The 66,509-nt window shown below is 37.5% G+C and overlaps 2 protein-coding genes across 2 annotated transcripts; both read right to left on the bottom strand.

The window, feature by feature from the left end:
• Nucleotides 1-24,513: 24,513 nt before the first annotated feature.
• On the bottom strand, nucleotides 24,514-36,491 carry NECAP2 (NECAP endocytosis associated 2). Its single transcript, XM_053690260.1, has 8 exons — nucleotides 36,341-36,491; nucleotides 34,761-34,861; nucleotides 33,596-33,700; nucleotides 33,257-33,338; nucleotides 31,461-31,569; nucleotides 31,209-31,350; nucleotides 28,836-28,923; nucleotides 24,514-27,807 (listed from the first exon to the last, which is right to left on the bottom strand). The coding sequence occupies exons 1-8, from the start codon at nucleotides 36,487-36,489 to the stop codon at nucleotides 27,771-27,773; spliced, it is 813 nt and encodes a 270-aa protein (XP_053546235.1). The 5' UTR covers nucleotides 36,490-36,491; the 3' UTR covers nucleotides 24,514-27,770.
• Nucleotides 36,492-43,322: 6,831 nt separating this feature from the next.
• Nucleotides 43,323-54,071, bottom strand: SZRD1 (SUZ RNA binding domain containing 1). Its single transcript, XM_053690259.1, has 4 exons — nucleotides 53,957-54,071; nucleotides 46,273-46,322; nucleotides 45,087-45,338; nucleotides 43,323-45,004 (listed from the first exon to the last, which is right to left on the bottom strand). Exons 1-4 carry the CDS (start codon nucleotides 54,005-54,007, stop codon nucleotides 44,902-44,904), a joined length of 456 nt encoding a protein of 151 aa, XP_053546234.1. The 5' UTR covers nucleotides 54,008-54,071; the 3' UTR covers nucleotides 43,323-44,901.
• Nucleotides 54,072-66,509: the final 12,438 nt, after the last annotated feature.

Raw genomic sequence — 66,509 nt, 5'->3', positions numbered from 1 at the left:
GAAGAGGGCAGGCTAGCCCATTCTCACGTGCAAACAAAGTTCATGCTATATCTGCATATTAGTTTGTGATTGGTTAGCAAGGGGGGGGGGGGGGGGCAGGGAAATCAGTGAAAAGAAAAAAAACATAAATTGCAAACATTTTTCTCAGATATGAAGGTATTTGTGTTTAATGTCCCTTTAAAGGGATATGACACCAAAAAAAATCATTTCAGGATTCAGATAAAGCATGTTATTTTAAAAAAACTTTCCAATGTACTTAGATTACCTAATTTGCTTACTTCTCTTGATATCCTTTGTTGAAATGCATAGTAGGTTTATATTTAGTATTAACAAAATTATACCTAGACTTTTTTAAAGTTCTTGGTTGATGCTATCAGTTGCACTTTTTATAACTGCAACAGAATCTAGTTCTAAATGTGTAAATATTTGAAAGCAGTTATTTGCAGAAAGAATGGTGTTACTGACAAACGTTGACATCACCTGTCACTTTGTTAATATTGTCATAGTAACATTTACAGTAGTAGCATTTTATGTTGTGGTGTAGAACAATTATCTCCATTAATGCCCTCAGGGACAATCCTGGAGAACAACCAAAAAGCTCTGGTTTTAGGTGTAGGATAGATGTGTGACATAATTCAGGTCAGGAACCAGCAGGTTAAATTAGCATACAAAGGAAGGAGCAGGGATTTGTGTATGTTAGTGGTGATTTGCTCTCAAAGCAGCACAATTAAAGGAGCACTTAAAGGGATACTAAACCCAAAAATGTTCTTTCATGATTCAGATAGAGAATACAATTTTAAACAACATTACAATTTACTTCTATTATCTAATATGTTTCATTCTTTAGATATCCTTATTTGAAGAAAAAGCAATGCACATGGGTGAGCCAATCAGACGAGGCATCTATGGGCAGCAACCAATCAGCAGCTACTGAGCCTATCTAGATATGCTTTTCCGCAAAGAATATCAAGAGAATTACGCAAATTAGACAATAGAAGTAAATTAGAAAGTTGTTTAAAATGGCACGCTCTTTCTAAATCATGAATGAAAAAATTTGGGTTTAATGTCCCTTTAAGTCAAAATTAAAGTTTCATGATTCAGAAAGAGCAGCAGTTTTAAGAGACTTTCCAAATTACTTCCATTAATACATTTTGCAGTCTTTTTCCATGCATAATTTTCCAGGCATGGCTTCTACTGAGCATGTGCACATGTTCACAGTGTATATGTATACTAGTCTCTGATTGGCCTGTGGTTGCCACATGATACAGGGGGCCGGCAAATGGGAATAAAAAATAAATTTGTAAGAAAGAATCTGTTTATTTGAAATTCAGACTAAGTGCTATTGCATTGTCTTTTTATTATGCACTTGTTAAAGGGACATAAACCCAACATTTTTCTTTCATTATTCAGATAGAGAATACAATTTTAAAAACAGTTTCCGATTTACTTCTATGATCAAATTGGCTTCATTCTCATGTTATTCTTTGTGGAAGAGATATCTAGGTAGGTAGCGAGCACATGGCTGTAACACTACATGACAGGAAATAGTGCTGCCATCTATATAACGCTAATATATAACTGTGGCCTAACTGTGGCCAAACTGCTGCCTTATATTGCGGCAGACACGTGCACACTCCTGAGCTTACATCCCTTCTTTTCAATAAAGGATAACAAGAAAACAAAGAAAATTTGATATTAGAAGTAAATTGAAAGTTGTTTAAAATTGTATGTTCTATCTGAATTATGAAAGAAAAAAAATAGGGTTTTATGTCCCTTTAACGACCAGCACCGTACCCTGTATGACGCTGCTGTCCTGCGACCTTGCTAAAACTAGTGAGTGGGGCAGTGCAGAAATAGACAGGCAGAGGTACTGATGGAGAGAGGGACAACTCTGTGGCCCTCTCTGCATCAGGCAGCGGTGGTGCCAATCATTGGTGGGTGGGAGGGTAAGGAAATAGGCGGGTGGGTAGCCCATCGCTGGAGGGGGGCAGGAGGTGGGCGGGCCCGCTATATGGAAAAAAACACTCGCAGGGAGGGGGAAGGAGGGAGTGGGGAGGAGGGAGATCATACTGAGTAATGGGATAAGAGGGTAGGAAATCTATCTGGGAGCGGGTAGGGTATTGAGGGGGGCAGCTACACTACAGATTTTTTAATTTTTTTTTAATTAGCCTAATTTGCCGCAAACTGGGTACTGGCAGACAGCTGCCAGTACCTAAGATTGCAGTAAATAGGTAGAGGGGTGCGGTTAGAGAGCTGTTTGGGGGGGATCAGGGAGGTTAGGGGGTAAGGAGGAATCCCACACTGCAGAAAATATATATATATTTCTTTTAAAAAGCCTTTTATTTTCATACTGGCAGACTCTCTGCCAGTACTTATTATTATTATTATCGGTTATTTGTAGAGAACCAACAGATTCCGCAGCGCTACTTAAGATGGGGGTGACCATTGGCGGGTGGGGGAGGGAAGAGAGCTGTTTGAGAGGGATAAGGTAGGGATCAGGTGGGAGGGTAATCTATACACTAAAGCTAAAATGAACTCTACAAGCTACCTAATTATACCCTTCACTGCTGGGAATAATACAAGTGTGGTGCGCAGCTGCAATAAGCGGCCTTCTAATTACCAAAAAGCAATGCCAAAGTCATATATGTCTGCTATTTCTGAACAAAGGGTATCCCAGAGAAGCATTTACAACCATTTGTGGCATAATTGCACAAGCTGTTTGTAAATAATTTCAGTGAGAAACCTAAAGTTTGTAAAAAAAAGTTTCTTTTTATTTAATCGCATTTGGAGGTGAAATGTTGGCATGAAATATACCAATCAATAAGTTTTTGACTGAAATTCCCGGTTCTTAAGGGGTTAAAGGACCAGTAAATACAGTAGATTTGCATATTCAACAAATAGCACTTAGGGGTCGATTTATTAAGCTGCAGAGGACAGGGGCGCACATACACATCCCTGTCCGCCGCAGCTCGCCTCCTCTGTCGGAATTCACAATTGCACACAAGCGCTATTTTGCGCTCGTGTGCAATCCTGTTCCCTTGACAAGACTGGGGAGATTAAAATTCGCCAACTAAGAAGTGGCAAAAGGTTAGGAAAGCAGGGGTCTGATCACCACTGCTTGTTAAATACGGACTGCAGGTTCTCTTGTGAGAACCTGCAGTCCTAAGTGGTGCGAAGCCTGCCTAAGGCTTTCATAAATCGACCCCTAAGTCTGAACTTCAAATGAGTAGATTTTTTTTCGGACAAATTTCAAAGTTATGTCTCTATTTCCACTCCTCCTGTACCATGTGATATACATAAGACAATCACAAATCCATATATGTATATTCTGTGAATTCTTGCACATAGAAACATAGATATTGATGGCAGATAAGAGCCATAGGCCCAGCAAGTCTGCCCGATATTACCTAACAGTATAAACTTAGCTAGTTGGTAGGATAGCCTTATGCTTGTCCCATGCATTTTTAAAGTCTCCCATAGTGTTTGTCGCTACTACCTCTTGAGGAAGTTTATTCCATAAATCAATCACTCTTTCTGTAATGAAGCTTCCTCAAATTACTCCTGAATCTACTACCCTTTAGCTTGAGCTCATGACCCCTTGTTCTTGAATTTTCCATTTTATGTAAAATACCCACAGCCTCAGTTTTACTAAGCCCTTTAATGTACTTGAAAGTTGCTATCATATCACCTCTTTCCCTTCTCTCCTCTAAGCTATACATATTTAGGTAATTGAGCCTATCCTGGTAAGTTTTATTTTTTAGACCATGTACCATTTTGGTAGCCTCCTTTGTACAGATTCAAGTTTGTTAATATCCTTCTGAAGATACGGCCTCCAGAACTGCACACAATACTCAAGATGAGGCCTAACTAATGATCTATAAAGTGGCATAAGAACCTTACTATTTCTGCTGCAAATACCTCTACAGTGATATCTATATGGCACACATGAGCTAGCGCTGTCTAGCTGTGGAAAAACTGTCAAAATGCACTGAGATAAGAAGTGGCCTTCAACGAGTTATAAATCAGTTGAATCTGCCTAAGTTTAGCTTTCAACAAGGAATACCAAGAGAACAAAGAAATGTGATGATAAAATTAAATTGGAAAGTTGTTTAGAATTGCATGCCCTATCTGAATTGACTATCCCTTTAATGGGACTATACATTTAATTTGTAAATAGCAAGTGCACCAAGCACTCTGATGTTTTCTGATTGGACAGCACTGTACCTGTACTTTAATACACCTATGTAGGACAGGTGGTGCACTTGCTATTGACTGCATCACTTGCCTTTCAAAATAATGAGACATTAAAGTAAGTTTTAAAAAAAAGATACTTTATTTATAAATGTTATAATTATATTGTTCAACAGAAATAATTTAAAAATATTTTATAATATGAAATGTTAAATGTCTTGCTTTACCATCACTTTAATTAAAGGGACAGTCTACCATAGAATTGTTATTGTTTTAAAATATAGATAATCCCTTTATTACCCATTCCCCAGTTTTGCATAACCAACACAGTTATAATTATACACGTTTTACCTCTGTGATAACCTTGTATCTAAGCATCTTCTGACAGCCCCCTGATCACATGACTGTGACTGTTTATTATCTATTGTCTTAAATTTAGCATTGTTTTGTGCTAAATCTTAAATAACCCCCTGTGTCTGAACACAGTGTTATCTATATGACCCACGTGTACTTTCTGTCTCTTTGTGTTGAAAAGAGATTTAAAAAGCCTGTGATAAGAGGCAGCCCTCAAAGGCTTAGAAATTAGCATATGAGCCTACCTATGTTTAGTTTCAACTAAGAGAAAAAAGCAAATTTGATGATAAAAGTAAATTGGAAAGTCAATTAAAATTAAAAGTCCTATCTGAATAATGAAAGTTTAGTTTATACTAGACTGTCCCTTTAACTTGCCTACCCCTGGGAAAGTATCCCACTGACACTGGTATGTGTCACCTCATCTACCAGTTGAAAAGGACATTAACCCTTTCGTGACAGGGTCATACACACTATCGCAAGATTTCAATTATGGGATCGGGTCAGGAGGGCGTCCCTATGATGCTAGGCACACCCTCCAGACTACGATCATATCCAGGAAGCGCAGTTGGCTTCAGGACAGTCAAACGGCTATGATGTTGTATTCCGTCCTAACGGCGCTAAAGCCCAGCGCTGTTTGGACGGAATACAACACCATAACGGCGCTAAAAGGTTAAGCATCAAGACATCTCTGTTGTGTTGCTATAGAATAACATCTTAACCTTTTAAAAACAAATTTACATCCTTTTTGACTGCAATTATATTTCAGTAGCCAAACTCCAACCACCATTATTTGGAGGAGCCAATCAGGGCTTTAGTCTTAAGGCAAAAAGGCTAGTCACTGTCATAAAGTTAGTATAAAGTACTCTGTTCTGCAGTTATCTGATAAAGCCAGTTGTAGAAAGATATGTAGCATAGTTAGCCTTGATGAGTAAGCAGGTGCACTTCATGTTATGAGAATTAGGAATTGTTTAATTTTCAAAGTGAAATTACATGAAAAGGGGACAAAATAAATAATGAAAATATATTGCAAACTTGTTTGATTACACATAACTAAACATTTTATATCTAAACATCTCAAGGTGTTTACTTTCCCTTTAACCAATTCTTATATTACTTTAATATTATATTGTCAGATTAGAACATTTGCCTTAATCACAAGTATTTTCAACATTTCTATAATGAGTGCTGTAAAATCTCTAAAATGTATTAGCCAAATCATTTTCTATCTGATTTATTTTATCAGTTATTTTGTGTGGATGTTGATCCACTATGTTCTGTTATCCTGCACCTTCCTGGTTTCATGTGAAGCCAAGCTGATAGTGTGCATAGTTAAAGGGGCATTAGGATCTTGTCTTGCAGTCCAGAGACATACCCCAAGGAATGCCGAGTTTTGTATAGCTTATCTCCTTTGCCATGGCTATTTATGGACATAATATAAAATACCTTCTGCCAGGGCCATCTTTAAGACAGGGCAAAAGGGGCAGCTGCCCAGGGCCCAGTCTTTGTTGAGGGGCCCAAGAGTCCAAAAATCAGACTGCTGATGTCATGCATGTGACACGGGGGACACACACAGTCATTCCTAATACTGACAAGCTATCTGCTTATATTTATTTGTGAGAAACTGTGCCAGACCGTGCCGGTGTCATGTGACATGCCAAGCTATTGCCATGTGCTGTTTTAGATGTGCACTGTGCAGCACTGAATGTTAAGCCCTAAGGCGGCATCCAGCCAATCCCACTGCATCAGAAAAAGGTCCTGCTGCGGTTACCACTGTTACCAGGTAACTGCTCTGGTGGTGGGCATTGTTTCTGGGTAGGGCTGACTGTAGGCACATGCAGCAGAAAGCTGGAGCGGCATGCATGTGAGGATTTGAGCATCTCTGCAGTTGCACACACTGCTCTCTTCAGTCTTGAGGCTGTGTGACTTGTCTCACACTGTATCCATGCAGCCTTGGGCAGACAGCATCCAGTCTGCTTGTCCCCTTAGCCCTGATCTTTCTGCTGTGGCCCTAAGATCAACTAACTGAAGTTTGTTAGGGGAACAGTGCTTTGTAGAAAGGTGTCAGTGGAAGAATAAGTGAGTGCACATGCGCCCCTCCCCCATGCAGCATCGTCTAGTGCAGGGTTAGAGGGAACTTGTTTCTAGCAAAGAAGTGACATGTGCTGCTGTGGCTGATGTATAGTGTCATGCTGACACTTCACACATTAAGGTAAGGTTTATTTTTATAGTTTTTTTTTTCCTCTCTGTCTCAGATTTTACAGCTTCCCATAGTAGTTCTGCTGTTCAATCAGTAAACTTATATTTGTCTGCACCTCCATGCTTCCTCCTCAGTCTTTACCTTGCTTTGCTCCTGTTGGCTGCCCTAAATCTCTTTAACCAGCTAACCTCACACCAGAATCACATTCAAAAGCATATTAAATGAATCCACAGCGGAGGAATGTATATATTTATTTACTTATTAGTACTGCTTAGGTCCAGTTTCACATATTGCAATTTATTTCCTTTTTTTTTTTAATGATTTAGTTGTTCTTTGGAATGTTGGGGTGGAGAGCAAAATTGTGTGTGTGTGTGTGGGGGGGGGCAAGAAAATGTTTGCCCAGGGTCCAGTCATATTAAAGACATCCCTACCTCCTGCACTGAACAAACAATGTTGTGAGGTCAAGGGCCCTAGATCCTTAAAGGGATAGTGTACTGTAATATAGTTTTTCCCTTAATGTGTTTACAATTGCTTTTTTTTACCAACTGCAGAGTAAAAAATGTATGAAAATTAGCTTTTTAAGGCTTTTTTGTGTATATTAAAGCTCTTATTTTGTGTTTTGAAGCCACAACCTAATAAAATGGGTTGAGCTTGTAGGTATAATCAGATCTCATTACTGTATCACATTGTGCACATATAGCTGCTTCTTTATCTTATATCTGTCCTTAAAACAATCACCAGTACTTTGAGAGAACAATGGAAAATCAATATTTTATTACCTTATCTCTGCTTTATCCTACTGAGAGTATAATTTCTTCTGCTGGCTGTGTTTACAAAGCTTATCTATAGCTGGTACGCGCCGCCACAAACTTTCAGAATAGGTGGGGATACCACATGCTAAATTAACAATTTCAAATGCCAATATAAGGGTAAAGGAGCTACTTGTAAACAATTTAATACACTCCAGCAGGTAAAGTGGATCATTGGGAACAAATTAAAGGGGAGAACATTTTTTAGTAAACTGTCCCTTTAAGGCTGCACTCCAGCCTGTTTGGATCAGTGGAAAAACCCATTTCCAGATATAAAGCACAAAAAAGTGAGGAGAATAAATACTAAAATTACAGTACAACATATGATGTTTTTTTTTACTATGCATAATTAAAGGGACAGTTAACACAAACAATGTTATTGTTTAAAAAGATAGATAATGCCTTTACTACCCATTCCCCAGCTTTGCAAAAGCGACATGGATATATTAATATACTTTATAACCTCTACATTTTTAAATTCCTGCCAGTTTCTAAGCCATTACAGACAGCCTCTTATCACATGCTTTTTTATTATCTTTTCACAATAGGGGAGAGCTAGTTCATGTGAGCCATATAGATAAGATAGTGCTCATGCCCGTGGGTTGTGGCAGACATTTCACTAATTGGCTTAATTGCAAGTCAATAGATAATAAATAAAAGTAATGTGATCAGGGGGCTGTCAGAATAGGATTAGATACAAGTTAATCACAGAGGTAAAAAGTATATTAATATATCCAGGTTTTCTGTGCAAAACTGGGGAATGGGTAATAAAGGGATTATCTATCTTTTTAAACAATAAAAACATTTTGAGTTGACTGCCTCTTTAAACAATTTATGTGGCATAACATTTTGAGTTTAATGTCCCTTTAATAAATGCTGCCATATATGGAAAGCTTTCACGGACCATCTTAAATTAGTCTTTGCAGGTGATTTGTTATGTTAATAAACAAAGTGGATTATTCAGATGAAAGGAAGATTAACTCATCCTCTCTGTGGCAGTTAGCAGGATAGGCAAAGAAAGAGGAGATTATTCAGAACATCCTACACACAACTTCCTGATTGATTTAGTGCGTTGAATCCAATGTCACAGAACAATGCAGCTTGGTCCCTTTAATTAAACAGCAATAACCATAATAAACAATAACAAATTGCTCAAGAAACCAGACGAAGAAAAGTAAAATACACATATATGCTGTGTTCTGTTGGGGTATAAAGTGTGGTTGTCACACCAGTATATTTATTGCTAAAGGGGCATAAACGTGTAAAATAAAATGCCCTAATGTGTTAGAGTATTGTATTATTGCTTGTATATAACTATGTATTTAGCTCCTGCAAATTGGGTTAAATACATAGTTAAAGTCAGCTTCAGAGCAGCAATGCCCTACTGGAAGCTAGCTGAACACATCTGGTGAGCCGGTGATAATAGGCATATGTGTGTATACACCAATCCCAGCTCCCAGTAGTGCAGAGCCTACTATGCTTTTCAACAAAGGATACCAACAAAATATCTTAAAATTGTGTCTTCTTGAAAGTTTTTTGGCTTTCATGTGTCTTTAATGTATACCCCATAAATATATATATATATACACACATATACACACATATATATACACACACACACTGACACGTCTGCAAAAATTTGGTCAAACTCTCCCAAAAAGTTGGTCATCAACCGCAGGCAAGAGATGGGATTCAACACTTTTGTTTTCAGAGTAAATATATAATTATCAGTCTTAGTTCATCACAGTTATAATCAAAAGCAATCAACAATGACCGCAGGGGCTTTTTCTAAAGCACGCCACATACATCTAAATCCGCATCTTTGGAAAGTCTTTTAATTAACAAACTAAACCTAGGGGAATAATGCAACAAACTGTGACACAGCTGATATGTCTGTACTAAATGTTACTAATATTTTATTATTGTACACTCAGGGGTTTTATATATATATATATATATATATATATATATTTATTTATTTTTTAATAAAGTTATTTAAATAAAAAAAATAAAAAAATAGACTATTAGATCTTCAAATATTTAATTTCAAAGCAACCAAATTGGGGATTCCCCATTTAAAATTGAAGATCAGTAATATACAAAAAAATTAAAAAGACAAGCGCAAAAAGTGCAATTGCGTTCGTATAAGTATGTATTTGACTGCAGCAATTCACTACTGGGGCCTAGCTGAACCCATCCAGTGAGCCAATGACAAGAGGCATATCTGTGTAGCCACCAGTCACCAGCTAACTCCTAATAGTGCATTGCTGGTCTTGAGCCTACCTAGGTATGCTTTTGACATGTCAAATTCTCTTTGCTGCAGTCTCTATTTTACCAAAGAAACAAGAACCTGTTGTTTGTTCCAAACTGCCCTTGTGTTGACTGTTCTAGATGCATTCCTGCAGCACAAATAAACATACTAGGAACATTACTTCCATCTTCTACAAGTCATTTAACAACATACACAAAAACCACTTGGCACATAACATGTAGCATTGCTGATTTATAGCAGGACACTCTCACTGATGCTGTATGAGATGTCAAGGTACAGTAATACATATCCCAGACCCAATCAGAAGTGCCCTGCAGATAACACAAGACGGAATTCAATATTTATGGATAAAAATGGTAAAACCACAACAGTTAAAATAAAAAAAAAGTGTCATTATTTTTATATTGCCTGCTCTGGAAATCAAAGGGTTAAATCAGATGATAATGTTAACCTTTTATTCTACATGCACTTAAAATGATTATTGTACTGGTTAAATAATGAAATTATTTAATTTTTTGTCTGTCTGATAGGATTGTGTTAGTTATAAAAATGGTTAGGTATATGTGCTATGTAGTAGCCAGGATCTACTTACGTTTTAAACTTGCTGCAACAGGCTGAACACACTCCCTCCTAAGTCACAGCATGTGTTAGTGACATCAGTACCTACAGGCCTGTCCTGTCCCCTGTCTTCCTTGCAAAGTGGCTTCAGAAAATCAAGCTAGGTCACTTTTGTAAAACAAGGTTATTTCACTCCCCACCCCCATCAGGATAAATTAAACACCTTTTGTTCTCTGTCCTAGTAACCAGGTATTGAAAGGCCAACGAAGAAACGCTAGGCACAACTCAAACCTGCATTAATCCCTGTAGTTAGGGCATCGCTCCCTATCGTTAAGCTTATTAACATAGAGCTGCATTTAGCTGGTAAACACAACAATCTCAGCATACAAAGTGTGTTTTAATATAGGTGGAGATTGTTGCTAAGGAATAGATCAATGAATTTAGGGACTTTTTTTTTTTTTTACATATATTTTCTTTTAAAAAGTTTGTATTAAATGTTACTGTGTAGGCCAAACCAAAATACTTTATACAAATATAGAAACATCAATTATGCCAGCAGATAAATAAAACACCAGAAGTCACATCCAGGTTGACAATATTCCTATCTGATGTGTAGGCTTAAAATAAATCCTGGTAATTCTAATACCGTGGTTGTCAAACCATCACATCTGCAATGTCAACATGGCCAAAATGTGGCTACAGCAATGTCACCTGTGCAGGAATTTTGCTGACTGGCCCAGTTGCAATATAGGGTTACAATGTTGTGGGGGGGTTTTGTTTTGCAAACCATCAGAGCCCACTCTGGCATTCAACCTTACCCTAGATCACTGGTTTTCAGATCTCCCTAACAGGCCAGATTGGATATCTGAACTGGAGCACAGGTGAAATAATCAGCTGATAAGTAACCATGGTTATTTTACCTGCTCTCACCCAAGGTAATCCTGAAAATCTGGCCTGTTGGGGAGGCCTGAGGAGAGGTTTAAAAACCGGTGCCCTAGATCAATATCATCAGCCACAACATTCGTGCATTCGGATGTCACGGTTGGCAAGTTCTTGGCATGGTCATAACCCCCATCTATCCTAAACATGTAAGTTACAAGAGTGAGCTCAGTGATCTTGCACAGTGCTGAGATGCCACGGTTAGAAAGATCTCCGCCTATTGAAATATAAATGCAATTCTAGCATCTGTAATATTGTGCAAGATATCACTAATCCCCAGAACGTCATTATGTATATTTCATGTATACAAGATTTCCTTTATTGTATTAAACAACTTCTGCTGAAAGTTTACTCCATGTATCAACTACTCTTTCTGTAAAATGTTGCATTTGCCAATTAAAACTGCCATCATCCACCGTGAGATCACATCCCCTTGTTCTGGTATCTCAATTTCTGAAAATGACTTTCCTCTTTAAATATCAGAACTCAGAAGACACATTTTAATTTCATAAATTGACAGAAGTATAATCCCCATACTTGATAAGATTGGGGGCGCGATCCGATAGACGGCGCAGGTTTCGGCACAAGCGTGGAAACCTGCGCTGCCCGTAGTTTGACCTCGCACATCGAGCTATCACATATACGGCGCCAACAGTTGCTAAAGTGTCGTAAGTCGGACAAACTAGCAATGTCCAGAAATAAGCGTAAGTACACATTTTTTGAGTCGCCAGTGACTTACGGCACTTTAGCAACTGTAGCCACCTAAAAAAACCTAACTAAAGTATAAAATAGCCCGACACATATACCCCTCTATCCGCAATCCCCCCTCTCACTCCTAACAATAAATGTATTAACCCCTAAACCGCCGCTCCCGGACCCCGCCGCCACCTATATTATATGTATTACCCCCTAATCTGAGCCCCCTACACCGCCGCAACCTTTATTATATGTATTACCCCCTAATCTGACCCCCCTACACCGCCGCCACCTATTTTAAATATATTAACCCCTAATATGATCCCCTACACCGCCGCCACCTATTTTAAATATATTAACCCCTAATATGATCCCCCTACACCGCCGCCACCTATTTTAAATATATTAACCCCTTATATGATCCCCCTACACCGCCGCCACCTATTTTAAATATATTAACCCCTTATATGATCCCCCTACACCGCCGCCACCTATTTTAAATATATTAACCCCTAAACCTAAGTCTAACCCGAACACCCCCTAACTTAATTATTATTGAAATAAATTTAAATAATATTAATATGAACTAAATTATTCCTATTTAAAACTAAATACTTACCTATAAAATAAACCCTAAGATAGCTACAATATAATTAATAACTACATTGTAGCTATTTTAGGGTTTATTTTTATTTTACAGGTAACTTTGTATTTATTTTAACTAGGTACAATAGCTATTAAATAGTTACTAACTATTTAATAGCTACCTAGTTAAAATAATTACAAAATTACCTGTAAAATAAATCCTAACCTAAGTTACCATTACACCTAACACTACACTATCAATAAATTAATTAAATAAACTACAATTATCTCAACTAAAATACAATTAAATACACTAAACTATATTACAAAAAAACAAACACTAAATTACAAAAAATAAAAAAAGATTACAAGAAGTTTAAGCTAATTACACCTAATCTAAGCCCCCTAATAAAATAAAAAAGCCCCCCAAAATAATAAAATTTCCCTACCCTAAACTAAATTACAAAAGTAATCAGCTCTATTACCAGCCCTTAAAAGGGCCTTTTGCGGGGCATTGCCCCAAAGTAATCATCAAAAAGACCCCCCCACATTACAACCCACCACCCACACACCCCTACTCTAAAACCCACCCGATCCCCCTTAAAAAAACCTAAGTCTAACCCCCAAGTGGTCCTTACCTGTCCTGAAGACCGGCGGAGAAGGTCCTATTCCAGGCGGAGAAGTCTTCTTCCAAGCGGCGACATCTTCTTCCAGCCGGCGCAGAGCGGAGGAGTTGAAGACCGATGACCTCGGAGCTGAAGACCGTCCACTCTGGAACTGAAGACCGGAGCCATGGAGCGTGGAGGATCCTCTTCATACGATCTCAGCTGTACACTGAATAGGAATTTAAGGTACGCTATTAAAAATGGTGTCCCTTGAATTCCTATTGGCTGATTTGAGCCTTCAAATTCAAATCAGCCAATCGGATGAGAGCTACTGTAATTCTATTGGCTGATTTGAATAGCCAATAGAATAAGAGCTAATTGTACCTAGTTAAAATAAATACAAAGTTACCTGTAAAATAAAAATAAACCCTAAAATAGCTACAATGTAATTATTAATTATATTAACTACCTTTTCAACAGAGCTAAACTGAAAGCTTCTAAGTACGTTTTTAAACCATTTTATACTGGATTTTTATATCAGTATCTGTGCATCTTATTCTTTATAGTAGTGTCTATTACATGCAGTTATATGAAAATGAGTGTATACTGTCCCTTTAACACAGCTATACTTTTCATCAGCCTGATGAAACGACTATTTGTTGAGAAACGCGTTGCTGTACGCTTGTTTTTATCTGTTTGTACTCAATAAATGTATCTTTGAGCACATCACACCTGCCTGTTTTCTATTACCATTGCCGCTGGAGGATTTTGGCTACGTTCCGGATCCCCTTTGGAGGTCCGCTGTGTCGAGTTCCCTTCGACTCTATTGGTTCCCCTGCTGGGTTTACTCTGACGCCGCTTGCTGAGTGACGTTTGCCTAGCGTACTGAGTTTACGCCTGTCTGACGGGCGACCTTTGGTTCCGTCCTGCCTGTCTGGGTACACGTTTGTACCGCCGCTCTTGTGAGTAACACTCTGTGTGGGGGGTTCGCCGCTTATGTGTGTCCCTTTGCTGTCTAAAACGATACTTGTCCCATGAGGCGCCTCTTCTATCTGTCATCCACAGGTTCCCGTTATACTTTTAACAGGATTATAGCAGCAAATCAGAAATCAACCGCTAGTGATTTCTGATTTGCTGCTATAATCCTGTTAAAAGGATAGCTGTGTTAAAACAGTATTTTTGAAGCAAAACTGAGAATTTGCATAGCTTACCCAGAATTCTCTTGTGCATTAGTAACATTGTATATGAGTTATTTCTGGGGGAAAAGCAAGTGGGGATTCTTGCCTAGATGTGCTAATTTCCTATGCAAATATTTACATTGATTTAATTTTGAGACATAGAGGATTTTAATTTCAGTTTTTTTTTATATCCCCCCATAATTTTAATGAATTTTGGTTTAACCTTGAAAATAGCTTTATCAATGCAGCAATTAGAAATCTATCTCCTACTGATGAGTTCCAAATAGAACGAAACAGGCTGTCTAGGAGTGATTTCTGATTTGCTGCTATAATCCTGTTAAAAGGATAGCTGTGTTAAAACAGTATTTTTGAAGCAAAAAAACGGAGAATGTGCATATCTAATTTGCATAGATTACCTAGAATTCTCTTGTGCATTGGTAACATTGTATATCAGCTATTTCTGGGGGGAAAGCAAGCGGGGATTCTTGCCTAGATGTGCTAATTTCCTATGCAAATATTTATATTGATTTTATATATATATTTACACGTCTTGCAGTACTTTACCTATGATATCGGAAGACGTATATATACACACAACTTCACTTCAAGAAGCTCCAGTACTCTCAGTTGGGCATAAAGGGACATGAAACCCAATATTTTTCTTTCACGGTTCAGATTGAGATGACAATTTTAAGCAACTTTCCAATTTACTTCTATTATCTAATTGTCTTCCTTCTCTTGTTATCCTTTGATGAAAGGTTAATCTAGGAAATCTCAAGAGCAGCAAAGAACCTAGGTTGTAGCTGCTGATTGGTGGCTGCATATGTCTATTGTCATTGGCTCACCCATGTGTTCAGTCAGCAACCAGTAGTGCATTGCTGCTCATTCAACAAAGCAAACCAAGAGAACAAAGAAAAATGTACAATAGGAGTAAATTAGAAAGTTGCTTAAAATGGCATGCTCTATCTGAACAATGAAAGAAAAAAAACTGGGTTTCATATCCCTTTTAAAAAGGGACAATATACACCCATTTTTATTTAATTGCATGTCATAGACACTACTATAAAGAATAATATGCACAGATACTGATCTAAAAATCCAGTATAAAACCGTTTAAAAATGCACTTAGAAGTTCAGTTTAGCATTATTTAAAAGCTAACTGGAACACCCACTGCAAATTGGTTCTATAGCAAAAAAAGCAAACACTCCCCCTGCATATGAAAACACTCTTTACACAAAGAGGAACACGCTGGAGTAGGTATCTGTCAGTATTCTCCTAAAACTTTGGGGCTTGGTTAGGAGTCTGAAAATCAGTGCAATGTTATTTAAAATTTGTAAAACTATACATTTAAAAATAAAATAAAAAAAAAGCTGTATAGGCTTTATAAATGGATCATCTACAAAACATTTATGCAAAGAAAAATCTAGTGTATAATGTCCCTTTAAGTTAACTTACAGCCAAGATCTGGAGCTCCTGAAGCTTCAGGCCTCTGCCGTATATGGAGCCGGAAAGCGATCAGTGCTCCGTCTCCGTATGAGGGCAGATGCCTGATCGTTACAGATGGTGACACTGTTGCTGGTGTTGGCAAGAGGTGTGAGCGGGAGGGTGGCCCAGCAGGGGAGGTGGGAGGGCCCTACGCTAAGGCAAAAAAAAAAAAGGGACAGGGAGGCATGGGGCATATGGGGATTGTGTGGGAGGCCCTAACTAAGGATCGAGGAGGGGAGGTGGGTGGGACAACACTGCTACAGAAAAAAATAAAAACAAAAAAACAGTTTATAGGTACTGGCAGACATATTCCAGTACCTAAGATGGCAGCTCATAGGTAGAAGGGGTAGGTTTAGAGAGCTGTTTTGGGGGTAGGGTCAGGTAGGTTGGGGAGTAAAGGGGGGATCCTACACTGCAGAAAATATAAAAAAAACATAATTTATGTAAGAACTTACCTGATAAATTCATTTCTTTCATATTAGCAAGAGTCCATGAGCTAGTGACGTATGGGATATACATTCCTACCAGGAGGGGCAAAGTTTCCCAAACCTTAAAATGCCTATAAATACACCCCTCACCACACCCACAATTCAGTTTAACGAATAGCCAAGAAGTGGGGTGATAAGAAAAAAGTGCGAAAGCATATAAAATAAGGAATTGGAATAATTGAGCTTTATACAAAAAAATCATAACCACCACAAAAAAGGGCGGGCCTCATGGACTCTTGCTAATATGAAAGAAATGAATTTATCAGGTAAGTTCTTACATAAATTATGTTTTCTTTCATGTAATTAGCAAGAGTCCATGAGCTAGTGACGTATGGGATAATGACTACCCAAGATGTGGATCTTTCCACGCAAGAGTCACTAGAGAGGGAGGGATAAAATAAAGACAGCCAATTCCTGCTGAAAATAATCCACACCCAAAATAAAGATTAATGAAAAACATAAACAGAAGATTCAAACTGAAACCGCTGCCTGAAGTACTTTTCTACCAAAAACTGCTTCAGAAGAAGAAAATACATCAAAATGGTAGAATTTAGTAAAAGTATGCAAAGAGGACCAAGTTGCTGCTTTGCAAATCTGATCAACCGAAGCTTCATTCCTAAACGCCCAGGAAGTAGAAACTGACCTAGTAGAATGAGCTGTAATCCTTTGAGGCAGAGTTTTACCCGACTCGACATAGGCATGATGAATTAAAGATTTCAACCAAGATGCCAAAGAAATGGCAGAAGCTTTCTGGCCTTTTCTAGAACCGGAAAAGATAACAAATAGACTAGAAGTCTTTCGGAAAGACTTAGTAGCTTCAACATAATATTTCAAAGCTCTACCAACATCCAAAGAATGCAACGATTTCTCCTTAGAATTCTTAGGATTAGGACATAATGAAGGAACCACAATTTCTCTACTAATGTTGTTGGAATTCACAACCTTAGGTAAAAACTTCAAAAGAAGTTCGCAACACCGCCTTATCCTGATGAAAAATCAGAAAAGGAGACTCACAAGAAAGAGCAGATAATTCAGAGACTCTTCTGGCAGAAGAGATCGCCAAAAGGAACAAAACTTTCCAAGAAAGTAATTTAATGTCCAATGAATGCATAGGTTCAAACGGAGGAGCTTGAAGAGCCCCCAGAACCAAATTCAAACTCCAAGGAGGAGAAATTGACTTAATGACAGGTGTTATACGAACCAAAGCTTGTACAAAACAATGAATATCAGGAAGATTAGCAATCTTTCTGTGAAAAAGAACAGAAAGAGCAGAGATTTGTCCTTTCAAAGAACTTGCGGATAAACCTTTATCTAAACCATCCTGAAGAAACTGTAAAATTCTCGGAATTCTAAAAGAATGCCAAGAAAAATGATGAGAAAGACACCAAGAAATATGTCTTCCAGACTCTATAATATATATCTCTGGATACAGATTTACGAGCCTGTAACATAGTATTAATCACAGAGTCAGAGAAACCTCTGACCAAGAATCAAGCGTTCAATCTCCATACCTTTAAATTTAAGGATTTGAGATCCTGATGGAAAAAAGGACCTTGCGACAGAAGGTCTGGTCTTAGCGGAAGAGTCCACGGATGGCAAGAGGCCATCCGGACAAGATCCGCATACCAAAACCTGTGAGGCCATGCCGGAGCTACCAGCAGAACAAACGAGCATTCCTTCAGAATCTTGGAGATTACTCTTGGAAGAAGAACTAGAGGCGGAAAGATATAGGCAGGATGATACTTCCAAGGAAGTGATAATGCATCCACTGCTTCCGCCTGAGGATCTCGGGATCTGGACAGATACCTGGGAAGTTTCTTGTTTAGATGAGACGCCATCAGATCTATTTCTGGAAGCTCCCACATTTGAACAATCTGAAGAAAAACCTCTGGGTGAAGAGACCATTCGCCCGGATGCAACATTTGGCGACTGAGATAATCCGCTTCCCAATTGTCTATACCTGGGATATGAACCGCAGAGATTAGACAGGAGCTGGATTCCGCCCAAACCAGAATTCGAGATACTTCTTTCATAGCCAGAGGACTGTGAGTCCCTCCTTGATGATTGATGTATGCCACAGTTGTGACATTGTCTGTCTGAAAACAAATGAACGATTCTCTCTTCAGAAGAGGCCAAGACTGAAGAGCTCTGAAAATTGCACGGAGTTCCAAAATATTGATCGTAATCTCACCTCCTGAGATTCCCAAACTCCTTGTGCCGTCAGAGATCCCCACACAGCTCCCCAACCTGTGAGACTTGCATCTGTTGAAATTACAGTCCAGGTCGGAAGAACAAAAGAAGCCCCCTGAATTAAACGATGGTGATCTGTCCACCACGTTAGAGAGTGTCGTACAATCGGTTTTAAAGATATTAATTGAGATATCTTTGTGTAATCCCTGCACCATTGATTCAGCATACAGAGCTGAAGAGGTCGCATGTGAAAACGAGCAAAGGGGATCGCGTCCGATGCAGCAGTCATAAGACCTAGAATTTCCATGCATAAGGCTACCGAAGGGAATGATTGTGACTGAAGGTTTCGACAAGCTGAAATCAATTTTAGACGTCTCTTGTCTGTCAAAGACAGAGTCATGGACACTGAATCTATCTGGAAACCCAGAAAGGTTACCCTTGTCTGAGGAATCAATGAACTTTTTAGTGAATTGATCCTCCAACCATGATCTTGAAGAAACAACACAAGTCGATTCGTATGAGATTCTGCTAAATGTAAAGACTGAGCAAGTACCAAGATATCGTCCAAATAAGGAAATACCACAATACCCTGTTCTCTGATTACAGACAGAAGGGCACCGAGAACCTTTGTAAAAATTCTTGGAGCTGTAGCTAGGCCAAACGGCAGAGCCACAAACTGGTAATGCTTGTCCAGAAAAGAGAATCTCAGGAACTGATAATGATCTGGATGAATCGGAATATGCAGATATGCATCCTGTAAATCTATTGTGGACATATAATGCCCTTGCTGAACAAAAGGCAAGATAGTCCTTACAGTTACCATTTTGAACGTTGGTATCCTTACATAACGATTCAATATTTTTAGATCCAGAACTGGTCTGAAGGAATTCTCCTTCTTTGGTACAATGAAGAGATTTGAATAAAACCCCATCCCCTGTTCCAGAACTGGAACTGGCATAATTACTCCAGCCAACTCTAGATCTGAAACACATTTCAGAAATGCTTGAGCTTTCACTGGATTTACTGGGACACGGGAAAGAAAAAATCTCTTTGCAGGAGGTCTTATTTTGAAACCAATTCTGTACCCTTCTGAAACAATGTTCTGAATCCAAAGATTGTGAACAGAATTGATCCAAATTTCTTTGAAAAAACGTAACCTGCCCCCTACCAGCTGAGCTGGAATGAGGGCCGCACCTTCATGTGGACTTAGAAGCTGGCTTTGCTTTTCTAGAAGGCTTGGATTTATTCCAGACTGGAGATGGTTTCCAAACTGAAACTGCACCTGAGGATGAAGGATCAGGCTTTTGTTCTTTGTTGAAACGAAAGGAACGAAAACGATTATTAGCCCTGTTTTTACCCTTAGATTTTTTATCCTGTGGTAAAAAAGTTCCTTTCCCACCAGTAACAGTTGAGATAATAGAATCCAACTGAGAACCAAATAATTTGTTACCCTGGAAAGAAATGGAAAGTAGAGTTGATTTAGAAGCCATATCAGCATTCCAAGTTTTAAGCCATAAAGCTCTTCTAGCTAAAATAGCTAGAGACATAAACCTGACATCAACTCTGATAATATCAAAAATGGCATCACAGATAAAATTATTAGCATGTTGAAGAAGAAGAATAATATTATGAGAATCATGATCTGTTACTTGTTGCGCTAAAGTTTCCAACCAAAAAGTTGAAGCTGCAGCAACATCAGCCAATGATATAGCAGGTCTAAGAAGATTACCTGAACACAGATAAGCTTTTCTTAGAAAGGATTCAATTTTCCTATCTAAAGGATCCTTAAACGAAGTACCATCTGACGTAGGAATAGTAGTACGTTTAGCAAGGGTAGAAATAGCCCCATCAACTTTAGGGATTTTGTCCCAAAATTCTAATCTGTCAGACGGCACAGGATATAATTGCTTAAAACGTTTAGAAGGAGTAAATGAATTACCCAAATTATTCCATTCTCTGGAAATTACTTCAGAAATAGCACCAGGAACAGGAAAAACTTCTGGAATAACCACAGGAGATTTAAAGACCTTACCTAAACGTTTAGATTTAGTATCAAGAGGACCAGAATCCTCAATTTCTAAAGCAATTAGTACTTCTTTAAGTAAAGAACGAATAAATTCCATTTTAAATAAATATGAAGATTTATCAGCATCAATCTCTGAGACAGAATCCTCTGAACCAGAAGAGTCATTAGAATCAGAATGATGATGTTCATTTAAAAATTCATCTGTATAAAGAGAAGTTTTAAAAGATTTTTTATGTTTACTAGAAGGAGGAATAACAGACATAGCCTTCTTGATGGATTCAGAAACAAAATCTCTTATGTTATCAGGAACATTCTGAACATTAGATGTTGATGGAACTGCAACAGGTAATGGTACATTACTAAAGGAAATATTATCTGCATTAACAAGTTTGTCATGACAATTAATACAAACAACAGCTGGAGGAATAGCTACCAAAAGTTTACAGCAGATACACTTAGCTTTGGTAGTTCCAGCACCAGACAGCGATTTTCCTGAAGTATCTTCTGACTCAGATGCAACGTGAGACATCTTGCAATATGTAAGAGAAAAAACAACATATAAAGCAAAATTGATCAAATTCCTTAAATGACAGTTTCAGGAATGGGAAAAAATGCCAGTGAACAAGCTTCTAGCAACCAGAAGCAATAAATAATGAGACTTAAATAATGTGGAGACAAAAGCGACACCCATATTTTTTTAGCGCCAAATAAGACGCCCACATTATTTGGCGCCTAAATGCTTTTGGCGCCAAAAATGACGCCACGTCCGCAACGCCGACATTTTTTGGCGCAAAAGAACGTAAAAAATGACGCAACTTCCGGCGACACGTATGACGCCGGAAACAGAAAATATTTTTTTGCGCCAAAAAAGTCCGCGCCAAAAATGACGCAATAAAATGAAGCGAGCCTAACAGCCCACAGGGAAAAAAGTCAAATCTTTAAGGTAAGAAAAATATTTGATTCAAATGCATTATCCCAAATATGAAACTGACTGTCTGAAAATAAGGAATGTTGAACATCCTGAGTCAAGGCAAATAAATGTTTGAATACATATATTTAGAACTTTATTAAAAAAGTGCCCAACCATAGCTTAGAGTGTCACAGAAAATAAGACTTACTTACCCCAGGACACTCATCTACATGTTGTAGAAAGCCAAACCAGTACTGAAACGAAAATCAGCAGAGGTAATGGTATATTTATAAGAGTATATCGTCGATCTGAAAAGGGAGGTAAGAGATGAATCTCTACGACCGATAACAGAGAACCTATGAAATAGACCCCGTAGAAGGAGATCATTGAATTCAAACAGGCAATACTCTCCTCACATCCCTCTGACATTCACTGCACGCTGAGAGGAAAACCGGGCTCCAACCTGCTGCGGAGCGCATATCAACGTAGAATCTAGCACAAACTTACTTCACCACCTCCATAGGAGGCAAAGTTTGTAAAACTGAATTGTGGGTGTGGTGAGGGGTGTATTTATAGGCATTTTAAGGTTTGGGAAACTTTGCCCCTCCTGGTAGGAATGTATATCCCATACGTCACTAGCTCATGGACTCTTGCTAATTACATGAAAGAAATATATATATATATTTTTTTTTTTTAAAAAAGCCTTATTTTCATAAAACATAGAAACATAGAATTTGACGGTAGATAAGAACCAAAAAGGCCCATCAAGTCTACCCAGATTACGTTACTTTTTCCCTAGGATAGCCTGATGCATGTCCCAGGTATTTTTGAATTCCTTTACAGTCTGTGTGTTTACCACCACAAACGGAAGTTTATTTCATGAATCCACCACCCTTTCTGTAAAAATAGAAACCTTAATCCCTATGCAAAAGCTAAAATTAACCTTTTAAACTACCTAATTAACCCTTTCGCTGCTGGGAATAATAGAAGTGTGGTGCGCAACTGCAATTAGTGGCCTTTTAATTACCAAAAAGCAATGGCAAAGCCATATATGTCTGCTATTTCTGAACAAAGGGGATCCCAGAGAAGTTTTTACAAACATTTGTGCCATGATTGTACAAGCAGTATGTAAATAATTTCTGCGAGAAAACCAAAGTAACTTTTTTTTTTTTATTTGATTGCATTTGGCGGTGAAATGGTGGCATGAAATATACCAAAATGGGCCTAGATCAATACCTTGGGATGTCTATTTAAAAAATATATATAGTTTTGACGGGTAAATAAAAACAAAACAAGGCTCTGTTTAAATGGAATTATAGCAAAAATTCTCTGGTATTTTGGGCTTTTGTCTGAAAGTCCCGGTAGTGAAGGGGTTAACGTGCTCTATATCATGAAAATCTGGCCTGTTAGAGGAGGATTGGAGTTGAGAAACACTGAACTACTGGGAGCTAGCTGAACCTACCTGGTGAGTCAATGACAAGAGGCATACGTGTGTAGACCCCAAGCACCAGCTAGCTTCCAGTAGTGCATTGCTTGCTGCTCCTGAGCCTACCTATGTATGCTTTTTAGCAATTAAAACTAAAAGAATAAAAAAAAAAAAAAGAACTAAATTTTGTAATGTAATAGACGACAATGGTTCAAATATAGAAAAGTATAAAGCTTTTGTTTCTATAATGTAATGGACACCACCATATTGTAACTATTGTAAACCACCTGTTTTTATCTAAATTGCTTTCTAGGGGGAAATTAGGGCAGTTATAAAGGCACCTACTACCAACATTTCCCCAAAGGCTTTTCAGAACCAAGAGTAGAGAGAATTGTGCGTGGGGCCAGGCAGAGTTAGCATGCCCTCAGTGGAGCTGGGACAGTCCCTAAAAAAACAGGACATGGTAGAGATGCTGTGGACAGACATGCCAACATGTGACAATCCTCAGAGGGTTTTGCATAAAATAAATAAAAAAAATTTTTTTTACATATGCAAAAACGGAATTGTTTATCAATCCAACCACTAAACAATGTGGGACATGCGGTTCCAGATATATTAGATTCAAATTTGAGTGCAACAACTTTTATACAGTTGGCTTTTGAGTTTCCTTCTCTCAGGAGGCCTCTAAATTTGACCTTCCAAGTTTACTATGTTACGACGATTTATTACTGGGCATCACTGTACCAGGCAGATAGATTTCAGTCACTGCTTTCTATGCAATACAATGTATTCTTGCAGGGGACAACCTATTTTAAAGGTAATAATGAGTTGTGAGAAAGACTTGAGTCAAACACTATTCACTGGGGCAGATTTATCATTGTCCAGACAGACGATGTTTAAAGGTAGTGAACCTGTCTGACCAGGCTTTTTAACCATTATATGAGAGATGCTTAGTGAATATCAATAGTGCAATTGTATTTATGCTGGTCTTAACTAACCAACAAACTGTGAAAAAAGTAAATACAAGGAAGGCCTAAAACAAAATTGAAGCCACTAATCCAGATGTTTGACAAGTAGGAAAGAATCCTCTGGAGCAGAATTATTTTCTTTTTCTATTTCTTCAGAACTTCTGCCATGTATACATTCACCTTCTTGCCCGTTAAACAGCATTAAATGTTGATGACATTTTTCCTAACATTTATCCAGGCTCGGGGCATAAAAACTAGTCAGAAACAAAATAATGTCCTAAACCCTCTGTGGTGGAAGGGACACCATGTCTTTCATGATATTGTAACGGTTCTCCGGGAGACATTAGCTCCCAGTACTGCACTGCGGCTCCTGAGCCTTCCTACGTTTACTCTTCAACAGAGAATACAAAGTACAAAACAAATTTGATCATAGAAGTAAATTGGCAAGTTGTTTTAAAATTAAATGCTGTATCTGTATCATGACTGTTTCATTTTGACTTTACTGTACCTTTCATTTCCACATTTAATTACAGTTAAGAAACATAATCCCAACAAGCTTTGCTGTAAAGAAAATGTCCCCCTGTTTAAGTACACAAATATATCAAATACACAAGAAACACTCGACTCAGAGTAAATTAATTCAAATATTTTACTACTATATATATTTCTTTAACATCTCACACATTTGTCAGTGGGTACAGAAAAAAAGCATTACAAATTCCAACATTCAAATATCTGCAGTATGCACCGTTAAAGGGATAGAATGGTCAAATTTGAAAAGTGCACAGGTGCATTTGAATATGAAATAGATGCATGTCTGCAATATACTTCTATTAGCAAAAATGCTTCTATTAAGTTATTGTTTTTCAGTGGCATACGCACATATCCTGTGAGAGCCGTGCACCAGTATTTAAACACCACAGCTTCTCAGATTCAGCTGTGGTTTGTATGATACAAATTAAGTCTTCACAGATGCAATTCACACAATCTTCAGCTCACAGGATATGTGTGTATGCCGCAGAAAAACACTAATAATTATTAATAGAAGTAAATTGCAAAAGTGCTTCTATTTCATATCCAAATGCACCCATGCACAATTCTGACCTTTCTATCACTTTAAATTTGAAATACCCACCTTATAAATAGATCTATAAAAAGGATTTGTTTTAAAATATAAAGTTCAGCTCAGTTAAAAATAAAGAATCATAATTCTCATACTTTCTGATTTTTCAGTTAGTTTAAAAATAGGCTAGTAAATACTAATACAACAAGAATAGTAACGCAAATCATGCCAGCATTTGTGGTTGCAAATAAACGGTGGCAATGCCTGTATATGATTTATACTCAGTGAAGCCCTGGCAGTGTAAGGTTGCAGTGGGGTCTCAAGTAGAAAAACAGGTCTGCAATCATACTTTAGCAGCCAAAGGGTTCAGGAATATTTTTTATAACCTTCTAGGATAAAATATTAGACACGCCCCAACAATTTGCTTTAATCTGAACTAGGCAGGGGCACAATTATATTTATTATAGCTGCAGGCAGTAGAATTCAGCTATTTTTGGTGCCAGATTTTGTGTTCAATAGTGCGACACACAAACATCTGTGTTTGGTACTTTTACACAAAAAATAAAAATGCTGAAAATAACAATGCCATATTCGGCATCTACTTACTAAATTAATGGCGAATAACAAAATTCTGCCCATGCCTAATCTGAACCAAGTCAACCACATGGAAATTCCCAGTAATGCAAAACACCTACTCTTAAAAGGATATGGGAAAGTTAGGCTGAATGGATCATCTACTTGGAAAAATGCAGATAGAAAAATAAAGGGACCCAAATTTCAGGAGCAGATTGAAGTGCAATGTGACAGTTACATACACATATTTTAGTCTAGGAGTGTAAATTATTTCCTGAGCCCTTGAAGCTATAGGCAGACCTAAAACTGTACATCTCTGAGGATTAGTGGTACACACTGCTCAGCACTCACTGGGGCCGAGAGTACTTCTTGATATATTAGCAAACCTAAAATACACAAAGGTTATTATATTCCAGTTTAAAAATTTAAAGGGACAGTGTGTTCACTTATTTTTTTATCTAAGTAAAATAGAATATCTTAAAACATATTTTATGGTAAATAAATCAACTTTATAATTTTACATTATTCTAGTCTTGTCCACGATTTCCCCTTTCAGTTTTCAAATGGAACAGAATTTATATTTTATTAGAAACACTCCTCCCAAAAGTTATATCATTTTTGCATTTGGTCTCTCACTTTGGTACTGAAGACAGCAATTTATCTCTCTTTACTATAAGTTTTAAGCAGTTGGGTAACTGTATATTAAAAAAGCAATTGCTCAGTTTTCACTTCTGTAAATCAGTAATTGCCTTGTTACAGTAGATACTGTAAGTAAGCTTACATTATGTTAAACAATTGTTGTGGGGGAGGATTACCACGTTGCATAGCATGACCCTCCCAACTGCAGAGGGGAATAACGTGTGGCAGGTCCCTCCTGTACATGAAAAGCTCTATATTGGAGTGCAAATAAGCAGGTGCAGGTAGCTATTGTTTTTAAAGTTTGTATTACTATTTGGGGGGGGGGGGGGGGGAAGTGTTGCATGCCAACCCTGTGAGGTTGTTTTTTTAACCTCTTGACTGTTAGTGAGCTCAACTGACTGACCAGTTCTGGCAGCAAGGTGTTAACAGAAGTATGGCACAGAAAAGGCACTTTGTGGGGGGGGGGGGGGGAGGAGAATTCTACAAAACTTTTAATCTCAATGGATTCCTTGAAAAAAAAAATATATATATTTTTTTAATCCCAAAATTTGATCGATTTCACCAAAAACTCAGGGCAAGAAAAGCTCAAATTAAAAATTGTACAAGAGCCATTCACACTGGGTAATAAATCACCAGGTATCACTTGCTGTTTGTAGCAACAATTGGCCAAAAGACAAACATTACACAATGGGTAGTTCTACTGACTATAAAGGGGACAGGAATAATGTAGGGATGGGACTTTCTAGCTTCAGAAAATAAATATTGGCCTTACTTGCTGTGCTTTGGTCCATAAACTATTTACAGCTACAGAAAATGAATACTGCACCCTCCTCCGTGCTTTGGAAAAGACATCCAAAAGTTTTTAAGGGATGTTAAATACTTTTTGCTTTTGTGTAAAAACTGTGCTTGTTCAACCACTTCCTCGGAATGCCAAAAACCAAAATAATGTAGGTTTTCTTACAAAATGCTTGAAAAAAAAAATCAATAGCTACAATTTTTATACAAAAGCAAGAGGTGTTTAATATAAATTCTGGCTGTCATAGGGCGTGTAATACGTTGATTACACAAATTAAGCTATACCCACGTAGAGCATAAACACACGACGTGAGAGGGGCAGTTTTGTTTTTTTATGTATTAAAGATTTTTAGTTTTAAACTATATGTTAGAGGTGCACAGTGTGACAAACAGCAAGCATAATACAAAGCGTAAAAGATAAAATAATGGTCCAGTCCGCATATCTGTGGCAGCTCGAATTCACATTGGTCATATTATAGTTCACAGAAAGCAAAATGTTACAGGGTGCAAACAGTGCAGATTGGTAAAATAAAAATTATTAACTGAACCAAACTTGTGTTATAACCTCTAAAAATCCAGGACAGTGTAAACTTCAGAAAGAAATATTGAGGTCTGAATTTGAATTGTGCTCCATCTGGATGTATAGTACAGTGTGAATGAGAAATGCCTTCTGATACAAAAACAGATAAAGGACCACACTGGATTTGCAGTCTTCCAAACCCAGAGATACAATCCTGGGGCCTCTGGAAAACTGTACAGAGAGCAAAGACGACCTTTAAAATGGCTGGCGACATGAACGTATCTTCAGATGACTGGATCCCATCAGAACTGCACCCAGCTGGAGCCGGACTGTCCAGAGCTGCAGAAACAGGGCAGGTTTATTTCAGGGATAGACAGCTACGATTTCACTAATGAATCTTATACATCACATGTTTTTCTTTAGTTAAAACACCACAAAGCATTATGTGGACAATACAGTAATTTGTCCCTTTGATCCTGGAAGCTATAATACTGCAGTAGCAGTTTTGTTCAAACATGCCTTGCCTGACAGTTCCAATGCAAGCGGCTTTAAAAAATGATTTTGATATGCTTGTTCATTTAGATACAGGAATATGAATATATATATATATATATATTAGGATAGCTATATATATACCCAGACATAAACACACACATTATATATATATATACATACATACACATGCACCCAAATTAGGGAAAGGCAAAAAGTAAGTTTAAAATCCTCCACTACGCACAAAATAGAAAAAATAACTCATTGTGTGAGTTACACACCCCTCCCCCTATCTTTATGAAAGACTTACTGATAAGGATTATTAAATGCAGTAGAATTAAATATTCTACAAATACATAAGACAATACAACAGCACTTACTTTAAAATGAATAGTAGATTTTTTTTTCTGCCAAATTTTAAAAAAATAAGTCAATCTAATTTTCCCTCCTGTATCATGTGACAGTCGCCAGCCAATCAAAAAAAAGCACATGCTTTGTAGGAGCTGGTGCCTCAGAAGTGTGCATATAAAAAGATTGTGAAGATTTTCAAATTGACATAAAATTGGAAAGTTTTTTTTTAAATTGTGTGCTCTATCTGAAAATGTAATGTTGGACTTCAGTGTCCCTTTAAATTGAAGCTGTTATTTTGATTCTGAATCAGGAAGTGCCTGCTTGTGGTAAAGGCCTGGTTGCTCATTGTCTGATGAGCAGATCTACCTCTCCTCTACCTGTGTACATTCCTCACAAGTTTAAAGACAAACACATATTTTACATAAAGCGTGTGTCTTTAGGAGCTAAATGTAATTTGGTGAGACATAGGATTATTAGGAGCATCTCTGGACAACAAATATTTTCACATAAACAAATTATCTCACCCAGATGCTTTGGTAAAGTCTCCCCAAATGTCAGAAGATCCCACAGGTTCTGTCCGAGCAGGGGGTGAATCAATGTGTAGCAGGAACCCTGAAACAATGATCAAAGCGTTAACCCAGTACCTTATGTAGAAATGAAAGTGTAAAAAATATTATATATAGAAAACTTTATCCAACCTGCTTTAGATAAGAAAAGGTTTGGATTCTGGAATATTTGCATCTGTCAATTGTGACAGTTTGTAGAGAGGATGGGACCAAGTATAAACAATAATATCTTATGTCATTTAGACAATATTTACATATCATTATACATGTAACCTACAGGTCGTTTTATATCATGTTTAATACTTTTGTATACGTAGTACCCTCATAGTACAGTACTGTAATCAGAAAAGGAATATTTGTTGTTTAAAATAAATATAGACTAACATTTGTATTTTATAAGACAAAAACTAAACCAAAGACACGGGCAGTTTGGATTTTGAATTCCAGATTTGTATACACACAAACTTATATATCTCGAATTTTCTTTGTTCTCATTGTATCTTTTGTTGAAAAGCATACCTCGGTAGGTAGCAATGCTCTACTGGGAGCTAGCTGCTGTTTGGAGGATGCACATATATGCTTCTTGTCATTGGTTCAGCTGTGTTCTGCTAGCTCCCAGTAGTGCATTGCTGCTTCTGAACTTACCAAGGTTTACTCTTTAACAAAGCTTACCAAGAGAATGAAGCAAGTTTGCTCACAGGCTGAAGAGCAGATCTGCTTTAATTGATGGACAGTGACATTCTAAAATGCACACACACAAAAAAAAAAAAGTAATTTAAATAAAGTTTAAATGACTGCAAAAATTAGAAGTATGGGCAAGTAAATGGAAAATGAGATTTAATACGGAAAAATGCAAGGTTCTACATTTTGGAAGTAAAAATAAGCAGGCAACGTATGTTTTAAATGGGACAAGACTTACCCAAACAGAGGACGAAAGGGATTTGGGAGTAGTAATAGATAACAAGCTAAAGATGGGTGCACAATGCAGGGCAGTGGCTTCAAAGGCTAATAAGATACTAGCATGTATTAAAAGAGGCATTGATTCAAGAGAGGAAAGCATAATTCTGTCACTATATAAAGCCCTGGTAAGACCTCACCTTGAGTATGGAGTGCAGTTCTGGGGACCGATTGCAAAAAAAGATATTACAGAACTAGAAAAAGTTCAGAGAAGGGCCACAAAGCTAATAAGGGAATTGGAGAAATGAACCTATGAGGAGAGGCTAGCCAAACTGGGTCTGTTTTCTTTAGAAAAAAGGCGCTTGAGAGGCAACATGATTACTTTATTTAAATATATTTAAGGCCCATATACAGAGATGGCAGAAGCTCTGTTTATTCCAAGAAAATTGTTTGTGAAAAGAGGTCACAATTTAAGGTTGGAGGAAAGGAGATTTAATCTCCTGCAACGGAAACGTTTTTTTCACTGTAAGAGCAATAAAATTGTGGAGCTCATTACCAAAGGAGGTAGTGAATGCCAATATCCTAGGTACATTTAATAATAGTCTGGATACATTTCTGTATATAAACAAAAATCATGGAATATGATTGCTAGTATTAAATGGGTCACCTTTTAGTGGGGTTATTTAAACTGGAGCTTTTTGCAAGTATTTTAGATTTGTATAGGTTGAACTTGATGGACATCAGTCTTTTTTCAACCTTATCTACTAGGTTATTTATTTAAATTGTTCATTCGCTTTATATTTAAAAAAAAAACAACTCCCCTTCCCTGCTAGATGCATAAATCACATCCATCTTTACAAGTGCACGTCAGGAATGATAACACTCATCACAATGAGTAAAATAGGATTAATTGCAGTGCTGCCTTACAGGGTCACACGTTTTTGATCCTCTAACAAGACGTTTGGATCAATAATTGAACCGCAGAGAGAAGAAGCTAACTTTTGCAAAGTCTGAAAGCAGCCCATACAGATTCTAAATTATTTTCTTAGAATGTAGCCTGGGAAGTCTGGGCTATGCAGGTCTTTGTCCAATAAACAATGCAGCTTAGATCTGAACCAGATTCTCCTACATCAGACAATATTATTTATAATCTGCTCCTCTGTATTGTCCTCTAGATCTGCAGGTTTAGATACAAAATGTTTGCCAATTCTGCTACATTTTTAATAAGCATATGGTATCTTGAGAGGGCCAATTTCCCCCCGCCTCATGTTAAGCATAAAAATAAAAATGAATTATATTTATTTCTATTTTTATTTTCTTCTTAATTTTATTTGCCCCAATGACTTATTTCAGAAGAATTTAAGATTATATTTTGGAGTTTTGTTAAAGCACAGAAAGTTGAGAAGAGAGTTAATTCCAGACCATAAGGATCACCTGTGTTAGTGGAAGCCGGAGGATCACTGTGCTCGGCCGGAGGGGCACCTGGGACAGATTTGCCTCCTGGAGGTGGTGGCAGCAGACTTAGCCCTCCAGTGCTTGCGATCCGAGGTTTAGCACCTTCTTTCTTTTTTATGTTCTACCAAAACAAAGGATTTTGTCACTTTTTGCCTTACTGCTGGTAATAAAATAAATACTAATTTTGACTGTTGGTCATTAAAACACCTAAAGCAGATTAACAGTACTCACCGCTATGTTGATCTTAATGGTCTGACCCTCCTTGAAACCAAGATCCAGCTTGGGCCCTGGGTCAGGATTCTGGGACTGTTTTGCAAACTCTGTCTGCTGCTTGACCCATCTATATGAAACAAAAAAGGATAATGGGAATTATATATATATATATATATATATATATATATATATATATATATATATATATATATAAAATAATTCATTCTGTAGTTCATTTAACAAACTTAAACAAGACTTGCTTTTCCTAGAAAATCTCCGGATACACTGTTTCCAATGCAGCAAAGGATTCTGGGTAAGATATTTAAATTAAGGTTCACAATAACTCAGTGATTCAGACCATCCCAGGACAGCTGTTTCGTGGCTCATCAGCGAGTAGGTGGATCACTGCTGGGTGAGATTATATATATATATATATATATATATATATATATATATATATATATATATATATATATATATATATATATATATATATATATATATATATATATATACACATACATATAAACACACACACACACATGCAGTACAGTGCAAAATATTTAGGCAGGTGTAAAAAAATGCTATAAAGTGAGAATGCCTTCAAAAATAGAAATATGTTGTTAATAGTTTAATTTTATCATTTAGCAAAACGTGTGTGAACAGAAGAATAATCTAAATCAAAATATTTGATGTGACCACCCTTTTCCCCCAAAACAACATTAATTCTTCTAGGTACTCTTGCACACAGTTTAAGGAACCCGCAAAGTAAGTTCCAAACATCTTGGAGAACCATAATTCTTCTGTGAATTTAGGCAGCCTCAGTTGCTTCTGTGTTCTCATGTAATCCCAGACAGACTCCATGATTTAAGATCAGAGCTGTTGGAGCCAAACCATCACTTCCACGACTCCTTGTTCTTTTTAACGCTTTACATAGCTCTTAATAACTTTGGCTGTATATTTTGGGTCATTATTATGCTTTAGAATACATTTGAGACCAATCAGATGATTGATAAGTATCTGCCTGTACTTCTCAGCATTGAGGAGACAATTCTGGCCAAATCCCCAACTCCATTTACAGAAATGCAAGGAACCTCCACCATTGCCTGAAGACACTCATTCTTGTACCGCTCTGCCGCCCTTCGCTGAACTAACTGCTTTCTGAGCATGTTGGAGATATGACTTTTTGGTCGCAAGTCTTCCATGAAAACCGCTTCTGACTAGAGAAAGCTCAGCCCATTTAAAAAGAATCTTCAGGCAGATGCTTGGAATACATTAAATTCACATCAGCTACTTGCAAAGTATACTGTCCCTTTAACAGAAAAAGCATTATGTGTCAAAATTTCCCCCAACAGTATTTGAAGATTCCAAAAACACTTCTGTATTCAATGCTTTTCATTGCCAACAAAAAGCAAACTTCTGTGAATACAGACATACTGGCTCCAGACTAGCTTTATGCACATTCTCAGCCAATCAAGAGCCAATGAGATTGTGTTTACAAAAGTGTTTTTGTTGCAGGTTTTGGAAGTGCCCAACGCACTCTTTAAATATTCACCTGTAGACTTGTCAATAATTACACTTATTTATGTTAAATTGCTCTTGCCCCATGCTGTTAATGTTCAAACAAATATGTATGTATGTATGTATGTATATATATATATATATATATATATATATTAGTAAAATACAGGATTTCTGTGTACAGACACACAGGTTTTTTTTTTAAGAAGACCGCAAAGACTGGTCACAGGGTAGTTACATACATTGCACAAAACAAATTGAAGCTGAAGTAATACTGTGATGTATGAACTCACTTAAAATGATCCTGCAAAGCAACATTGAAGTCGAACGCATCTCCTCTGTCAGCAAATCCAACACCAATGAATGCTCTGCGGCCTATAGGAGGGAACGAAATGTGTCTTTTATCTAGAGAAAGTATCATCCACTGGAAACCTTTAACTGGTACAAGTATACACATGGATTCCAGCCTATTGTCAAAAAGACCTTTATTCCTTCATCACAGGGTACATAGGATCCTCTTTATAACAAGAGGTTGGAATCGTATACTTGTACCTGGAGGATTTGGCAGTCTGATACTGTGTTCCTTAGGTGTCTTAAAAAAAAAAAATTACACACAAAAAAGCTTGACTCACCACTTCCGTCTTCAATACAGATTACAAAGTATCGGCTGGAATCAGTCACACTTTCAACTGCAATACCAGGAAACTGCTCCACTGATGCCTGAGCAAAGAGTTCCCCTGCAAATACAAAGGGATGGTAAATACGAGGAAGCATTGACAAGGCTGACAACCATGTTTTTTTATTTTACAGATTTCACTTGAACTAATCACTGCTTCCTAGTACAACTGTAAACATTATATCTTCCTGTTGTCTTTCTTTGTATGTTCCACCCTAAAGTGACGGCAGATCCAGCTCATTGGATGCATTAACTACAGAGGAACATTACATCTAGAAAATGACTCAATTTTTACCCCCAGAGCTTTCAACTCTTTCCTGATTGGTGAGTGCATTATTACTCCTCACTATTGTGTGTGTGTGACATTCTATTCATTGCTATGTTTTGTCTGATCTTGCATAACAAATCTTTGCAAATAATTTTTATTTACATCTTGATGTCTCATTAAATCACTGCTCTAGACTAAGCATAAATTATTTTTCTGTCACACTTGCACTGCAGACTATTTTCAGATTTTAACCGGTTCTTTTAATTTGTAACCAATAAGTATTTAAATATATTATTACTAGATTACATTTCAAGCTGTGATACACGTTTACATGACCATAGTTCTATTTTTTTTTTTATTATTCCTTTCATAAAAATGGCCTGTTTTATTTGCTCTCATCTCTGGATTGTGTCGTTTATGTATAACCAACGATAGCCAGACAATTAGGGGAACATTATACTGCATATGGGTATGTGAAAATGGAAAACAATAGGACTCTGATAATATCAAGCGTTTGTAAAGGTGTTTTGTGCACTAATATAGTTGAATTGATTTATTGTATTAGCCTATCATAATCTTTGATTAAATGTAACTTGTTGATCTCATTTGTGATACCAGAAGTTAGACTATTAGTGATATCTAACACTTAGTGATCAGCTGTAGCATTAATGCAGTTGGTAACATCATGGACATAATAAATGATGCCACCAAAAAGCCAGTAGGACACAAAGTTTAGTATATGGAACTTTTAAGCTTTGAATACCATATTTTGTATATACACACAAATACCAGTATCTATTGTGTATTGTGCAGTTACCACTAGGACGTTGAATTACAGTTGGGTCTCTGGTACCTGAGGTCTTGTCCTCTAGCTTGATGTAGGCCATATTTCCCCGTGCTGTGATCCTCATTCGCCCAGTCCATGCTGGCTGATCCAACTGCCAGTCTGCAGCCCTACAAGGGGTTATGGACTTGGTTATTGCATTGCAGCTATGGAGCAGACTTTAATTAAATGTTTAAAGGGGCAGTAAACACCCTGTAATTACAAGATATTTCTGTTGTGTTGCTATAGAATGACATAACAGAGTCTTAAAGTGAAAGTCTAGTCAAAATTAAACTTTCATTATTCAGATAGGACATGCAATTTTAATCAACTTTCCAATTTACTTGTATCATCAAATTTGCTTTTTTCTTTTAGTATTCTTAGTTGAAACTAAACCTAGGCAGACTCATATGCTAATTTCTAAACTCTTGAGGGCTGCCTCTTATCACAGGCTTTTTAAATTCCTTTTTCAACACAAAGAGACTAAAAGTACACGTGGGCCATATAGATAACAGTTCTATTAAAGTTATTTAGGATTTTGCCCAACACAATGCTAACTGCAAGACAATAGATCATAAACGGTCACAGTCATGTGATCAGGGGGCTGTCAGAAGATGCTTAGATACAAGATAATCTCAGAGGTAAAAAGTATATTAATATAACAGTGTTGGTTGTGCAAAACTGGGGAATGGGTAATAAAGAGATTATCTATCTTTTAAAACAATAAAAATTCAATGGTAGACTGTCCCTTTAATGTTTTTTTTTTTTTTTTAAAATAGCATCCTTTTTACTGCAATTATTTTTCAATGGCCAAATTCAACCCACCATCTGCCTTATTTGAAGGAGTCAATTTGGGCTTTAGCCTGCAGACAACAAGGCTAGACACTGTCATAAAGTTAGTATAGTGAATTGTTTTGCAGTTGTTATCAGTTAAAATCCAATTTGGGACAGAGGTGTAGCAGAATCAGCCTTGATAAATCAGCCGGTTGTATTTTGAGGTCTGAGTTAGAAATCCAGTGCTAAATTACATGAAAAAGGAGCAAAATAAATAATGAAAGTCTATTGCAAAGTTGTTTCATTACTAAACATTCTATATCAAAATATCAAGGGGTTTACTGTTCCTTTAACAATAGTTTTTTTTTTTTAAGTGATTGCTGTTCTCTTTGTCATACAAATGGATGATTCCTTTGTGACAACAACCTTATACACATCTAGGATTATTAAAGGGGAAACCTTAGCAGAGAAAATATCACCAGTAAACCCCACAACAGTCTGCTATTTTCTATTCGGAATTTAGTTTTTCACAAGATATGAGATCTAGGGTAGCTTGTAGTGTGTAGTAATATCTAGTGACCTGCCAGACATGGGTACCTCTATGAGGTGGGTCCCCTAGACAGCTACCCACTTCGGTAAATGGCAAATCTACACATTATGTAATGAGTTCAGAGAAGGATATTTTTTTATGACGAGTTTACACCTCATACAACATCGCCCTGTTCCCCTGTGGAAATCATACCGAGCTATATAATGTATGTTCTAGATACACAAGCTGTTACCAAAGTAGCAAACAAGTCATTCCTATGGCAGCAACACATCTGGCTCGTTCTCACCGGTAGCCGCGGTTGGAGGTCCTAGGGGGTATCCGGTAAACGTGTACTTCCGGCTTGACACATAACACCGACTCGTAGTCGCTGTCTGCCATCTTAGTGCGCACAGAACTTCCGCGTTGGTCAGAAAAACAAAAAAACACTCTAACCATAGAGTTCGAACGTGTGAGACTGACTGGCCGCGTAAACCATAAAGTGCAAAGCTAGTCTAGAGAGACTATACCATAGAGTGCGACAAAGAGCTGGAAAGGCAACATTGGTGTTTTTCAACAAGAAATGGCTATGAGTCAGTTACTCTGGGCCTGAGTGTGTGGGCAAACCGACTACAGTCATCAGGGAAATGTCAATAAAACCGCCAGCAACAGGAAATAGAAGGGACCGTTTTCATTTAGTGTATACTAATATCAGTGTCTTTTTAGTCTCTATTTAAAGGACCATTAAACTTGACAATGTATAAAATTTTTCATTATTGCAAGTGAAACATTATTGCATTATACATTCAATATTTTTTTTTACTGAAAAATGGAGGATTGCAGACATCCCAACTCTCCCTGAAGTTCAGGGAGTCTCCCTGATTGTAATATGGACTCCCTGATGCCAGCAAATGGAGTGCAATCTCCCTGAAACTCCAAGCACCATGATCCAATGTGGCACAAATCTGAATGTGTTTCTTTAAGGAATGCCTTTAGTTGCTGGGACGTTATAGAACCCCTCAAAGCATCAGTAACCAAACCCCCACTGATTTTAATAAAATAAAACACAAATACTACTTTATTTACTACACATAATTAAGCTTTGTATTTTAAAATATTTAAGCATTCAACAAGTGTACGATCACTGGAAAATAGGTTTGTTGTATGTGGTTGTGCAATAAAGCTACTTTTTAATGTGACTTTAGTGGGAAGCTACTTTTATGATAAGTCCCCATCTTATTTAGGGTTTCAATATATAACTGGGAGGTGGGGGTGGCGGCACTGTAGAAGGAGGAGCCACCTCCCTGAAATGAGTTTTTGCAGGTTGGGATGTCTGGGATTGGGTTAATACTTTTAGGCAATTTTTGAAAGCTTTTGTTTACTTCATCCTCCCCAATAAGATTCACAGCAGTCACGTGTTTTGTAAAAGGTGGATTTTAACATTTGCTGCACAGTTTGCCATTTTCAACATGGAGTCCTTTTTATCAGTTCTGCACATGCGTAGTCACATTGACTTCTGTTACACTAGCGTGCGTACATGAAAGGACTAACGCATGTGCAGTTTATTTACTAAGGGAGTCCCAATCATGTAATAGTAAAGTGAATCAGAACTCTTGTTCCAATTCACCGTTTACTTGTATTTCTGCCAGCAATCTCAGACACGATTGCAAGCTGTTCTGCATATGTTTACATGGGAGTGGCTGGTAAGATTATCTGTGCATGCTCAAATCTGCTAACTCACTGGATCGTGCTTTAACAACTACATTATAGCGCAGGTGGGACCACTCAGTAAGGCACTGCACAACAGAAAAGGAAATGTTTCCAATTTACTTCCATTATCAAATTTGCTTTGTTCCCATGGCATTCTTTGTGTAAGAGATAGGTAGTTTGGTGTCTGGTGCACTACATGACACAGGAAATAGTGCAGCCATCTAGTTCTCCAGCCACATACACGCTCCCGAGTTCAGCTTCCCGCTTTTCAACTAATTATACCAAATTTGGTAATAGAAGTAAATTAGAAAATTGTATGCTTTGTTTAAAAAAAAGAAAAAAATGTTGTTTCATGTCCTTTAAAAAAAAAAAAAGTTAAATAATTTTAAAATGATGAATAATACATATTGCAATGATTTTTATTAAAGGAATAGGAACATAAAAAAAATGTGCATTTCAATATAAAATATAAGCATTTGTATTCCAACAGCACACCTTCTCAAAGAGCTGGCAGTGGTGTGTATTGCTTATGAACTGTTGACTCTCTGAGGTGTGGTATACTGGTGCAGAGGCCTTCACAGGATATGTGCATATGCCACTGAAAAAAAGCTCTTCATGATAACTTAGTTGCACAATGCAATACATGAAGTTGTCCTATGACAAAATCAGATAGTATGATAGGGACACCAGAGGCCCTTTGAGCTAGGACTTTACATTAGTCAGCAAATAAACGTCAGTAGCTTTGCTGTTTTTCAAACAGAGTACATATTAAAAAAATCACAACAAACCAGCTATAGTTTTAACTGCAACAGACTGTTCAAGGCTAAACCATTTCCTTCAGGTGCTTGAAAGCTTGGTCCGGATTAATTAATCTCTTCAAAAATTTTCAGATGTGTTGTGCAATCAGTGGCTATAAACATGGAATATTTAAATTGGTTGAAAAAGATACATTTCCTATTTTTTATAACCAACCAGCTGCATCAATCTTTGGCAAATATATTTTATTGTGTAAAATGTGCTGTTTTGTGAAAAAGCAAGCATTGGCTACTGATATAAAGGTTTAAAACTCAGCAAAACAAAAAAAAAATAATATATGCTTAAGGTTTATTTTTATATATATATATTGTGAGTATGAGTGTTATATTTTCTGTGTTTGTGCTAGCTGATCAATAAGACATTTTGTTTATGATTGTAAAATTAACTTTTTCTAATTCACTCATGATTTGTAAAACTATGTTGACAATAAAAATGATTTGCATTTCCTTAATTCAAAATAATTGCATATATCAATTGATGGATAATAAATTATAAACAAAACAAAAAAAAAATGTCTAATTCTTTAGATGGGATTAAATTGAAAACATTTTTTATACATGGTAATAAAAAAAAAATTGCAAGTTAGTATTTTCTATATAAATCAATCAAAATGTTTACAGCCAGACAATCCGAATAGTGATATTCACGCATGCGCTAAAATATTGTGCATATTCAACTTGTTCCTCATACGACTACTCATCACTATGATGAATGTGCAATCCCTTTTGAATATTCTAGCCCGTTAGGGAGGCCTAGAGTTAAAAAAAACCTTGCATTAAAGTGTCAGAACTGCAATTTAAAGGGACACTGAACCCACATTTTTTCTTTTGCGATTCAGATAGAGCATGCAAATTTAAGGAACTTTCTAATTTACTCCTATTATCAAATTTTCTTTGTTCTCTTGCTTTCTTTATTTGAAAAAGGCATCTAAGCTATTTTTTGGTTCAGAACCATGGAAAGCATTTGTTTATTGGTGGGTGAATTTATCAACCAATCAGCAAGAACAACACAGTGTTTTCACCAAAAATAGGACAGCATCTAAACTTAGATTTCAAATAAAGGTACCAAGAGAATGAAGAGAATTTGATAATAGGAGTAAATTAGAAAGTTGCTTAAAACTGCATGTTCTATCTGAACCACAAAAGAAATTTTTTTGGGTTCAGTGTCCCTTTAACCCCTTAAGGACCAACGACGTACGCCATACATCCTCAGAAAAAAATACACTTAACGACCGAGGACGTATGGCATACGTCGTCGGTCTGGAAAGCAGCTGGAAGCGAGCCTGATCGCTTCTAGCTGCTTTCCGGTTATTGCAAGATGCCTCAATATCGAGGCATCCTGCAATAACCATTTTTACCCCTCCGGTGCACACTGTGGCCCTCTCTGCACCGGACATCGATGGCCGCATTCGTTGGTGGGTGGTAGCTGAAGTGGGAGGCGGGTGGGCGGCCATCGATGGGTTCTGAGGCAGAGAGGGGGGCGCGCATAGGCACGGGGAGGGAGCGGGTGGGAACCGCTACACTACTGAAAAAAAAAAAAAAAGGATTTGTAAGTGATAGAAAGGGGGAGGGAATGCCCATTAAAATAAACAAAAGGGATCTGGGAGGGGGTGGTCTTGGTGGGGGGAAGCTACACTACAGAAAAAAAAAATCTATTATATTGTAAACTGGGTACTGGCAGACAGCTGCCAGTACCCAAGATGGCTCCCAAGAAGGTAGAGGTTAGAGAGCGGTTGGGTGGAATCAGGGAGGTTGGGGGCTAAGGGGGGACCCTACACAGCAGCATATGTATATATGCTATAAAAAAAACCACAATTGAAATTCAAAGATACCTTTTATTTTAATACTGGCAGACTTTCTGCCAGTACTTAAGATGGCGGGACAATAGTGGGGTGGGGAAGGGAGCTGTTTGGGAGGGATCAGGGGGTGTGATGTGTCAGGTGGGAGACTGATCTCTACACTAAAGCTAAAATTAACCCTGCAAGCTCCCTAATTAACCCCTTCACTGCTAGCCATAATACATGTGTGATGCACAGCAGCATTTAGCGGCCTTCTAATTACCAAAAAGCAACACCAAAGCCATATATGTCTGCTATTTCTGAACAAAGGGGATCCCAGAGAAGCATTTACAACCATTTGTGCCATAATTGCACAAACTGTTTGTAAATTTCAATGAGAAACCTAAAGTTTGTGAAAAAAAAGTGGACTATTTTTTTTTTTATTTGATCGCATTTGGCGGTGAAATGGTGGCATGAAATATTCCAAAATGGGCCTAGATCAATACTTTGGGTTGTCTACTACACTAAAATTAACCATACAAGCTCCCTAATTAACCCCTGCACTGCTGGGCATAATACACGCGTGGTGTGCGTCATTTAGCGTTCTTCTAATTACCAAAAAGCAACGCCAAAGCCATATATGTCTACTATTTCTGAACAAAGGGGATCCCAGAGAAGCATTTACAACCATTTGTGCCATAATTGCACAAGATGTTTGTAAATGATTTCAGTGAGAAACCTAAAATTTGGAAACATTTAACTTTTTTTTTTTATTTAATCGCATTTGGCAGTGAAATGGTGGCATAAAATATACCAAAATGGGCCTAGATCCATACCTTTGAGTTGTCTACTACACTAAAGCTAAAATTACCCCAAAAAGCTCCCTACATGCTCCCTGATTAACCCCTTCTCTGCTGGGCATAATACACGTGTGGTGCGCAGTGGCATTTAGCGGCCTTCTAATTACCAAAAAGCAACGCCAAAGGCATATATGTCTGCTATTTCTGAACAAAGGGGATCCCAGAGAAAAAATTACAACCATTTATGCCATAATTGCACAAGATATTTGTAACGATTTTTTTTATTTGATCGCATTTGGCGGTGAAATGGTGGCATGAAATATACCAAAATGGGCCTAGATCAATACTTTGGGATGTCTTCTAAAAATATATATACATGTCAATGGATATTCAGGGATTCCTGACAGATATCAGTGTTCCAATGTAACAAACGCTAATTTTGAAAAAAAAAGTGGTTTGGAAATAGCAAAGGGCTACTTGTATTTATTGCCCTATAACTTGCAAAAAAAGCAAAGAACATGTAAACATTGCGTATTTCTAAACTCAGGACAAAATTTGAAAACTATTTAGCATGGGTGTTTTTGGTGGTTGCAGATGTGTAACAGATTTTGGGGGTCAAAGTAAGAAAAAGTTGTTTTTTTTTTCCATTTTTTCCTCATATTTTATAAAAAAAATTTATGGTAAATAAGATATAATGAAAATAATGGTATCTTGAGAAAGTCCATTTAATGGCGAGAAAAACGGTATATAATATGTGTGGGTACAGTAAATGAGTAAGAGGAAAATTACAGCTAAACACAAACACCGCAAAAATGTAAAAATAGCCTTGGTCCCAAACAGACAGAAAATGGAAAAGTGTTGTGGTCATTAAGGGGTTAAAAGGGACAGTCTAGTCCAAAATAAACTTTCATGATTCAGATAGAGAATGTAATTTTAAAAAAATTTCCAATTTACTTTTATCACCAATTTTGCTTTGTTCTCTTAGTTGAAAGCTAAATTTAGGAGGTTCATATGCTAATTTTTAAGCCCTTGAAGGCCGCCTCTTCTCTCAGGGTATTTTGAAAACATTTTCACCACTAGAGGGAGTTAGTTCATGTGTGTCATATAGATAACACTGTGCTCACGCACGTAAAGTTCCAGTGAGCTAGCTCTGATTGGCTAAAATGGATATCTGTCAAAAGAACTGAAATAAGGGGGCAGTTTGCAGAGGCTTAGATACAAGGTAATCAGAGAGGTAAAAAGTGTATTAATATAACTGTGTTGGTTATGCAAAGCTAGGGAATTGGTAATATAGGGATTATCTATCTTTTTAAACAACAATAATTCTGGTGTAGACTGTCCCTTTAAACAAATTTACTTTTATAACCAATTTTTTCTTAAGTCTCACGTCTGTAGCACTTTATGGCAGCAGTTTTGCAAGAATGTTATACATTAGCAAGAGCACTAGACGGAGGCACCTCATCCCGTCATGTAGTGCTCCAGGCATGTGCACGCTACCCATCTAAATATGTCTTCAACAGAGAATACCATGAGAACAAAGCAAATTTGATAATAGAAGTACATTGGAACCTTTAAAAAAAAACATAAATGTATTCATCCTGCCACTCCCTAGCCAGGCCAGAAAAATTCTATAACCTACTGTTTCAGTAGCCGGTTAAAAAGAATTTGCAGCATTTTGAGAAAAAGAAAATGTTACAAACAAAAAAGCAGTAGAATTACATAATTAACAAGTGCATAATAAAAAGACAATGCAATAACACTTACTCTGAATTTCAAATAAGAAGTAGACTTTTAATGACAAATTTATTTTCTTTTTCCGGCCCCCTATATCATGTGACAGACTTCAGCCAATCACAGACTAGTATACATATACCCTGTGTGCTTGTGCACGTGCTCAGTAGGATTTTGTTCCCCAGAAAGTGCGAGAATAAAAAGACTAAAATTTGATAATGGAAGACAGTTGGAAATCGTCTTAAAACTGCTGCTCTATCTAAATCATAAAAGTTTATTTTGACTTGAGTGTCCCTTTAATTGACTTGATTAGATTGAGATATCCTTTACATTTTAAAACGTTCTTATAAATAAAGACACTAACAAGGGGCGAAGGAGGGATTTGAACCATTTGGAGGCACAGAGGGTGAATAAATCACATTTAATAATATCATAGAAGTCATAGTAAAGCAGAAACATTTCACATCCCTTTAATTTTATTTATTTTTTTAAACCGGCCATGTGCAAATCTACCTTTGACTATTTTAATCATTTTTACAATCGCTGAACAATACTATATATGGGCACCTATGGTATGTTAAAAAAACAAACAAAAAAAAAAATGCTTTTTAAATGACATCTTATTTGCAGTAATATATATGTGACATTTTGGATAAAATACAAACATTGTTTCTTTATTTTCAACTTTATTCAGCATGGTTTGTTCCCAGTTAGGATTTCTAAAAAGTAAATATAAATCAGGTTTAGCACTGGGCAAAACCCGGAACATCCAGCTCAAACGTACAGCAATTTCTTTCATATCAGATGAATGGCTATCGACATACCCATGTAGCACGACAGAGACCTACCAAAACTGCCCTGCAATGTGTTGCAGGCCCCTATAGTACTAAATGGGGGTCACCAACTCTTCTGCACCAGTTACTGCATGAATATCCTATTTATAAACAGGAAGTATGCCTACTGCTAAGATTGCTTTTGTGCCAATCACACAACCAAACACCATACTAGGAGGAAAAAAAAAAATAATAAAAAAAAAAATATGGCAGCCAGCCACGAGAATGTCCACGCACCACAACTCTGGTTCCTCGGGGGCTAGGCTCTTCACTCACATCTGTGCTCCAGGGACAGCCCAGGCCTTCCGGAGCCAGTCTTTATAACTGTACTAGACTCCTCCACTGCATACTAGTTGTTAGAATACTGAAACCATTATCCCTCTAGAGAGAGGTTTTCCTGAGCATAGTACCCACACACCACTTCTGAAGCCATGCTAAAAACAGTAGCTCATGCATACCCTGTCCCCTTTCATACAATAAAGCTCATCTAGCCATGCTCAAAAGCGCTGAACATCCCGATATCACACCCATAAAGGGACCAAGCACCATATCTACCATGATAAAATAATTCAGTTTAGCAGGCTTGTGTGGATCCCTGTCCCTTTCTGAATATAAAAGTTCATTTCCACCATATTCTTGTTCTTCATTGTTGAATACTATAAGCTAGTCTTCTGCATTAAAACAAAACAGGTTTGTTTTAAAACAATTAAAAATCCTTTCCATGCACTTTAGGTAGGAATCGCCCTTGAAATAAAACTTCCTCTGTGGTGCAATGAAGCTGACATGCAGTCAAAAAGAGACATGATATAATTAAGTGGGGAGCATGAAACCCCTGTCTTCCATAGAAATACAACTTATGAACATTATTGCTGACGGTAACTTCAATAGAAGTGGCAGTCGCAGGCACGTGGCACCCCTTCTCTTGAAACACTAAGTGCGGTTTCTTCATCCCCTCCCCACCCATCCTGCACATGCACAAACACGCTTTCCCTTGAAAAGACCTGGGGTAGCCTGTGGTGATGTGCCAATCACAGTGGTCGGAGCTAGAGGGGTGGCAGGAGGGGGTCACAGTGCACAGGGTTTAAGGTCACAGTGGGCGGAGCAAAGAGGGCATCAAAGTGCAAAGTAAAGCAGATGGTTCCCTCTGCTCAGGTCCATTGGTGTGATAGGGCAGTAAGCCCCCAGCAACATCATTCCATCACATCTATCTGAGCTGTTTGAAACCTTGAGATCCATCAGGTCCCAGTGGCTGCCGGATCACGTTGTTTGGCTGTCTATTCTCTTCGAACTGATTGATTCTCGCAGGCCTGTAAAAAACAAGACATCCTTACATCTGGCACATTTATTTAGAAGACATTTTCTTTTATAAAATAACTCTAAACCACTTACCTTTCGGCTACTGGCTTGTCCTGTTCTTCCTCAGGACTGGCGCTTCCTAAAATGCGTTTCCTGGCTTCTGCATATTCAGCCTCTCTCTGCGCAAGAGACTTCACAGGGGCAGCGGGCTTGTTGCTGGTATGAGCATTACTTGATAAGCCGTTGGTAGTCGGCCTTTTCAGAATTCGTATCTGAGGAGGAGGACCAGCTGGAAGGGAGTCGTCCTGGATAACCACTGGTGCTTTAGCGGGAGACTTTGATTTCCTGAAAAGACAGGAGTTCTTAATTACATGCCATACGGGAAGACTACCAGTGCCCTAGAATCACATTTATTTATTTATCCAGGGATTAAAAATAATTGAAAAACATTTCTTCCATAAATCAGATGGAGAATACACTTTATAGAAAAAAGTTTCCAATTACATTCTATTTTTAAAGGTACTTTGTATTCTTGGTATCATTTGTTGAAAAGCAAACAGGCTCAGCTTTTACCAATGTTATACACTGTTACAGCACTGCTGCCATCTAGTGTTCATGAGTATTCTTACAAGACTTGCCAAATAACTTGCTACCCACCTTAGATTATACTCTTCAATAAAGGATACAATGAGAACAAAGTAAGATTGATAATAGAAATCAATTAGAAACTTTTTGAAAAACCGTATAATCTGTCTGAATCCTGAAATACATTTTTTGAGTTTCAGGTACCTTTAATCTGAAACCTAAACATAGCTGTAAGCAGAATAATTTCTAAATTTTCAGTACTATAACAGACATGAAATCCAATTTTTTCTTTTGTGATTTAGGTAGAACATACAATTTTAAACAACTTTCCAATTGATTTCTGATGTCAAATTTGTTTCATTCCCTTGGTATCCTATGTTGAAGGAGCAGTAACACTATTGGGAGCTAGCTGAACACAACTAGGTGAGTCAATGTCAAGAGGCCAGTGTGTGTACCAGCCAATCAACAGCTAGCTCCCAGTAGTGCATTGTTGACCTATGTAAGCTTTTCAACTATACTAAGCAAATTAGATAATAGAAGTAAATTGGAAAGTTGTTTAAAATTGTATTCTTTCTGAATCATGAAAGTTTAAATTTTGATTGTACTGTCCCTTTAACACATATCTTGGCAAGAATCATATATGCTCTTGTAGGAGACTCTAGAGGTGCCACCTACAGGTTATAAAAAGACTTACCTCTCTTGCTGAGTAATCTTTAGTTTCTTTTCTAACCGTCTGTCTATTTCCTGAAAAGCAAACAACAACCATCTGAGAAGCGAATTTATACCAGAGGTGAAGTCTGAACATTAAATGAGATCTTAAAAAGGGGCATTAAACTCTTGATATTCTTCTTTTCATGATTCAGATAGAACATACAACTTTAAACAACCTTTCAAATTACCGTTATCAAATTTGCTTCATTCTCTTGGAATCCTTTGTTGAATGAGAAGCAATGCACTGCTGGGAGCTATCTGAACACATCAGCCAATAACAAGAGGTACATGTGTGTAGCCACCAATAAGTCATAGCATTGCTGGTAATGAGCATATGTACATATGCTTTCAAACAAAGGATATCAAGAAAACAAAGCAAATTTGATAATAGAAGTACATTGGAAAGTTGCTTAAAACTGCATGCTCTGAATCATTTAAGTTTCATTTTGACTTTACTGTCTCTAATATGTAATGAAATGATAAATGGTAATCTTAGTTAGAAACTAGTCGTATAATCTAACAAGTCACGTTTTCCTTGGCTCCAAAGATTTAACTATTGTTTAATAAAAAATAAAAAAAAATGTGCACATAGAATATTTTAAAAGGTGTTATAGTAATATGAAATCCCTGATCTTATCTATAAATTAACCCTTTCGTGACCGGGTTATAAAGTCTACATCAGAACAACGTTCAGATGTAGACAAATTGAAATCACGATTGCGCAATTTCAATTATGGAATCAGGTATGGGGGGGAGTCTCTATGATGCTAGGAACGCCCTTCAGACCACGATCAAATCCTGCAAGCACAGTTGGCTTTAGGATAGCCGTTGGCTATGACGTTGTATTCCGTCATAACGGCTTTAAAGCCCAGCGCCATTGTGACAGAATACAACGGCGGGAAAAGGTTAAAGGGAACCTACTTCTTGTTGCCTTGCAATATATTAGGGACACTTAACATGCCAAGCACCTCCCTCTAATTATGGGTGCCGCCATTTTGGAACCTAGGTTATGCTGCAGGTATCTGAGGGAGAGTTACTGCACATGTGCAAACAAGTCAGCAGTGGAATGTAGTGAAGGATGGATTTGATTTAAGAGGCACCCATGACTAGAGGTTGCAGGGAATAAACGCAACACATTGCTTATAAAATGTATTAATGCCCCGTTCACATACCAGTTAAGTGTGAACATTTTCATTTGAAATTAAAACCTAGATTTCTGCATCCCTCCCAACTGCATGTGTCAGTGGCTCCCAGACTTGTAGTGCCCAGTCTTACCCGATAACCTCTACTGAGGCCACTTTGGGATAGAAATGAAGCAGGGGTTAGACTTGTGAAGTCTGTAGTGTGCACTTCTAGTTTTCAGAATTAGAAAAACAAAATTTCACTTAAAGGGACACTGAACCCAATTTTTTTCTTTTGCGATTCAGATAGAGCATGCAATTTTAAGGAACTTTCTAATTTACTCCTATTATACATTTTTCTTTGTTCTCTTTCTATCTTTATTTGAAAAAGGCATCTAAGCTATTCTTTGGTTCATACACTGGACAGCACATGTTTATTAAGTTTACATTCTTGCTTTTAGGAGTAAATTAGAAAGTGCTTAAAATTGCACTCTCTACCTGATTCATGAAAGCCGAATTTTAACTAGACTATTCCTTTAAAGGGACACTGTACCCAAAAAATTTCTTCCGCGATTCAGATAAAGCAGCAGTTTTAAGCAACTTTCTAATTTACTCCTATTATCACATTTTCTTCATTCTCTTGGTATCTTTATTTGAAATGCAAGAATGTAAGTTTAGATGCCGGCCCATTTTTGGTGAACAACCTGGGTTGTCCTTGCTGATTGGTGGATAAATGCATCCACCAATAAAAAAGTGCTGTCCAGAGTCCTGAAACCAAAAAAAAGCTTAGATGCCTTCTTTTTCAAATAATGATAGCAAGAGAACGAAGAAAAATTGATAATAGGAGTAAATTAGAAAGTTGCTTAAAATTGCATGCTCTTTCTGAATTACAAAAGAAAAAAATTGGGTACAGTGTCCCTTTAAGCGATCCAAAGTACAAAATTGCATAATTGAAGATAAATTGATTTAATTATAATGTGTGCAACATCACTAAAATCAGCAGGTGATATACCTGTTAAACAGGCCCGAGAACAACACTGGCTTTTAATGTCATAATGAGTTTAATTACAAAGACACCAAATGGGAGTGGGGTACAGAAATTTGTTTTCTGGTTAATATCTCCACTACATAATATAATCTCACTGTCCCATAATGTCACTGTTCTGCTCTGTCCCATATGAGGACTTGGATAGTCAGCTACATAATCCCCAGGATTGAATTCTGTGATTTAATGTCTGGCTGAAGCTCAGCAATCAGAAATATTAGCATTTCATTCCTCTGTGGTGCTGCCAAATAAAATGCTGTGTATTTTTAACTGCATCCATAGAGCCAGTGTGTACGGCTGTAATATTAAAGTAATGCATAGGGGGGTAGGAATGCTGAAGGAACCAACATCCCTTAAAAAAGGGACATAACACCCAATTTATTTTCTTTCATGATTCAAACGTACAAATTTAAACTACTTTCAAATTTAGTTTTATTATCAAATTAGCTTCATTCTATTGGCATCCTTTGATAAAGAAAGGTGCAGCAATTCACTTCTGGGAGCCAGCTGAACTCATTAGGTGAGACAAGGACAAGATGCATTTGTGTGTAGCCAATCAGCTTGCTCCCAGTAGTGCACTGCTGCTCCACAAAGGATACCAAGAGAATTAAGCAAATTAGAAAGTTGTTAAAAATTGCTGTATCTGAATCATTAAAAGGGAAAGTCAACTGTAAAAAAGTTTTTGCCTTAATGTGTTTCCTATGACTTCTTATACCAGGTGCAGTGTGTAAAAAGTATGAGAAATTGCTTATTTATGTTTATTTTTGTATATTAAAATAGCTGGTTTAAAATGGGTTGTTAATACTGAAGATAGAGTGAATCTCACACTAACAGTGTGTACATAAATAGCACTTAAAGTATTATCACCACTGGAATATTGGTAATATGTAAAATCCTTGGTAACAAGATGGAATTAAAAAATCTCTTTATAGTTTATTGAAAACAATAATTAAAAACACAAAGTAGTGATTTACTGTATACTGGTAGGTTTGGGATTACTAATGCCATTAATATTAAATGGGAGAAGTTTGAATAGCACTATGGCATAGTAATACGTTTCAGCCACCAAAGGGTTAAGTTTTAGGCAATAATACCAGTGCTGGAGATAATATAAAGAGAAATATACCAATTAGTCTAGGATTGCTAGTGTCATTCATATTGAATGGTATACGTCCCAATTTTACTATGGCATGGGATTAAGTATTAGCCACCACAGGGTTAAGTCTCCGGTAACAATACCAGCGCTGGGAATAATATATTGAAAAACTGAGGATGCTGCAAATGGTAACAATTAAACAAAGAGTGGTAAAGGGTATAAATAAGTAACAGTGTATCACTCCCCATTAAACAAATTCACTGATATCAATGTGGCAACAGTTCAGAGAGAAATATAAACTGTATTAAATTGTATTTGTATTCAATATCGATTGATAGTATGGCAATAGTAAGCATACTGCTAAAGGGGGTATCAGAAAACCACTCAAGTTGATAATAGCAAGCAAATTGCTCGATTAACAATCCAAAATTAACTTAAAATAAGTGCGTGGCTCAAAGCCAAGGCGGGAACGATATAACGCCAGCATCTCTAACTGACTTGCAGGTAGCCCTATATTGCAGCATAAAGCATTACTTATTTGGCTGAAAATTGTCAGTTATTAAAGTTCAGAATCCCACTACTTGGCTCTTTAAAAATAAATAAAAGGGAACACCCATGATTCCCACTCCCCCTGGAGTATACCCTTTACCACTCTTAGTTTGTTACCATTTGCAGCATCCTCGGTTTCTCAATATATTATTCCCCGCACTGGTATTGTTACCGGAGACTTAACCCTGTGGAGACTGATATTGCGACGCCAAGCCAGATTTCCCGCAATGCTATTGGCTAAGAGGTGGAAACGTCACCTTTATGCCAGATAGCGTTCTACAGGTGGGCTGCCTTAGCATTTCAGTGTGGCGATCGCTTGGAACAAATAAATGAGCTTTTATACTTCATGAATGAAAGTCCTTTATTTGTTCAAATGTTAAATCCTAGCGTTTCACAAAAGCTAGGATTTACCATCACTTTAAGTAAAAACAAAAAAACACACACCACTCAGTATATTTACACACACAACTGGCAAAATCAGCTACTTCAAATTCCCGAATAAAAGGTAAAAGGAGATATTTGTAAACAATTTAATACATTCCAGCAGGTAAAATTGATCATTGGGAAAAAATTAAAGGGAAGAAAAAAATTAGGGAACGCTGTCCCTTTAAAGTAGCTTTTTCTTCTTTTTACTACACTTTGGGATTAAGCAACCAGTAACCTTTAGCTGGAGAGTTAAGTGAAGTAAATGCAAAATAAAAAAAATTATCAAAGTGCAGCCTAAATTAGCAGGTTAATAGTTATCTAGAATCTATTAACAATCATGTGATTAACAGAAAACTGATGCCAGGGATTCCAAAACTCTAGTAATCGCGGCTTCTAGATTTTCCCTTTCACAGATATATTGTCTTAGATTTCAACATAAACAAAAATAATTGTTAGAGGGAATGTGCGGGCATGTTCCTTTAGAGTTGGGGCGACAGTTTGATTTCCCTTGAAATATTAAAAACTGTAGGGGAACAAGTTTTAGAAGCAATTATTTATAGCATGAAACTTTGTACCAGTCAATGATCACTCAGACTAACTAGCAAAGAGTCTAATCTAAGATGTCTAGAAATATAAACCCCTGCTGCAGAAGGCTCTATTTATAGTGATAGAGCTGACTCGTAATACATGATTACTAAGAGCTCCTAGAAACTCATAAGTGAATGATTGTAGAATAAAAAAGAAAATTGTGAATATCTCAGTATATAACAGTGCACTTTTAAAAATTTTACCCAATTTTCCTGTAATTAAATTCAACTCACACTAACTTTGTGTTTGTTCCCACTTTTCCTGGGCAGACTAAAATGCAAACGCCAAAAGCCTGACTATTCGACAGTGATTGCTTGATCAGTGCAGCAACTTATTTACATATATTTCTACCAAGCCACAGCAAAAACATTTTTTTGTATGCAATGCTTTGGCTGTGCTGTCTAACTACTGATACATACTAAGCATCTTTAAGAAATGATTTTGTCACTTGAATAACTCAGCAACCAGTTAGCTGTAAAGCTATGCACTGGCTCTTGCTAGCACCTATGAGGATGAAAATATTGGCACCTCAAAAACCACTGTCCCAAATGACAACCGCTCTCCCACTACTTACATCAAATTGCCCATGAGGGCAGAGAATAGTCACCGACTCTCTGCTACTACTTACAACAAATTGCCCATGAGCGCAGAGAAGAGTCACCAACTCTTCTACTACTACTTACAACAAATTGCCCATGAGCGCAGAGAAGAGTCACCAACTCTCTGCTACTACTACTTACAACAAATTGCCCATGAGAGCAGAGAAGAGTCACCAACTCTCTTCTACTACTACTTACAACAAATTGCCCATGAGAGCAGAGAATAGTCACCAACTCTCTTCTACTACTACTTACAACAAATTGCCCATGAGAGCAGAGAAGAGTCACCAACTCTCTTCTACTACTACTTACAACAAATTGCCCATGAGAGCAGAGAATAGTCACCAACTCTCTTCTACTACTACTTACAACAAATTGCCCATGAGCACAGAGAAGATTCACCAACTCTCTGCTACTACTACTTACAACAAATTGCCCATGAGAGCAGAGAAGAGTCACCAACTCTCTTCTACTACTACTTACAACAAATTGCCCATGAGGGCAAAGAAGAGTCACCAACTCTCTGCTACTACTACTTACAACAAATTGCCCATGAGAGCAGAGAAGAGTCACCAACTCTCTGCTACTACTACTTACAACAAATTGCCCATGAGAGCAGAGAATAGTCACCAACTCTCTTCTACTACTACTTACAACAAATTGCCCATGAGAGCAGAGAAGAGTCACCAACTCTCTTCTACTACTACTTACAACAAATTGCCCATGAGGGCAAAGAAGAGTCACCAACTCTCTGCTACTACTTACAACAAATTGCCCATGAGAGCAGAGAAGAGTCACCAACTCTCTGCTACTACTTACAACAAATTGCCCATGAGAGCAGAGAAGAGTCACCAACTCTCTGCTACTACTTACAACAAATTGCCCATGAGAGCAGAGAAGAGTCACCAACTCTCTGCTACTACTTACAACAAATTGCCCATGAGAGCAGAGAATAGTCACCAACTCTCTGCTACTACTTACAACAAATTGCCCATGAGAGCAGAGAAGAGTCACCAACTCTCTGCTACTACTTACAACAAATTGCCCATGAGAGCAGAGAAGAGTCACCAACTCTCTGCTACTACTTACAACAAATTGCCCATGAGAGCAGAGAAGAGTCACCAACTCTCTGCTACTACTTACAACAAATTGCCCATGAGAGCAGAGAAGAGTCACCAACTCTCTGCTACTACTTACAACAAATTGCCCATGAGAGCAGAGAAGAGTCACCAACTCTCTGCTACTACTTACAACAAATTGCCCATGAGAGCAGAGAAGAGTCACCAACTCTCTGCTACTACTTACAACAAATTGCCCATGAGAGCAGAGAATAGTCACCAACTCTCTGCTACTACTTACAACAAATTGCCCATGAGAGCAGAGAAGAGTCACCAACTCTCTGCTACTACTTACAACAAATTGCCCATGAGAGCAGAGAATAGTCACCAACTCTCTGCTACTACTTACAACAAATTGCCCATGAGAGCAGAGAATAGTCACCAACTCTCTGCTACTACTTACAACAAATTGCCCATGAGAGCAGAGAAGAGTCACCAACTCTCTGCTACTACTTACAACAAATTGCCCATGAGAGCAGAGAAGAGTCACCAACTCTCTGCTACTACTTACAACAAATTGCCCATGAGAGCAGAGAATAGTCACCAACTCTCTGCTACTACTTACAACAAATTGCCCATGAGAGCAGAGAAGAGTCACCAACTCTCTGCTACTACTTACAACAAATTGCCCATGAGAGCAGAGAATAGTCACCAACTCTCTGCTACTACTTACAACAAATTGCCCATGAGAGCAGAGAAGAGTCACCAACTCTCTGCTACTACTTACAACAAATTGCCCATGAGAGCAGAGAATAGTCACCAACTCTCTGCTACTACTTACAAATTACCCACAATGGGAGATTCAGAATTAGACTCACTATTCAACAATGAGGTGCCTATCTGACCACCTTGAACACGAAACCAAGTCGACCTAGCATGCCAAGCACCAGACAAGCTATCACATGAAGCTACCTGGAGTACCAGGCTCCAACCCATGTGAATATTTACTCCCATCCCGGGCATTACTACCCTATGTACCTGCGGCTCCAGGCCCCACATCGTGCTCCACTATGCCAGCGCCATGCTCAGGGTCACTACCTTTAAGAGGCTTGGCATAGCGTGACCGGAATAAGAAAGAGACTTCACGAGTACCCCCCTGCCTGCCCTTAAATACAACGGACTCACCCCACTATCGGCCGCCTCCTCCCAACTCTCCGCGACCTCATCCTCTTCCATCTTCCGCTGCCGCCACCGCAACCGGAAACCAGGCCCAGCGCCGGCCTATTCCGCGCTTGCGCAAGCCAGGGGCGCGCACGCTATCGCCGTGACAGCTGCGCTGCATAGAAGCAACGGAAGTCAAACAAGGTAGCATATCCGGTATTAACCGGAAGTTTACAGTCGCCATGTTAGTACTCCCAAATTGTTTCTTTGGTTTTATGTGTCATAGATGTAATACAACCAAAAATATTAGTAAAATCTGTTTTAGGGACTGAATTGCCAATGGGATCTAATTTTTCATCCCATCACATCCCATGTTGTCATCACAATGTTTGGACCCTTAACGGGATAGTATAGTCAAAATTAAACTTTCATGATTCAGATAGAGCATGTAATTTTTAGCAACTTTCTAATGTACTCCTATGATCAATTTTGCTTTATTCTCTTGGTATCTTTATTTTAAATAGCAGGAAGATAAGCTTAGGAGCAGGCCCATTTTTGGTTCAGTGCCTGGGTAGCTTTTGCTGATTTGTGTCTAAATATAGCCACCAATCAGCAAGCGCTACCCAGGTTCTGAACCAAAAATTAGCCGGTGTTCTGGGAAAACTGCGAACTTGTGAAATTAGCGAACTATGTCACTTCCTGTGACTTAGCATCAGATGTTTCTCAAAGTCTGACCATACTGCGCATGCGTGCCTGCATAATTACATACTTGGCCCCAGGAATTTCACGGATCTCAAAACTGTAGCAGTGATGTATGCGGCCAGGTATGTAATGATCCTGGCACGCATGTGCAATATGGTCAAACTTTGTGAAACAGCTGATCCCACGTCACAGGAAGTGACGTAGTTAGCTAATTTCACAAGTCCGCCATTTTCCCAGAACACCGGCTCCTAAGCTTACCTTCTTGCTTTTTGAAATAAAGATACAAAGAGAACGAAGAAAATTTGATAATAGGAGTAAATTAGAAAGTTGCTTAATATTGCATGCTCTGTCTGAATCATCAAAGTTTAAATTTGACTAGACTATCCCTTTAATTCAATTTTTTTCACAGTTACAAAAAGGTTTGTGTTTTGGAATAGTTTGGAATTTGGAATATTTACATTTTTAAAATGGGACAGTTTGGAGAGAGTCTAGAACTAAGAGTAAACCAACAAAATAACACTTTTAACTTTACATCCCATTAAATTCTACGGGCATTCCATTTTGTCATTCACCCTTGTCATTCTTTTTAGTATATCCCCAATATCTTATGTCATTTAGACAATACAGGTGGCCCTCGTTTTACAACGGTTCAATTTACACCGTTTCAGAATAACAACCTTTTTTTCCAGTCATGTGACTGCTATTGAAAAGCATTGAGAAGCAGTGCATTTATTAAAATAGCCAGTAGGTGGAGCTGTCCGCTTGTGTTGCAGCAAAGCCAAGCAAGCTGAAATTAATCAGTTTAACCAGAGCTGAGCTATCGAGCAGATTTCAATGGAACAAGATCTTCCTGTCTATAAATCAGTCCAGATTGGAATGCATAGAAAGAACTCTTTGCAGAAAAATGCAAGTGAAGTCTGTGTTGTGTGATTATTTTATTAGGTTTATAATGCTGTTTAGCAAATGTTTTTGTTAATTTAACTTAGTTTAATTATATATTCTGTATTGTGTGATTATTTTATTAGGTTTATAATGCTGTTTAGCATTTAAAGTCTTCATTTGAAAGCTTTAAACATAATGTATTAGGTGTTACTTATGACAATTTTGAGAGGAGCCTGGAACCTAACTCCCTCACTTCCCATTGACTTACATTATAAATTGGGTTTCAATTTACAACGGTTTTGATTTACAACCATTCCTTCTGGAACTTAACCCCGGCGTAAACTGAGGGCTACCTGTATTTACATGTCATAATACAGCTTACAGATGTAACCAACCTAAATGTAGTTTTATATAATTTTTAATACTTTTGTATACAAATACAGAAAGATAGTACAGTACTGTAATCGGAAAGGTAATATTTGTTGTCAAATAAATATTGACTATTATTTGCATTTTAGAACACAAAAAACAAACAAAGACACAAGCAGAGAAGATTGTGACTTACAGGTGGGGAAAATTGTATTCTTTTATATGTTTAAGTTTGGATTTTGGAATTCTAGATTTGGGGATTTGAAACCTGTAATGTGTTACTAAAATAGCATTTTGCTATATTTTTTTATATCAGAAATGTTGCAAAATCATACATATTTAATAAAAACACATCATTTCATCTTCACCTTCTGATTCATGTCCTTTCATTGTAATTTTTAAAGGGACAGTAAACACCATCATTTTTGTTGTTTTAAAAGGTAAATAATCCCTTTATTACCCATTCCCCAGTTTTGCATAATCAACACAGTTATATTAATATACTTGTTACCTCTGTGATTACCTTGTATCTATGCCTCTGTAAACTGCCTCCTTATTTAAGTTCTTTTGACAGACTTGCATTTTTAACCAATCGGTGCTGACTCCTAGGAGCTTCACGTGCCTGAGCTCAATGTTATCTATATGAAACACATGAACTAACGCCCTCTAGTGGTAAAAAAACTGTCAAAATGCTTTCAGATTAGAGGCAGTCTAGGTCTAAGAAATTAGCACATGAACCTCCTAGATTTAGCTTTCAACTAAGAATACCAAGAGAACAAAGCAAAATTGGTAATAAAAGTAAATTGGAAAGTTGTTTAAAATTACATGCCCTATTAAAATCATGAAAGCAACCATGGTGTGCATGTCTTTAGCGAGCTTTATGGAAGCAGTTTTACAAGAATCTTTGAGAAATGTTAGACATTGTGCCCACACTGCTGCCATCTGGTGATCAAAAGTATAGAATGTTAAAAAGTATTCTCGTAAAACTGGAGCCATATAGTGCTCTGTGCACGTGCACCTCTGTATGCTCCTCAACAAAGAATACAGAGATAACAAAGTCAATTTGATAATAGAAATAAAATGGAAAGTTGTTTTTTTTTATTGTATGCTCTATCTGATTGTTTGCAATGACCAATCTATCTACCGCTCCACTTGTAATCTAGCCCTTAATTTGAGATACAAGCAATATGCCACTATCTCAAGCATGCACAGCTTGAGATAACCTGCACATCCATCTTCTCAACCATCTTCCAAACAAGTGCACGTGCACATTTACAAAGTAAAGAAAACCTGGGCAATTCTAATCAACTTGATTATCAATTGTGTCACAGACTATTCAGGGCACATGCCTGATCCTAATATGCATTCAGCATACCTATGCGTGGGTTGATAACTGGCTGCCAAGATGAACTGAATCAAGGTTGTGTAAAAATGTACTATTCAGACATAGATTTCTGCAAAGCAGCATTAGTTTGCTAAATTATGTATTTTTAAATAAGCTTGGAACAGTACATATTAGGCATGAGAGTTCACATTTTCCTGGGATATAGGGTTGCCACCCAGCTGGTATTTTACCGAATAGGCCGGTATTTTTAAGGTTCATGTCAATTTAGAAAATAAAGAATAAATATTGAAATAAAGCCTCTGTCAAAATGAAACTTCTTCTGAGTGTGATGAATACAAGTTATAAAACAGATGAGCATTAAAAATCAGTCCTATCAGCTTTAGTTTTTGAGTTATGCTGTTTAATTATTTATGCAAATTTATGTTAATTAGCATGGCCGGTATTTTCTTCCAAGAAAGGTGGCAACCCTACTGGGATGGGGGCAAAAATAAAGTACTGGAAATAAATACAGGTATCAATACAAGACACAGATGGTCCGAGAAAGTTTAAGGCAAGTGGATAAAACTGCAACTTTACTTTAAAGAGACAGTATACACTAATTTTCTTATAACTGCATGTAATAGACACTACTATAAAGAATAATATGCACAGATACTGATCTAAAAATCCAGTGTAAAACCTTTAAAACTTACTTAGAAGCTCTCATTTTAGCTCTGTTGATGAGGTTAGACTGGAACACCCAGTAAATGGGGCTAGAAAAGCAGGAAGAGCAGACCCCCCCTGCATATGAAAAGACAGATTACACAAACAGGAGCAGCAGGAATCTGTAGACGTCAGTCTACATCTGGTAATTTGGGGCTTGGTTAGGAGTCTGAAAATCTGCACAATTTTATTAAAAAAATAAGTAAAACTATACATTTTTACAAAAACACCCCAGATGGGCTATATAAATAGATCATCTACAAAACATGTATGCAAAGAAAAATCTAGTGTACAATGTCCCTTTAATAAGGACAAATACAACTTGTGGAGGGAAAGTGTACCCGTCTCTCTTGTTGACATGAACTAGAAATTCTGTTTGGTTGAAAAGTTATAATAGTTTTGTTTTGGTAATTTAAAGGACCAGTAAACACAGCAGATTTGCATAATCAACAAATGCAAGATAACAAGACAATACATTAGCATTTACTCTGAATTTCAAATGAGTAGTAGATTCTTTTCTAACACATTTCAAAGTTATGTATATTTCCACTCCCCCTGTACCATGTGATAGCAATCAGCCAATCACAAATGCATATACGTATAGTCTGAGTTCTTGCACATGCTCAGTAGGAGCTGGTGACTAAAAAAAAGTGAAAATATAAAAGACTGTGAACATTTTTTTTAATGGAAGTAAATTGGAAAGTTGTTTAAAATGACAAGCTGTATCTGAATCATGAAAATTTAATAAAACCTGGGTGTCCCTTTAAAGGGACAGTGTACACCTTAATCATCTTAAACTCTTACCTTAGATTAAGCTGCAAATAGCTTCCTGCACCCTTTCTATATCATGCAGCAGTAACAATACAAAAAATATTTTAAAATTAATATTGTTTCTGGCCACTTTGAAATGGCTGCCAAACTCCGCCCACTAATGACATCTCGATCTGGGCTGCATATGGCATCCAATCACAAAAGGCTCACTAGGTGGATTAAACAGACTGTCAATGCTAATTATCAGAGTGCCTAGATTTAGCCCAAATTGTGATGTCATCAGTGGGCAGAGCTTGGCAACCATTTCAAAGTGGCAGAAACAATATTCATTCAATAATTAATACATGTTTTACCGTTTTTGCTGCATGGTATAGATAGGATGCAGGAAGCTATTTGCAACTTTATCTAAGGTAAGACTTCAAGCAGACTAAGGTGTAGACTGTCCTTTTAAAGGGATATGAAACCCGCCTTTTGTCTTTCATGATTCAGGTAGAGTATGCCATTTTACGCAACATTCTAATTTACTCCTATTATCAATTTTGTTTTCGTTCTCTTGGCATTTTTATTTGAAAAATCAGGAATGTAAGTTTAGGAGCCGGCCCATTTTTTGTTCAGCACCTGGGTAGAGCTTGCTGATTGGTGGTTACATTTAGAAGTGTGTAGAAAACCACCTTTAAAATAACAGTGGAGGGCCCTCTAGTGGGGCTCTAACAAAATTAAGGGATAACTGAGTTGAAATCTGGAGTTTGCCAGGGGTACTGTTGTTACTTTGTTGCAATTGGAGGGGCGGAGAGTGTGCTTACCTTTATAGGTCCAAGTTGCAGTGGTCTCAGCCTCTTTTCCTGCTTCCAGACTTCGAGAGGATTTTCCCGCCCGCCCGTCCCCGTGGAAGCAGAAGTTGGCGGCAAGGAGCTGAAGGTGGCATAGTGGTAGGGTTTCGCCCCTGGCTCGAGTAGGTTTAGTTGAATCAGCTCGAGTAGGTTTAGTTGAATCAGCTCTAAAAGCCCAGGTTTTAATTTAGACCTCCACCCTTAACCAGCGGGTTGTATGACAAGTTGGTTGGGGTCGCTCTCCTGGGTTGGTGGTGGTGCCCTAGCTGGCGGTCGGTCATAGCCCTGAAACGAGCAGTCCGAATGATGAGTGACGGCCTTGGGGAACCCGGGGAGGGGTGATGCCCGCTAGGTGCTGGCCTATGGGTTCCCCTCCTCGAAGTATGGCCGAAGAGCTCAAAAAATTTACATCCATTCTATGCTAAGAAGCATCAGCAATCCGTGCTACACTGTAGGTACCGTATGGGGCTTTGACCGGCTGTTGGTAGGGGATAGTTAGATAGGGATATGTGCCGCCAAGGGTTTAATAACTTTTACAAAGTTCAAGTTAAAGAGTTGCCTAGGAAACTATCTAATAGTTTCGATAAAGTTTACGTTTTAATAAACGCGACCGTGACCGGTCTTTTCCCAATTCAGTTGTTGTGTCTTTATTATTGGGGGGTAAGGTAAAACAGAAGGACGTAATAGGAGGTTTATCCCTTATGTTCATTCTAAGCACAAAAGCCATTTCTACAACCTCCTGGTTTACTACATTTTAATGTTGCATGTTAGTGTGCTTACTCCCTTTAACTGTGTTCTTATTTTATTTTTTTTTTATTTTTTTTATAGTTTCATAAAATCAGTGGCACCTCATTTCAGGCTTTTGCAACTGTTCAAACAAATGCAAATATCAAGACAGGCAATGCATTATTTTTTTATATATATTTTTTTTTATTTAGGACAAATAGATAAGTGTATATGCAAATATAAGTACAAGCATGGCATCAAATATTCACATCATATCTTATAATCTGAGCTATACATACAAGATTACAGTCTTCATTATTTTCTCCCCTTCACTTATCAACGTCGGTCAGTCTTGGACCATAAATAGTATATAAAACACAGCACTATGCGAAAATAGCATTCTATCAATATTAACAACTATAAACATTAGTAATATGATGGCAATCTTGCAGGGGTTTGGCGGCCATCATGGTGTATACCTTTTAATAAATGTTAAAGGAAATTTTGCCCTACACAGATATATGGTTGTGAAAGAAATATCATTGCTCCTTGTGTTATGCTAATGTGGCCATCTAGTGGCCAATAAGTGATCCAATCAGATTAATATATAAACTAGAAAAAAAATTCAATTAAATATATAAAAAGGTTAATTGCTAGATTACAAGTGAGGCGCAAACGGTTTTGCGCAAGCGATATCGTCTTTTCACGAGCCTTTTTCATTGTGCCAATTGTACAAGTTGAGCAAAATAATCGCGATTGCAGTCGCCATTTATGCTTCAATCCTTACCACAATCTTAGAGCTGTGTTTAACTGTTTTCAGAAACAAAAAAGTTGCACAAAACACTTCAAAAATACATTACCAAGTATAGCTACACTTATATTAACACTAATAAAAATTATTTTAAGATAGGAGATCTCGGGTGTTAGAAAATAAAAGTCAGTCAAATGGCTTTAACATTGAGAAACATACATATACATTGCTAAAGATGTTTATGTATATATATATATGTCTACATATGTGTACATATATATTAATGTATTTATATGTGTATATATATATATTTACAGTCATATATACACATATAAAAACATTAATATATATGTACACAGGGGTTTTCACAAGCACCACTTGTAATCTAGTTCTAAGTGCAGTAATATAATAGGGATAGTATCCTAGTTAGCAAGTGATGGAGTGAAGGGATATGTTATTTAGTCATAGGCAAATCTGATGACCATTAAATAAGTGAACTCCTTAACAAAAAGGTATATAATGGCGTGTAAGGTATTTGTCAATACCCAGTTCTCACATACAGCTTTGGCCGCAAGCTGCAATGTGGGAACATATTTGGTATTAAGACTTAAAAGTCATTTTTGGGGTAGGGCGGCATACAGTATATAGTAAAGAGTTAAAATAAATAAATATAAGTAGTGCCCAAGTGATTAAGTTATTTCCAGGAAAAGTTTTTGAATTCAAGCTTGTTTTAGAGTCTACTATGTTGATAAAAAATATATCTCAATAAATTGTTATATCCCTGAAGCCTAATAAACCAACATCTCCATAGCATTCTAAAGAGGTTAAATAATTTAATATTGCTGGAAGTAAGTATAGCATATTAATTAGTAGAGCAAACAGAATACTATTTTAGTCTGCATTTTTATACAGAGATGAATAAAAGAACGCTGAGGCGGGAAGCGTTATCTATTGTAAGCCACCGCTCTATGCCTTTATCGTCAAATCCTGGGCTCCAGTGTCAAAAATACAGCACAAATTATTGCGGTTGACTCTCCACAATATAAGGCAGCAAAATGACATATAGATAAAGTTATCTTGCTGTAGGATGCCTCTAATAATCGGCAGATTATCAGTGATTCAGCTAGAGCTCATGGAAGTGCGACCACTCAGGATCACTATACGGACCCCCCCCCCCCCCCCAGGCAATGCATTTTAATATGATTTGACAGCACTAAATCACCTCTGGGGCACTGGTCACAAAGCAATTGGTTAAGATCATTAACAAAAACAAATCGGATCGATTAAAGTATTTTGTTATTTTCTGTTTGAGAATGCTTTGAATGTATTGTGTAAGTCTAAAACAAGAAACAGGGATTGACAAATTTTACATGAAGCACATGTAGAATATTTCAAATGGATAGGAGCAAGCCATACAATTTAGCTACCTGGTTCCCAGAATTTGTTAAGGACCAGTCAACACATTAGATTTGCATAATCAACAAATGCAAGATAACAAGACAATGCAATAGCACTTAGTAGTAGATTTTTTTATAACAAATGTGATAGCAATCAGCCAATCACAAATGCATATACGTATAGTCTGTGAATTCTTGCACATGCTCAGTAGGATCTGGTGACTCAAAAATTATAAATATAAAAGACTGTGCACATTTTTTTTAATGGAAGTAAATTGGAAAGTTGTTTAAAATTACATGCTGTATCTGAATCATGAAAATTTAATTTAACCTGAGTGTAGGGTGAGATAATAATGATGATTCCTTTGCAAGGTGTTATGGTATTTGCTGTTATGTTATAATATGTAGTGTTTGTAAATCCACTTTCTAAACCACCTGGATTTACAAACACTACAGGTGTGTGAGACTAATATTCACAAACCAGTATACACCCATTCCGAACCACCAGAACCACTTGTTCCTGTAATGTTTGGAGAAATTAGGCACTTCATGTTCTCGCTCAAGCAGAGAAAAGGTTAAGGGGTCAATTTATTAATGTGCGAGCGGACATGATATGATGTAGTGTATCATGTCCGCCGCACATCGATAAATGCAGACAGCATACGCTGTCGGCATTTATCATTGCACCAGCAGTTCTTTTGCAGTTCTTTTTGCAATGCCGCCCCCTGCAGATTCGCGGCCAATTCGCGGCCAATCAACCTGATCAAATTTGATCGGGTTGATTTCTGTCCGCCGCCTCAGAGCAGGCCGACAAGTTATGGAGCAGCGGTCTTTAGACCGCTGTTTCATAACTTTTTGATAACGTCTGTTTCCGGCGAGCCGGAATATATGCCCCTATATGATGAGGTTAAGTTTTTACAATCTCAGCAATCAAACATTTGGTATATATTGATAACATCACACATTATAAACAATCACCTCACTGAATCTACTTATCACATTAACAGGATCCTTTGCAACATCATAAATAGTATCTTTAATCAGGGTTTAACCACAGGTACACAGGTTATCTTGGCTCTTTAAACTTAGTATTATTCTTGTGAAGCATGAAGGAGTGAACATGAATAACCAGGCGTAAGGGAAGCCATAGCTGCTGTGTCTGCCACGTTGACACCCCAAGTAATGAGGTCCATTTTAAAGATCTCACTATCAATTTAAGGATATTAAACTCTCATAGTCGAATAGAGCAGTATTTTTTGTAGCAAGTACCCCTACAGGCATAAATATTTGCCCTAAATACGGTTACCTGAAACTGCATTATGTAAATATTATTACGTTTTAAATAAAAAGAAAAAAATAAGAGGGAATATTCCTGAATGTAACAAATTAGAATTATAGAAATTTTGTTTAAAACACACAACACATAAAGTTCTTGAAAATTGTATCACAAAAAAAAAACCACACACACAATGAGTAGCTTATCAGACTCATTTCCTTGTGGCACACTTGATTTTACTATACTTTACCTGGCATATTTTTATTGGGATATTTCACTGTGACCTTATATCTGGCACTTTTCATTAGGGTTGTCAGTTGTCCTCCAACAAAAAAATAAATACTGGAGAGTCTGTAGGTGAGTAGGCAAGATGGTCTGTGAGGTCAAACAATACCCCCCCACACCAAAACTATACATAAGACTCCACTCTTGTTCCCATATGCATATTTTTCACAACTAGGCAGTAATTTACCCCTTGGCTGCCAGTAATATACTGTACAAATCAATTATTGTACCTCATTTGTTGTCAGTAACACATGTAAACAGCAGAGATTTGACCACCTAGACTGTCCCTCACTTTTTTCTGTTCCATATATGTAATACATTGAGGCATAGGAAGGAAGCTGAAAACCATTTTTCTTTCTTTCATGATTAAGATATACAACACAATTTGAAACAACTTTCCAATTTACTTCTATCTAATTTGCTTAACTGTCTTCATGTCTTGGTATCCTTTGTTGAAGAAGCATCAATGCACTACTGGAAGCTAGTAACACAGCGTTGCCAGCTCAGCCATGTTTTCCTGGACACTTATAAGTTACTCATGCTGCAGGGTGTGCAGGGAGAAACATGTATTGTGTTTCTGGACAGCACTATTCATATTCCTCCCTGCACGCCCTGCAGCATGTGTAACTTATAAGTGTACAGGAAAACATGGCTGAGCTGGCACTGGCAGCCCTACAATAACATGATATATGTGCAACCACCAATCAGAAGCCCCTGAGCCTACCTAGGTATCCTTTTCAACAAAGGATACAAATAGAACAAAACAAATGAGATAATAGAAGTAAATGGGAAAGTTGTTTAAAATCACATGCTCTAGCTGAATCATGAAAGAAAGAAAGAAAGAAAGAAAGAAAGAAAGAAAGAAAGAAAGAAAGAAAAAAAGAAAGAAAGAAAGAAAGAAAGAAAAAAGGTTTTATATCCCTTTAAAACTCATGGACTTTAAAAAATGGACATTTAAGTGTCCAGTATTTTTGTGAAGATTTGACAGAACATCTGGCAAACCCTACTTTTCACTTCCCCTGGCATTTTCAGTGAGACAAACTTTATATCAGTGGTTTTCAACTCCAATCCTCAAGTTTCTATAGCAGAAAGATTGTAAAGATTTCCCTACCTGAGTACAGGTGAATCAGTGATAGTGAGTGAGAATGTGAGCAGCTAAGGCACAGAGAATCTGTTAGAACTGAGGAGCACTGGTTTCTGTCATACATTGACTGTTTATATTAGCTGCATAAGTGCAACAAATAATATAAGCATGTCACTGAGTACCCCTTAACAAAGCTCCAGTTACCCCCAGGGTACATATACCACGTGTTGACAAACAGAGATAGAACATGCAATTTTAAGCTCCTTTTCAATTTACTTCTATCATCAAATGTATTTGTTCTTTTAATATCCTTTGTTTAAAAACATACCTAAGTCAATTTCAAATAGTGCAGTAATTGAAATGTGGTCTCTTGTTAAAAGGAAAGTGTAGTGCAACATTTGCATGTTCTAATGAATTAAGTATTTAATTGTAGCACTTGCGACCATGTAAGTCTATGGGGCCCATTTATCAAAGGGCTTGCGGACCTGATCCGACACTGCGGATCAGGTCCGCAAGACCTCGCTAAATGCGGAGAGCAATACGCTCTCCGCATTTAACATTGCACCAGCAGCTCACAAGAGCTGCTGGTGCAACGCCGCCCCCTGCTGACTCGCGGCCAATCGTATTCGATCGGGTTGATTTCCGGCGATTCCTGTCCGCCTGCTCAGAGCAGGCGGACAGGGTTATGAAGCAGCGGTCTTTAGACCGCTGCTTCATAACTTGTGTTTCTGGCGAGTCTGAAGACTCGCCAGAAACACGGCCCTTCAAGCTCCGTACAGAGCTTGATAAATGGGCCTGATTGTGTTCAACCCCCACAAAAGGGTTAAAAACATATTTAAAGGGACAGGAAAGTAACAATTAAACATTCTTGATTCAGATAGCGCATGTAATTTTAATTTTTTTTCCAATTTACTTCTGTTATCAAATGTGTGTTTTTTTTCTTGACATCCTTTCTTGAAGAGCATCCTTAGATAGGCTCACGGGCAGCAAATCACTGCTGGGAGTTAGCTGGTGAATAGCGGCTGCCTCTTGTCATTTGTTCAACCAATGTTTTTTAGCTAGTTCCCAGTAGTGCATTGCTGCTCATGATCCTGGCTTAACAAAAGATACTAAGAAAATTAGATAATAAAAGCAATTTGGAAAGTTGTTTAAAACTGCATGCTCTGGCTGGTCTAGAGCTGACACTGAGCCAATCAGCAGTTGCAGTCACGCTACCCAGCCATGTTTGTTGGGAAATAAGCAGTTTGCTTAGATTGACATCAGCTGTGATCTTAATATGCAAAAAAAAATAAAATAATGATTGTCATTATTCAATTAAATATAATTCATTGCCTGACTACATTTTATGCATAAATTAAATAATTTAAAAAAAACAAAAACAAAAAAACATTACAAATCCCATGCAGAGCCTCATTGTCTTTATGATTTCATATTGTAGATCTTATACAATTATATAT

The sequence above is a fragment of the Bombina bombina genome, chromosome 8 (genome assembly GCF_027579735.1).
Source record: "Bombina bombina isolate aBomBom1 chromosome 8, aBomBom1.pri, whole genome shotgun sequence".
Lineage (NCBI taxonomy): Eukaryota > Metazoa > Chordata > Amphibia > Anura > Bombinatoridae > Bombina > Bombina bombina.
This window is presented reverse-complemented; position numbering and strand designations above follow the sequence as displayed.

Coding starts and splice junctions, on each gene's coding strand:
- NECAP2 (XM_053690260.1), bottom strand. CDS start 36,489: ATGGTTAGAGTGTTTTTTTGTTTTTCTGACCAACGCGGAAGTTCTGTG. Junction 31,570..33,256: donor GCTTTGCAGGATCATTTTAA/GTGAGTTCATAC, acceptor TGTTTCATATAG/ATGGGTCAAGCAGCAGACAG. Junction 28,924..31,208: donor TCCGGCTTCCACTAACACAG/GTGATCCTTATG, acceptor TCATTGTTTCAG/GGTTCCTGCTACACATTGAT.
- SZRD1 (XM_053690259.1), bottom strand. CDS start 54,007: ATGGAAGAGGATGAGGTCGCGGAGAGTTGGGAGGAGGCGGCCGATAGT. Junction 46,323..53,956: donor AGGAGGCGGCCGATAGTGGG/GTGAGTCCGTTG, acceptor TTTGCTTTTCAG/GAAATAGACAGACGGTTAGA. Junction 45,005..45,086: donor GACAAGCCAGTAGCCGAAAG/GTAAGTGGTTTA, acceptor TGTTTTTTACAG/GCCTGCGAGAATCAATCAGT.